The sequence below is a fragment of the Gossypium raimondii genome, chromosome 11 (assembly GCF_025698545.1).
Source record: "Gossypium raimondii isolate GPD5lz chromosome 11, ASM2569854v1, whole genome shotgun sequence".
Taxonomy (NCBI): domain Eukaryota; kingdom Viridiplantae; phylum Streptophyta; class Magnoliopsida; order Malvales; family Malvaceae; genus Gossypium; species Gossypium raimondii.
Window position 1 is genome coordinate 53,964,191 of NC_068575.1, and position 51,028 is coordinate 54,015,218.

Here is a 51,028-nt window from a genome sequence, read left to right on the forward strand (position 1 = left end):
AACCCTAAAAAATAGAAAAATGAAGCGTTTTCCTGCTTTATCCCCTGACAACGCGCTAACGTGGACGCATTTTGGGGGAAATTGACCCATTTCCATAATTTTGAAAATAAAGGGGCTTTTATTGGTGATTTCCCCATTAAACCCTAATATAAAATTAACTACAAAAGTCTAACCCCAATTAATACATCAATCCTAAAAATATCACCAAATCAAAAGTTAAAAGAATGGAATGTCTAAAAAAAGAATGGAGTGCAAGTTGCTGGGTCAAGAAGGGTTGGATAAAGCATTAATACATTAATTGATTAATTGAAAGCCACACCAAAATGGTGATTGAGTTGACAGTTAGTAGGTGATTAATTGAAAGCCACACCAAAATGGTAATTCAGTTGACAATCAGCATGAATAAGAAGAATGCCAATGAACGAACAGTGGCGATCATTTTCATTATCTTCATCATCTTGAAATGGAAAACGAATGTTCAAAACGTGACGAAGACATAGGCCAACATATTTGGGGGAGCCCCACCAAGGAATCTATGACACTCACTCACGTGGATGGGGGGTCAGGACCAGGAGTAGCCACAGTCCCAAGTGGAGCCACCGCCCTCCAATAACCCATTTCTATAGTTAGTCGCGCTCACTAGCATCTAATCAAATCCTCCCCTCGCATCGCATGGTAGAACTGACCAAATATTGAAGAAAAAAGCGTGTACATCACGTGATCAACCCTATGGTTCACGTGCCCCTATGTTTTCTTGCCTTGTACTTTTCTTCTTTTTTTTTCTATTCCTTTTTCTTTTGGTGGAAATTTTCGTCTTTCAGGCAGAAATTAACAGGGTCGACGAAGCAAAACCATGACCAACCAATCCTCTAGGAGAAAACAGACAGATAGATAGAGAGCGACAGTGCTAAGGAGGGTCTCAGGCCCCCACACTCATGACTACGATGAAAGCCCCAAACTCAACCAACATTAAATGCATGTCAATTGGAGAACCTAATTCCATATTCAATGCGCCCGATTTTCGAAGCCTTTCGTTTTCAAGACTGGCGTGTCTGCCTGAGAAACCCCAGAAATTTCCTCACCTGGTCTCTTGCAACAGTGTTCCGCCAAATAAAAGACCATATTGTCTTCTATTTTATTTTATTTTATTTGGGTTTGCTTTTTTCTTTGGTCCCATCACCCATGCTGATGAAAAAGACCAGAATGGCAAATTAGTTTCGTTATATCACACCGAACAGCGGATGGTGGGGCATAGAAAAAGGAGTGGTGGAATAGCGTGAAATATGAAGAAACTAACTCCATAACCGGCCCCTGGACACAAACATACTTTTTAAGTTAAATAATTCAACACAACAAGTATAATGCCAAGGATAAGGTCACCGGGATTATCGCTCCCGCTAATGTCTGCAAATGTGCAGTGGCGAACAACATTACAACAAAGAAAATTGTACCATCGTTTTCCTTCATTTACGATGATCTTGGAAAGATAACCGACCAAAATACCAGTGGCTCCATCTCAGTTCGCAGATAAAAGCCAACAAAAGAGTTACTACAGATATAATGTACTTATAATCAATATTGGAATCTCCAAAATGCTTTCTGCATTCAAAATCCTATAAAAATGCTTGGGAGGAAAAGTCTCATCATTGCGGGCCATAAATCTAATTATCCGTAGTCACAGAGATTCTTTACATTTTTTATCTAAAAGAATAAAAATCTATCACTACTCCAGCACCATAGGCATCAAGAACGGAAGTACAGTCCACGCAAACAAAAAGTGATTGTCCACTATTACAGATAAGGTTCTAATTCTATTGGGTAAACTAAAGTGAATAATCAAGGAGCTAAAGTAGAGTAAGGTATTAGGAAAATATATGGACATGCAAAATTTTCCAAGTCAAACTTCTTATGTCATAGGATGTCAAGTCAATCTTCAGGCCTCTCAGTTTAGCATATACCGTTCAAGCACTCAGCTATTACATGTTTCAGCTGGAGCATCTTTTCCCTCGCCGACTGCATTAAATCAGGACGATAAACATGTATGTTATTCAGGGTATAAAACATTCAGTTATAAAACACAAATGAAGAATTTGAGTGCTAAAAATGAATGGTCTATGAAGAATATCCCAAGTATGAGGACTCAGCAGAAAGTGGGTAGCAACTGATAGATTCCAGCATAAACTTGTTAACCATCAGTACTTAGTGATGAAACTCCATATAAAAGCGTGCTGTATACCCAAGAGCATAGATTACCAGGCCCACACAAATCTTACAGTCTAGTGGCGCCCATTTAATATATCTAAACCTACTCGCCAAGGTTTGGTAACCGTATCACCATATTTCCAGAACCAAGCATTTGGGCAGTGGGTGCCCAACGTAATATGTGGATTACACATGTGCCTGAATTGTGGAAAAGCTAGCGCTAATATAAACAGAAACAAAAAACTTGCCTCACGGACAGCTTTGATTCTTTTTTCAGCATTACTGAGTTTGATTTTAGCTGTTTCTTCCGCATGCATGAGAAGCTTCTGGTGTGACACTTCTGTAATATGACTATACATCAGGCATTCAAAATGCACAATATTGTTTAATCATAATACTATCTATATATATGCACTAAAGACTGTCAAACTCAAACATAATTCTATGACTATACATCGAATTCTAATTTCAAATGAACTGTTAGCTGCTTCTAAATCTAAGTAAGCGGTTTAATGTTGCAGTGCAGCCAGTTTTTAAAATGTTACAGCCTGCAATAAATAATTCTAAAATATGAGAATATGGCGGTGAAATTCATAAATACTATATTCCTGAATGCAACCACTAATGCTGAGTTTTCGAAACGTAAGTGTTAATGGGACCTAGAACACCATGGTCTTTATTAATCCTTTAGACCAATGTTCATAATTGAGATGCATCGCAATACCCTAGATGAGGTCATATCCAAGAAACACTGAAATAAAAGTAATTTATGTAAAAACGAAATAGCCATGCATTAAGAATCAATCAATATCCCAATGAATCCCAGATGTCCCAAGAAATATCCCACATAAAATTACTTCATAACCACCAACGAAAAGTTCAATGGAAATAGCTTCACCACCAGGAGTCAGTGGCAAGGAAAGCATGCTGTCTTGTAATGGGGCAAATGGAGTCACATTTTTGCTTAAGCAAAAAGGAAACATCTACAAAAACAATATGCAATAACGCAGTCATAGTTAAGGAATTTATTCAAAATAATTAAAAGTTGTCATACTTTGTTTCTTCATGATTCCCTTTAGTTCATTTTGGTGAGCTTCCATCCCTTCAAGGATACTACTGCAATCCAACAGATGACGATGAATATCCTCCTTGAACTTTTCAAGTATCAGCTTCAATAGTTCTTGTTGCTCTGTGAGAAAATAAAGCAAATCAAAAAGAAAATCATCAATGCCTCCTTGACAGTTAAATTTACTAAGATAAATATAAAATAAGAGAATCCATAAGACCGATAGCACTCCTGTCTGAAGGTTATTATAATACAAGTGCAAATGAAAAGAAAAGAAAGGTCAAACTGTGTTAGCACGGATACACTAGCATCACTTGCTTTCCACCATATACCAGTAATCATGTTTCTCACAGAAAGTAGGATCCCCATACATGCCTTTTGGTAAATGCATGTGCGTTCTCAATAAAAACATGACTGCATGTTAATAGCATGCCTCTGATACAAAACCTTGTATGTCATGCTTAATCCATTGGCACATATGTGTGCTACCAAAGTAGACATTCAAACACCAAGGCTAAATGTAGCTCATTGTGCCAGACCAGTGAACTAAAAGTAGAAAGGCACGTATTTGGGGCTCTCAATCTGTAACATCGAGATTGGTAAAATAAACAAATAGTTTAGTTCATGATACATATAAGAACTTTTTCAATACAAATAGGAGCCAAGGGAATCTTATTAAGGTCAATCAAGCTAATTAGTTAATAAAAAAAATGTCACCTTGCAATCTTGTTTCCAGGCGTTTCCTTTTTGTTTTACTGAGACTAGTCAATTTCCCTCTGAAAGATTATGAAAAACAAAGCTTAAGTATCAAAATGTTGGGTAAGCAAAGCTTTCAGCTTTAAATACATACACATCAGATTCAATCTGAGCCTCAGCATTCAGCAACATTGACTTCATCTTCTCAGAAATGGACATCAAAATTTCAGTGGATTTCTTTGTAGTAGATGAGTCTATTTTGCGTTTAAATGTTTCTAAAGCCAAAGGTAACAATGTAATAGCCCTGAAACATTACCAAGCAAAAGTCAACTCAATCAAGAAGATGGTCCACATATACTAAAAGCAGGTATTACTTAATCTTTGTTTAGATATAAATGAGGACCTTGTCAATTCATCTTCTTGGTCTTGTTCCAAGTGTTCCTGGAACCAATAGCTTTCTCCAATTCCTCCCCCTTCTGAAGAAAAATAGAGAAGAACTACTTTAGAAAGAAAGCTATGGGTAGGTAAGAAGAGCAGTAGATGTTCAAATGTTAAGAAGTTGTGCCTTTTGGGGAGGATGAGGTGGGACTGAATTGACTAAGTTTGACATCTTCATTTCGAAGCCGTTTGATTGGGCAATGCACGAAATTTGGTTTGTCAGAAATAACAGTCTCTGGTGAGATCAGATTTTCTCTGTGACCTTGACAACATCATCGGATAAATAATCAAAGGAGTATCCATTAAGAAGGAGAATTTAGAAATCAGAAAAGAAGAATCTATGCTGATGCATACACCGTACACAATGAACAGTGGGTTGAGCATGTGAAGTTAATTAAGCATGTATATTGAGAAACACAGCCAAGTAGCCTAAGAAAACTTGGAGCAATTATGGGACAGGTTACCAAAAATTCTTCTCCAAAGGATAAGTTACCATGAATTTAATAGTTTAATCGTTCATGGCACGATATTAAAATAACTAACAGCAATCCCAAAGGTTAAGTAGTTTTATGATATGATTTTTGCTCTAAACAGTTTCCTTAGAGAGAATACAAACGTTCAATTATAAAGACATATGCAGAGGGTGTGGTATCAAGAAAGAGGCCAAAATTGAACTGCAACTTTCCAATCTTTCTAATTATGGAAAATGCAACAACTGATAATGAATCAGTCAGCAGTAATAAATCGGGTAGAATGTCTAGCATGTGAGCCAGAAGGGCACATATGAACTCTTCTCGTCCAATTAATTTATTATTTAGAAGTAATTACCGGTAAGTCATATCCCAAATGGAGTTCCCTAATAAATGTTAGGAGAAATACATATATTGTGTTTCAGAGGAGCATTTTATATACTTACAATCATAGTTTTTAATAATGGGTGATCCTTCTTCAAAGTTCCCTGACCACTGCTGTTCTGATGTCGATGATGATTCAGAATGCTCATTTACTGCATCAATTGTTTCCTTACCAGGCATTGGCTCCCTGAGGGAAGAATTAGTATACTTCACTGTATCTTCCTGGAACTCAATAAGGAAGCACAAACTCAAGTCTATATATATAAATTCAACTCCCATATCAGAATCCTGAAAGATTAGTTAAGGATACAGGTGACTGAGCTTCTGCATTGGATTTAGTGCTAAAAGGTCCAGAAGTTTTGAAAGTCCTGAAGCTCCTAAAATTTCCAATGGTAAGTCCTCTCTCAAAGGGTACAGGACTGCAAGTACCTTGCTCTATCTCAACAGTTTTTGGTGTTGGGCTCGCAGAAGTATTTAGAATAGGTGTTATGAATCCAAAAGTTGGACTTTGGAAATCATCTTGTGTTTGTACAAAATTCCTCAAGGATGTATTTCCCTTATCTTCTTGTTTATCCCCTTTTTCTGGTGATGGTGGATTGTCAAAATTACTCTGCCGGTGTGTCTCATTGGTCAATGGAGAATGAAAAGTGTCCTTTTCTTGAACCTTCTCAAAGTTTTCCCTCCCCTTCTCACTATAGGAGTCAGGAAGGCTTTCGATCTTATTACCAAGTATAGAAGTCTTCTCTGCAGGAAGTGGAGTTTCACTCCTACATGTTGTTTGCTTAATCTCATCTGCATTGTTTTCTTCAGGAAAACAGAACTGATGTGGATCAATTTTAGAACTTTTCTTCTCAGTTCCCTTTTTCTGGGGCAACAATGAACCACCATTGACAGTACCAGCTAGCTTTGCAGGCGGTGGAGTTTCAGTCCTATATGTTGTTTGCTTAATCTCATCTGCAGCGTTTTCTTCAGGAAAACAGACCTGGTGTGGATCAATTTTAGAACTTTTCTTTGCAGGTTTTCTTTTCCGGGGCAACAATGAACCACCATTGACAGTACCATCTAGCTTTGCAGATCTTCCTTCACCAAAAGAGAAGATGTTATCTCCATGTTTCTGCTTGGAGGATAACCCAATTTTAGTGTTGGCAAACTTCACTTTTGCGGGAGATCGCTTTTGGATCAAGGGACAGGTTACTGGCCTCTTAACAGTCTTATTAGGATTGTCTGAAACAATTGCTACAGTAACTGAATTTTGTCTCGGCTTTACAGCTGTGTCCACCACATGATCAGCACTTCTCTCTTGTTTTGAATTATTGGCAGTGACCTTATGAGACTGTAAACTAGATTGCAGACTTTTTGGTGAAGAAACAGTGCCAAACAGCTCCTGCAGCTTCTGTTTCAAAGTTTCAGTTTGTATGTTTTGAGTTTTACCTGCCTTGTGCTTTAACTCCACTTTACCTTTCGATGCATTTGCAAAATTTAACTCCTCCACCCTCTGTGAGTTGCCATCCTTCCAGACTTTCCTTTGGTAGGCAAAGCCATTAATGAGGCCAAATTTATTCTGCTTGCTACCAACATTATGTGCATTAAAGTTTTGGTTTGGAGAACAAGGAGCTGAATATGTTTCTGGCACATCCTCCGCTGTATTAAGTTTTGTCTGTCTTGGGTTGGAAGATTCTTCCCGTAAAGAGGCAGTCTCTGGAGCAAGAGCCTTTCTATGCAAGGATCTGGGAGTAATCCATGGAGATTTCACCTGCCCAGCATCTTCAGTTTGCTTCCCCTCAGAAGTTGTGACAGCGTCCCCTTTGTTTTTTCCCTCTAAGGAAATTCCAATGCTAGGTTTGATTCTTTCTGCATTCGCCCGTTTATCCTGATCTTCCTTGGTGCATCCAGGTTTTCTCTTAGCTAAATAATCTACCATAACTCCTATCGAAATCTTTCTAGATTGGCTGGATGGATGAAAATTGCTGCCAAAACTTCGACAGTCACTCATCTGATCCTGAAAGGGAAAAAAGTTGCTAGGCATTAGACACTAACTTTCTTGCAGCAGTTATTGGAGTTGCTGTACTGGAATCTTAATGCAGTAACAAGAATACCAGTTCACTGTTATAAATTTTGCTCTATAAACTATAAATTAAACCAATTAAAATTAAAATAGTATTCAAAAGTGTCAAAATGAAGTAACTTAGACATTCCAGGAAAACAAGACCTACAAACTGCAATAACTGGAAAATAATCTACTCATGAAAAACAATGCACGTAATTGAAAAGAACAGCAGAACTAATTAAGTACTATTTAAGTACCATCATGTACTATTTAAAGAAAATAATAGATATTCTAAAACTAACATGTTAATCCAATAAAACTTATGATAAGCAGGCCCTCTAGCAACAAAAACTGCAAATCTGTAAGTTATTGAGTACAAACCATTGGAGCAAGAAAGAGGCGAGATGGTTCAATAAAAGGAAAATGAAGCTTAAGAAACTGAAACTTTTTCCTACTTACTTCTCGTAAGCTTTGCCTCACGTCTACTGCCATTCTCACAATTTTCTCTTGAAATGCACAATTCAGACACTGCTACTAGAAGCAACTTGTAGGGTGAGCAATTGAGAAAATACAAATTTCAAATTCATGGTTCAACTCCGTTCGAGATATAATCTTAGGAGATCTCTCTATTTCCTCGTGAGATGCCAAGCTTTTAGCTGTTTTTTCTCTGATTTTGTTCTCTCCCTCCAACCAAACAAACCCTAGAGCAAAGGAAGAAGCACCAAATCATCAGGTCTCAAAGGAAATCATAAAAAAAATATATAGATATTTAACTCAAAATCGATCATCCCATACTACAAGAAAACCAGAAAAAATATACAACGCGAATGATTCAACTCTAATTGTTCACAATCACAATAAAAAATCATGAACAGTAAAACTAGAAGAAAAGAAAAATCAACAGCATAAATTTGAATCAAAACAGTATAAGAAAGATTAAAAAAAAAGTATGGGGTAAAATCAAGGAAAATGGTGAAAGTCATAAACCGAAAAAAAAATGAGAGATCACCGCCATAGATTCACAACATAATTAAATTTAGATCCAAAAGAAAACGTGAAATAACATTTAGAAGGATATCCGATCCGAGAATAATTGAAATTGAGAGAGATGTAATTTCTAACGGCTCACTTTTCAGCGGATAATTAAAGTGCGCTGGATTTTCGATTTTGCTCGGCGACTTTGAACGACAGTTGAAAGAAGCGAAGAGAAAAGTGGACTGGCAGAGTAATACTCGTAGGGTGAGAGGGGGGAAAATGGTCAGTTTTCGAGTAAATTTCTGCAAATGAGGAAAAGAAGCGGGAAAAGGGAAATCTATGTCTTGTTGTGAGCTTCTTGGAACTGGAAACGCCAAAATTGCAACGTATTGGAAAGTATTATCGTATGCGTGGTGCGTAATGCGCATGTTTCTGAGGCCAGTCAATTGTCTAGACTGTCCCTGTAATCCTTTTCTTATTACAACCGAGGTTTAGATGCCCAACGGATGATGGGGCGGCCCACCTAACAGATTTCATCCCCTCCGTGGAAATCTGTTATATTATCATAACAAAATTCCAATTTATCATCCTATTCTTTTATTTCCTTCAAATTTTGCATTGTATTCTAATTTATCTCCGCAAATGGGATTACTGAATACCGACACAAAATATCAAGATTCAGAATTAAATTTTACGTTGATTTTTTTTTTCTTTTTTGGCCAGAAAGAATCAGAATTTATTGATCATCAAACATCAACGGTACACTACACAGTATTGGAAAATTACCAAGAGAAAACAACACGCAGTAACAGACTAAACTCTCACCACAACCAAGTACACTAGAGAAAGACAACAAGCTTCTCCTATACCAAAGAATCAAACATTCTCGGGAGGCGCCGGTAAACCATCCTTATCAAGAATGAAGACCAAATTCCCACTGTTATCAATACACATATCCTTTTTATACCTGGATGCAATCCAGTCTGCAGCCTGGTTAGTACTCCTGCGTACAAAACTCAATTTACACTACTGAAAACTTGTCTTTAACCGTCAATCTTATATACAATTGGTGCAAGCCTCCATTTCTTCCTAACTTTCCAACTACTCATTTCTTCATACGTTGATGTTTTATTTAATCGAGTTTATATTAAAGAAGCCAATTTTACATTGATATCTGTATTGGTTTGTAAATTTTGTTTCTTGAAAAAGCGTCATAATAATTAGATTTGAGTAGTGCTGGAAACTCACATAATAATTTAATTTGGGTGTAATTGTTTATAATTATACTTTTCAATTCTTAAGAAGAAGGATGAGAATTAAAGTAATTAACAGCTAACTGCATTCAAAACTAATTTTAAAAATTATTTTATGCAAGTTATAAAATTATATTATAAGTATAAACACATATAAGTGTTTAGAATGGTTATAGCAAAAATATATATATTATAAAAATAATTTGTGTATTTATAAAATTATAACAAAAATATATATTATTTAAATTCTAAAAAATTCTAAAGTTATGGTCAAAAATTTGTTTTTTAATTGTTATAAAAATGTTATAATATATTTATTTATAAAAGTTATTATCAAGTATGGACATAATTTATTTATGTATCCTTGTTATATATTATAATTATATATATATACTTATTCATAAAAGATATTATAGTTTTTATCATAATTTATTTATAAAAATAATTTTCTAAAATTATGACAAAAATTATATTATTTATAATAAGTGTTATGAAAGTTTATAAAGGTTATATATATTATAAATTTTATATTTTTAATTTTATTTACGTATTATAAAAAGGCATATAACTTAATATAAGTGTTTTTCCAAATTAAATTTATATAAGTTTTTATAATTAAAGCTGCAAACTACTTGAACTGTTAACTCAAATATTATAAGGTCGATGTTGATTATGCAAATAGAAAATGTTTTCTTATACCGTATGTGGGGTATGATACTATTTGAGATAATGGTGCCAAGCAGGAACACCATAAACAACTCGTAAATTCTTTAATTTAAAACATTCAAGACTTTAAAATGTGGTTGAAAATATATTTTTCGTTCTAGGAAAATATTTCTCGTATTAACAACTTTACCTTAATATAACATGAAAAAATGTTAAATTATACTAGCATGTTGCATATTTCATAATTTTGGTAGATAAGAATCTCGTAAAAACTTCTTTCGAGAAATAGGTTAGACCAAGCCACTTCTCAAGAACAATAGCTAAGGGATCTACTACTACCACTTGGATCTGGAACCTACATGTTGATCCTCACGATTTCGATAGCCATACCAGTGATTTGGAGGAGATCTCTCGCAAAATATTTAGTGCCCATTTTGGTTAACTCTCCATCATCTTTCTTTGGCTAAGCAACATGTATTTCCACAATGCTTATTTTTCCAGTTATGAAGCATGGCTTAATGATCCTACTCACATTGGACCTAGAGCTTAGGTGGTTTGGCCAACTTCAATTATAAGTGGAATTGAGATGATCTATACTTAGCACATGGAAGAAGGAAATCTTGATGATCTTAATGATGCAGATTCAAATTTAGATAATGATAAACCCAGGCAATGACTAATAGATGATGATAGTAAGCTTATGTTAAATGCTAAGGAGGGAATAATCATATAGATATGTACCAAAACAATTAGATAAAATTGCATCTAATGTTTATTTTTCTTGTTATTTTATTAGTATCATTTTATCAACTACTTTTTAGACTAATATAATGCATATGAGTATTTTATTTTAATTTTGTTACTTGCTTATAAAATATTTTTATCATGCTAATAATTTTTATAATAAATAGTATTTTTAAACAATATAAATTATGTAACTATGTAATTACAATTTGTACTACCAAACATGACATAGAGAATTACAATGTAATTACACCCTATCACTAAACATGTATAGGAAATTACAATTTTTCTAATTACTACTCTAAGAGTAGTAATTACGCTTTCATTCAATTACTCTGTGTTGTCCAAACAATTTTAACTTTACTTTTCTTTTAGTGTAACTTTTGGTTTGTCTTGACTTATATCATTCGAGATATGATATACATGTCGACAGAAATTAAATTAAAAAAAATCTTTGATTTGTTTTATCTATAATGGTCATATTAGACTAACAAAAAAAAAGTAAACTATCAAAATAGTCACATTTGTTTGCCTCAAATTACATTTTAGTCACTTATGTTTGAAATGTTACGTTTTAGTCACATCATCGGGTTGTAACGTTTTAGTCACTAAGTCGTTAATTGTTGTTAACAATGTAACGGTAAGTTGACGTGGCACGTTAAATCATTATTTCAAATGAAAATTTTAGGTTAAATTATACAATTTGGTCCGTATATTTTTTCATTTTGAACAATTTAATTTTTTTTCCTTTTATGTTCTTTTAACTTTCTTTTTTTTTCTTCATTTTCCATTTTCTTCTGTTTCTCATTTTGTTTTCCTCCTTTCTCCATTTCTCTTAATGTAATTTTTCTATATTTTTCATTTGTTAAAACTAAACCCTATACTTTTATTTTTTGAACAATTTAATTTTTTTTCTTATTATTTATATGATATCTATATAAACACTTGATAACAGTGAGTTTTAACATCATTTTATTCTTCATTGTTGTTTTTTCCATCGATACTAATGTCCACCCTCACTGTAAGACTACTACGAAAGCACCCATTACAACTATTGCCAACTTCAAAATAAAAACAAATTGACTAAGAGAAATCGTTTTGCATAAATTGGAAAAAGAAAACATAAAAAGCAAACAATACGACAATAATGAAACCGAAAGAAACAGTAGCAGAAAAGGAAAAAGGAATTGATCGAAGAAATATGAATGACACATTTAAACCCTTCATTAAAATTAGCGGCTACTGCGAGGACACATTTAAGCACCGCCGCTGCCGCCATATCTGCCTCCACCACCATCGCCACCCTGCCTACATTCCCATGCTAAATGGCCTATCTCACCACACTTATAACATCCTCCACCACTTCCACCGTATCCGCCTCTCCTTCCCCCTCCACCGATCTGCCGCCGCCGCCACTGTGTCTGAATTTGAAGGAGCAACTAACAGGGTTGCCGTTGGGGCCAGTAACCTCAACAGCCTTGGGGTGACCTTCAAAAGACTCGACAACGTACTCGACCTCTTCACCATCAGCAAGGCTACGGTAACCCTCAGAACGGATGTTTTAACAAATGGAAAACATAGAAAAACTATGTTAAAAGAAATAGAGAAGGGAGGAAAACAAAGGGAGAAGTAGAAGAGAATGGAAAATTAAAAAAAGGAAAGTCAAAAGAACATAAAAGAATAAAATGCTCAAAAAAAATATAGGGACTAATTGTATAATATAACCTAAAAATTTCATTTGAAATTATGATTTAACGTGTCACATCAATTTACCGTTATACCGTTAACGATAATTAACGGTTCAGTAACTAAAATGTTACAACACGATAATGTAAGTGACTAAAACGTAACATTTTAAACATAAGTGACTAAAATATAACTTGAGGCAAACGAGGGTGACTATTTTAATAGTTTACCAAACAAAAAATGAGTTAATCAACATCGAGAGACATTAAGTTCTTGAACATTTAAAGTATACAGAATGAATTTAAAACAATAAGAAAAAAAATGAAATTTATTGTATTGGATTCTTTCATGTTTCAATTTTGCTATATTTTCGATCAAATTCAATTGATAAATTTGTTTTTTAGTTTTTAGGTGGAAGGGTTACAAAGAAAGAAAAACTATAAAATGATCAAATTACACTATATGTAAATGTTTAGGGTTAATTTTTTAAAATTAAGACTAAATTTACATAATGCATAAATATTTAGAATTAAAATTATTGTAATACCAATTTTAAAACTGACACATCGTGATTGTAAGAAAAGATAAAATTAAATAATTAAATTATATTTTATAAATTTTTATAAGTAAATAAGTAAAAAGAAATTTAGCAGAGTAAATAATATAGTTTACCCTTGTATCAATTCATTTTCATAATATAATAACTAAAAATCATTTCATCACGAGAAATTTTCGTTTTATCATTTTAAACGAGGCAGGGGAGAGTAAAACATTTTGAAGTGCTTAACTCAAATTATGAAAGCTGGTCAGATCTGATTAACAAGGAAAATTGAAAGTTATGATCGATCTTAACGTCGACTCGAGCACCACCAAATTCAACTTCTGAAAAAATCATTAACAACCACAGGACAAATTCCATAATACGTACGCCGGTACGCACAGAATTTGACTGATTACCAGCTCAGAGGTGCGAGTAATCACACTCGATATTTCCTCTTGAAGATAACACAATCTCGCCAACCTCCCTACTTTCAACTTTCAATCGCTAGTTATTTTAATTCCAGCGCCTTTTTCTTCCCATCCCTCTCGCTCGCCTGGCCCCACCACCAATCATGACGGCTCTAATCGACCTTTCTCTTCTCCGTTCCTCGCCCTCCGTTTCCCCTTTCTCCATACCCCACCACCAGCATCCGCCCCGCTTTCGTAAACCTTTCAAGCTCCGATGCTCCCTCGCCGAGGGTCCCACGATTTCCTCATCTAAAATCGACGGGGGAGAATCATCCATCGCGGATTGCGTCATCGTTGGAGGTGGTATCAGTGGACTTTGCATTGCTCAAGCTCTCGCCACCAAGCACCGTGACGTCGCTTCCAATGTGATTGTGACGGAGGCCAGAGACCGTGTTGGTGGCAACATCACTACCGTTGAGAGAGATGGATATCTGTGGGAAGAAGGCCCCAACAGTTTTCAGCCCTCCGATCCTATTCTAACCATGGCCGTAGGTTTCTCTTAACCTACATTTTCCCGAATTGCATTTTCGTAATTCTTTTCGTATTACTGTAATTAATTATGCGATTTGTTTTATATTTTGCTGCTCAATCGCACTTCATTAAACCAGGAATTTCAGGTCACTAATTATGTTAGTGTCCATATGAATGTGTATGTGTGTTTATTGTTGTAGGTGGATAGTGGATTGAAGGACGATTTGGTTTTAGGTGACCCTAATGCACCGCGATTTGTACTATGGGAGGGAAAACTAAGGCCTGTGCCCTCCAAGCCAACCGACTTGCCGTTTTTTGATTTGATGAGCATTGCTGGAAAACTTAGGGCTGGGTTCGGGGCTATTGGCATTCGGCCTCCTCCTCCGGTTTGTCCACTTTACTTTTCTTATAAGCTTTTTTCTTTCATTTGGTTATGCATCAAAAGTATAACGTTGTATATGCATAATGTTTGTATATATTGAAGGTTCTCATATAGCAGAATTTTGACAAAGGTGACAGGGTTATGAAGAATCGGTGGAGGAGTTTGTGCGCCGTAATCTTGGTGCTGAGGTTTTTGAACGCTTTATTGAACCATTTTGTTCAGGTGATGATTGATATCTTTATTCTCTATTATTTATTCTTTTTTTCAAGTTTTTTCTTGTAGGAAACATTTGTTATTTAATCACTTCTGCGCCGAGCGCCAATTATTATATTCTTTTCAGTCTAAATTACCTTGTCATCATGGCTTGTTAATTGTCCTTAATATCTACGGGCTCTACTGGTCCTTTCATATAAAAATATTTGGGACATTTCTCTGTTTTATTTGCATTGTTATCAGTTATCACATATATATTTGGGTTAGTTCCGTGGGGTCTTGTTTAGATGCATGTTGATTCCATTCTTTTTATGTGTTCACTTATCTGTAAAGATGTACTTAATATTTTGTTTTCTTAAGACATTTTCAACCAATAAGTTATACCCTCAGTTTATTACTGGTACAATAGTGAACCACCTTCAATTTAGCATTTTCTGATCAAGAAGTTCTTGAACCTAGGACTGATATTTAAGGTCTTGTTTTCTTTAACCACTTCTCAATTGTTATACTTGAAAAGTTGTTATTGCTGCAGGTGTTTATGCAGGGGATCCTTCAAAATTAAGCATGAAAGCAGCATTTGGAAGAGTATGGAAGCTAGAAGAGATTGGTGGCAGCATCATTGGTGGCACTTTCAAGACAATCCAGGAGAGAAATAAGACACCTAAGCCACCCAGAGACCCGTAATTTTGAATATACTGATGCTTCTTTCGTGATATTTATTTCCATCACCCTGAATAGTTATCTTGCAGGCGTCTGCCAAAACCGAAGGGCCAAACAGTTGGATCTTTTAGGAAGGGACTTACCATGCTGCCCGAGGCAATTGCTAACAGGTGGCCTTGTCTCTATAATAGCTATAGCCTCTGTAGTGGTTCTAAATTGTCAATATGCTTTTATGCCCATCTTTACATTTCAGGAATGAGGGTCCTAATTAGTTGTCTTGAGTTGGCAGTTTGGGTAGCAATGTAAAATTATCTTGGAAGCTTTCCAGTATTACCAAATTGGGCAATGGAGGGTATAACTTGCAATTTGAAACACCTGAAGGAATGGTATCTCTTCAGAGTAGAAGTGTTGTAATGACCATTCCATCCCATGTTGCCAGTAACTTGTTGCATCCTCTCTCGGTATGTTTCATATCTTCCTACTCCTTGCTAGACAACTTTTTATAGATGCTATTAGCATCTAGCATAGAGGATTCACTCATTTATGTTGCAATGTCTAGGATGCTAAATTATTAAAAAGCAAGTTCGTCTGCCTCTATCTATATAGTTCTTCTCCTAAATTTGACAGAGCACACTCTTGGCCAGGCTTGGACTACTGAATTGGGCGTCTTTTATGTGGTGTGTCAGTATGCTGAATGATTGAAGATATTCTACTTTGTGCAAGTCCACTTTCTTGAAAAATGTTCCATGTACTCTATGTTGTTTGTGGATCTGCTATACTTTCTTGGTATACTAGTAATGTGTATTCAATACCTAAAAGTAACTTTTCCCAACAAGGGAAAATGTCTGAAGGAAATTGTTCTCTAAAAGAGTTATTGAGGCCTTGTTCTTAACTAGTTTAGTTGACTTCAGAGTTTTACTATTATTTCTCTGATCCAGTTTTGTGTCCTCTTTGCAGGCTGCTGCTGCAGATGCATTATCCCAATTTTATTATCCTCCAGTTGCATCAGTCACAGTCTCCTATCCAAAAGAAGCCATTCGAAAAGAATGTTTGATTGATGGTGAACTTAAGGGGTTTGGCCAGTTGCACCCACGCAGCCAAGGAATCGAAACTTTAGGTAACTCCATTCTTCCTAAAGTAACATATCTAGTATCATACTGAATTTGTTTGCAGTAAAAGTTCGCTTTTAGAAATTTGATTGATTAACAAAACAACTTGCAGGGACGATATACAGTTCATCACTTTTCCCCAATCGAGCTCCATCTGGCAGGGTGTTGCTCTTGAACTACATAGGAGGAGCTACCAACACTGGAATTTTGTCCAAGGTAGACATCTTTTAAGATCTATAATTTGAGTTTTTGTTGAGGACAACACAATTTTGGATAAGGACAGAGATTGTGGTAGATGTAATCCCTCTAGAGGGTATTAAAGACCTGTATGATCATGGAATAATTACCCGGTCTGCCAGCAATCTTTAAATATAGGATGGTCAAGATTATTGAAGGTCCAAATTTTTTTCACTAACTATGATTTGTCACATGAACCTACAAATAATGTTTTCCATGATTTTGCATGATACTTACTGATGCTGTATTTTTCCTGCAGACTGAAGGGGAACTTGTAGAAGCAGTTGATCGTGATTTGAGAAAAATGCTTATAAATCCTAATGCAAAGGATCCTCTTGTTTTGGGTGTAAGAGTATGGCCAAAAGCCATTCCACAGTTCTTGGTTGGTCATTTGGATCTCCTTGATAGTGCAAAAATGGCTCTCAGGGATTCTGGGTTTCATGGACTATTTCTTGGGGGCAACTATGTATCTGGTGTGGCATTAGGTCGGTGTGTGGAAGGTGCTTACGAGGTTGCAGCTGAAGTGAAGGAATTCCTGTCACAATATGCATACAAATAATATTGAAATTCTTGTCAGGCTGCAAATGTAGAAGTCAGTTATTGGATAGTATCTCTTTAGCTAAAAAATTGGGTAGGGTTTTTTTTGTTAGTTCCTTGACCACTTTTTGGGGTTTTCATTAGAACTTCATATTTGTATATCATGTTGCAATATCATACTCGATAGCAGTGTTAATTTTCTCATCCCATGATCAGTACCGATACTAGGCATTTGAGGCATCACGTATCAAAACATTTCATCTTCCTAACATTCTCTTTTACCGTTGATCATACATGCTGTTTATCAAGGTTGCTCCTGTTCCTCTAGAAAGGGCTTGAGTTAGGGCTAATTGCTTTGATCAGTCAAGCTGACAGGTTCAATAGGTCATAATTGGTTCTTGAATAGCGGATTCTTGCTGCTGGTCTCTTCCGTTTCATGTAATCCTAACACCCAAGTCCCTTAATTGGGTTTAAACAACAAAATGGTACGTAACTTGTACTAGTTTTTTCAAATTGGTACTTAAATTATTTTGGTCAAAACTGGTATAAAATTATTCAACTGTTACTCATTTTACCTCAACTGTTAGTCCGGTTAGAAAATTTTTTTTATTACAACTTGTCACGTAGACTTTATTCATTTTACAGCATTTGTTTTAGTGTTGATTTTATCATATTTGCTTATATTTTTTTCTCATCAAACAATTTTTACCAAATTTTCTTACATTTTCTCATCTTCAAGCTTTAACTACTTCTATCATCTTCAAGCTTCCGGTCCTCTTCGTTCTTCACCAGATTCTTTCCTTATACAATGAGGTAGAAAACCCAAAATGATCTTTAATTAAAGAGAACGCATAAAAAAGAAGAAGTCAAATCTTCACTTCCATAGAGATTCCTAAAAAAGAAGAAGCAGTTTTTGAATAATGAAAAAGTAATTGAGATCAATTTGTAGATTTGTTCAACTAAAATTTTTGGCTCGTTTTCTTCTTCTCTTTCTTTTCTTTGTTTGAGCACCAAAAGCATTGCTATTTCTTTTGAATCGATTCATTATTGCTGTTTAACTCGATTCTTTTGAATAGATTCAAATGTCAATGCCATTTTAGTATCTAATCCTTTAATTCCATTAACATTTCAGTAACAAAAAAAAAAAAAACTTATAAAATGGAAACACCCCAAAACAAACGGTGAAGAAAGAAGAAGATTGAAAGTTTGAAGAAGGTAGAAGTAGTTGAAACTTGAAGATAATAAATGATGGAAGCTTTGTACAATGAAGCAATCAATTTTTTGTTAGTTGTTTGGTTGATGAGAAAATGTAAGATAAAAATTATTTGACAATAAGAAAATATAAGAAAATTTGGTAATACGTGGCAAGTTGTGATTGATTAATTTTTTTTTTCTAATGGTGCTAACAGTTAGATAAAATAGGTAACAATCTAATAGTTTAGATACTAATTTGAGAAAACTAATATAATTTAAGTATAATTTTGTTGTTTAATGTTTGTTCTTTTGGAAGCCGAATGAGGAGTCATTCTAAAATTATTGCCAAGAAGAACATGCCTTGTGTTTTATTTCTCACCCAAAGTTCCCTTCTGCATGGAAATTTCTAGTTAGGTTTTTAAGGAAAGCTTCATGTTTAGCCTGAGACTGGGCGGCAGATTTCTTTTTTTTTTCTTTTTATTTTTGGTCATCGCTCATGAAGCAAAGGCACCTAAACTTATTGACGCTTTAAAAACGGAGTAATAATTTCAAAATAAAAGTCATTGAAATTAAAAAATTATAGGGAAAAAACCAGGGAAGAAAAAGTTTTAGCGCAAACCCTAAAATGGGATAATGCCCTCACCCCGGCCTATCCTTGACAATTTTTGTATTCTGAAATATAAAGCAATAGCGACAATACTTGATTAAAAAACCCCCCACAAATTAACTGTAAATGAGGAAAAAAGTTTTTTTAAATAATATTAGAAATTTTAAAATTCGAATTTAGATGTCACTATTTCGTTGGCATGTTAAAAAACCTTTAGGTTCTAACAGTAGTGTGTTTAAAGGGACAGAAAACAAGTGCAGGGAACAGTAAAACAAAAGGTTTCCCATCCCATGGCCCTTCGAAGCTAACATGGATTTGGGCAAGAAATGGTGGGGGACATCAGCTTTTGCTTTTGGTGCAAGCCAATCTTTCTTGTTCCCCTTTTTCTTAGAGTTAATTATTAACGTGATAGATACACAACGATGATAACCAAACCTTTTGTTTTTAAGGTAAAACAAGAGTCCCCTTTCCACGTGGGGAAAAAGATTTTGTTTTAAAAAGAACAACAATTGGAGTTTGAATGCATAACTTCATCATGATATCTTTTAAATTCTGTTTTATGGAAAATATAAATAATAATTAAAATAATTATATAATAAATACTATTTTACCATATAAAATTACTAATATTTCAATTCAAATATGGTTTATCAAAAGAAAAATCAAACATTTATGCTATGAGGTGGTGACTAAATATAAATGCGGAAGGCTATAAAATTACCCGTGTGTTGTGCATGAACCCTTGAACTTGCACACAAGAGAAGCAAACGCAAAGCAGAACCCGCACATGGAGCCTCCTTGAATTAAACTCCCAAGAAACAAAAAGTTAAAATCATGAGATAAGACGTATACATGTCGGCTGCTCTGACGACATATCATCCCAACCATGGCCAGGAATATGAAAGAACTGCCTCTCTTGATTCTCTACCAATACTTACTACCACTGTTTTCCATTATATATCCAGTATTTCCTTCTCTTTCTGGTTATTTAAACCAAAGGTGGCGGCTTTTGTTCTTCGGTCTTCGTTCCCACATCTCAGAAAATGAGAAGGGCAATTAGTTATTGTTCATCTTCTATAGGGAGCAGCAACCACTTTGATTCCTCAAGCACTGCTACTGCTGCTTCTTCCTCCTCGCAGAGGGACCATAACACCGATCTTAGCCTTGGTCTTAGCATTTCAACCTCTCCTCTTTATGCAAGGTGCGTGTTTAGTTATTTACTCACCATCATCTTCAAAAGAAACACTACCATTTGTTTTGGGTAAATTGGTACGTATACATGTATATCAGGAAGCAAAGATCGCCAATAAAGCCGCTGCTAAGGCTGGAGCTTGCCGAACAAGATGAGTGCAACAGCGCTACTTTTTATGTCAAGGTTTACATGGAAGGAATTCCTATTGGTAGAAAAGTAGACCTGTTGGATCGCCGGAGTTACTGTGACCTGATAAAAACTCTTGAACATATGTTTAATACAAACCTCATATGTTAAGTTTCATCTTTCTACTTCTTTTGTTTCCTTCGTTAAAAAGGCAACAGCTGTTTTTTCTTTTCCCCCTGAACAAAAGTTTTGGCAAATCCATGCAGGGGCTGAGGCTGAGGTGAATGGTGATCATTTCGAGGAATATCATGTACTAACATATGAAGACAAGGAAGGGGATTGGATGATGGTTGGTGATGTTCCTTGGCAGTAAGTAAACAACATTTACATATGTCAAAATTCTGTTATATCTTATATATGGTGATGATGGTCATTCCTTATAGTACACCACAGCTGAAGCTGTTCAATCTATGCATGTACTGTAGGATGTTCTTGTCAGTTGTGAGGAGATTGAAGATAAGTAGATCAAGTGCTGAACTTTGATAAAAAAATTGTTTTTCTTTTCTTTTTGGTGGAGTGAAAATCAATAGGAGATGCGTAGGCAGAAAATATATGGTGAGATATGTTTAGGGTTTTTTCTAAAAAAAAATGTAACATGGACATACTAGAATGATTGAGTAACAAGCACCAGTCTTGTCTTTTGGTTGCAAATCTTTTATTGGTGATGGATTGTGATGTTTTAACTTAAGGAAAGCCTTTTAATATTCTTACCTATAAGTCTCTTGTGTACAATCTCTTCAATAGTATTTAGTATTTACAATAAAGTCTTCACTAGCTCAGTAGCTTGTTGTCCTTTGAATTGTCTTCTATTCCTCTCTCTTCAGCCCAATAGTCCACTTAGAAGGAATAGGCGAGTGAAGGCCTGGAAACTTTTAGTTCTTGAGCTGTGGCTGCACCAAATAAATTAGCTGATTCGAACGTCATTGTCAGTTTATGCTTTGACGTTTTCTTCTTATAACCATGCTATTTGCCTGCATGTTTCAGCCTTGATCATTAACGTCGGATTTTAGAATAATCTATTCATAAAATCTCACAGAGAATCAACCCTAAAACAAAACAAAAAGAAAATTCCATTGAGAAAAACCCTTTGCTCTTCCGTCAGAATAAACATTTACTATTATTATGGAAATTACAATTGTATCACAAGGTCACAACAAACAAGCACTGCCCTGTTTTATTATACAAGAAGAAAACAGAGGTAGGGAACCCCATTTTTGTTAAAACGGCTTTTGATTCGCACAGTCTAGGTTAGGCCCTGTATCAACTTTAAATAACTGAGCATATCTCTCAAAGAATCCAATTCTGTCATTTACACGTGCATCGTTGGGTATTCCACACTCCAACCCACCGTTGATTATGTTGGTTACCAACCCATATCCCGCCGTCCGATTAGCTGCCAAGTCGGCTTCCGTCGGGACATATTTACCAACCATGACATCGTGGCAAGACGGCTTTGGGCTCTGCTCCGTCATCCAGAACCAAAGCCCGGTTTTGAATGCGATCAAGGAGTTGTTGGCTACTATTTCTGGGTTCCTTAGCCCGTCAAAACCCACTGCCTTCCCAGCTGGTCCATAATTGTAATTCCTGTTATCAATAACACCAATCTATTCAGTTAAACCTTGCCTTGGCTTAATAGCTTCCAATAAAACACACGCGCAGTGCGCACACAAAATGCAATATCATTACCAGGATAGTTGAATGGGGCCTCTTCCATGGTATGATTTGCCAGGGTAGCAAGGCCATTGTGTGTTGGTAGAGTCACAGTAGTTGCTTTGAGGGTTGATTTCCTCTTTGAAGCACAAGCCCCAAGCGTATGGTCCGTCAGGTGCGGTGGCCCATCCGCCGGTGGTCTCGTGGGATATTTGAGCAAGAAAAGCTGCAATCTCACGCTTTCGGGTAGCTATATCCCCTGTGTTGCCAAAGCTTGGAAAGCATTTCGCGGCTTGAATAAAGAAGGTGTAATTGTAAAAGTTTCTTGCAGGGCATGCATTATCATCCTTGTGTAGAAATATGGAATTAAACAGATTTTCACTAATCAAATAAGAGATGGACGGAGGGGCTCTTCGAGCTTCGACTCCATTTGAACCAAAGAATAGTATACTAAAGCAAAAGAGCAATGAGAAGGAAATAAGAGAAGAGGATTCCATAATCGTTTTTGTTGTATGAACATGATGAAGGCAGCTCCTATTATTTATACACACTATACGTCCCATGTGAACATGCGGACAAGATGGAGGGGGTTATTAAACCCCATAAACAAGCCAGCCAGCCATGTCGAGCTTTTGACTTTGTTTTAAACTTAAAAAATAATAATCATTAAAATCATATTTTGACAAGTCAATGTCAATCCATTTGAGATGGTCGTAATATGTAAAGAGTTGACCCAATCACTTCCAGAGATAGGTTTGATGCAACTAATTATTCCTCCTTTCTCTATGTAGTGGAAATGTCCACATACGATGACTTTCTTCCCAGTTCCAGGTTGAGCATGTAAATGCTAGGGAAGCTTAATGTCTATTCATTACGTTTTCTAATATATCGTGAAATTAAAAGATGGGTAGCGGGAAACCTAATTCTGCCTAATTAACCCAAGTTAATGTAATCGGTAAAAGGGGTTGGGAGGACTCTGTCAAATGTATTCACAGTGTGATTCAACCAATTTTTTGGTGTTATATTGACTAGTACTGGAATCTATATTTTAAAAATAATTCGGTGGGAGTTTGGAATTAGTCGTTAATGATCACAGATTTTTTTTAAGTTACCATTCGTCAATTTGGGAGGGAAAAGAACAATACTTTGGAGAAAAAATAAAACCCCTAGTCGTTAAGATCTAAACTAAGAGCACGTTTGGTTCGCTGTATTGGAATAGATAGATTAGAGGCGTAATGGAATAGAGACGTAATAGCAAATCAATTGTTTGGTTGAATGTAATGGAATAGAGGCGTAATAGTAATCTTGTGTTTGGTTGAATGGAATAGAGTTGTAATAACATAATGGAAAAAAACTAAAATGACTAAAATACCCTTACCATAAATTTGTTTTGGTAAATAATTATTGTTATTGTTATTTAAATTTTAATAAGATTATTAATATCAATAATAAATAATTTAATCATATTTAAACATAATTATTATTAAATATATTATAATTAAAATATATAATTTAATAAAATTCTTAATAATCAATATTCTTATATAAATTTACTCAAATCATAATATATGATACTATAAAATATAAATTAACATAATTATTATTAAATATATTATAATTAAAATATATAATTTAATAAAATTCTTAATAATTAATATTCTTATATGAATTTACTCAAATCATAATATATGATACTATAAAAGATAATTTGAAATAATTAATATTAAATATATTTTAATTAAAATATATGATTTAATAAAATTTAAAATAATTATAACTAATAAATTATCTTATATGAATTTGTATAATTTAAAATAATTATTATTACATATAATTAATAATAATATATAATTTCATAAAATTCTTAATAATAAATTTTCTTATATGAATTTATACAATTTAAAATAATTCGGATCAATCACACCTTCATTACTAAAAAGTTACATTTGCTGCATTATAATTCGCAATCTGCTAAAATAGTTTATATACAAGATCCACCGCTTAAAAATATGGACTCTTCCTCGAGCATAACTAAGCTTGAATTTCATTAAATTACTTTCAAATTTTCATTAAATTACTTTCAAAGTTAAGGATCAACATTTAACTACAAATTTTGAGTTTGCTAGTTTACAAAATTGAATTATTTTGGGAATTTGTTTCGACTTGAACATCCTCGTCGAGTAACAATCGAACTTGAGAATCTTCGAAGTCGAGCGACCGGTTTTACTTGCTTTCTGAGCTTGATTTGGATCTAGTATATATTTGCTCGAGAAGAGATTTGCCTCGATGGACTGTCTCTTCATGTACTACAGTGAAGCTTCAGTAAATCATAATTTCACACACAAGTTATTAATTCATGCAATGCAAAATGTTTGAAAGCAGAATAAACCAAGAGGCGACCTATGTTACTGATGAAGTTCAACTCTTGGAACACAACATGTATGCACAAACATGCCAAAATCTATCATGGATTTATCGTGTCACAAACTATATAACACCTTAAATGCAATACGACATAGAAAAATAATAATAACACGACAAGAATGCCTGGATTGTACAAGTAACTTGCTATTCCGCTATGCAAGGGGCAAGAAGATGATAACAAAGAGAGAATAGGATGGAGTAAGTTAACCAAGTCCCGGTTTAGCTCAAAGTAAGTATAACAGGAAATATTGCTCACCATCTTCAGAGAAAACAAAGCAAGTCCCAATTATTTCTTCATATTCGGACTTTTCAGTTTCTTTATGTATACATAACATATTCAGACACTAGTGTGGAGGAATGGTCCTCCAAATATAGAGAAAACATAGAAAATTTTGGTAAATCCATGTCACGTCATGATCCACATCGACCTTGACCTTGATTTAAATAATATAGCAAGATTTGCAAAGTTAACAACTCACCGACTTCACTTTTTGTCTATGATTAATATTGGATTCATCGTATCCAGACCACGACATTCATAACAATCTGATCATCACAATATGATAAATCAAAGAAAAAGGGTTAAAACAACAATCAAACCTTGTTCAAAAGCGACAAAAAAATACCAAGAAATCAAGTAAGCAATATTTCCAAGCAAGAATATCGCTAAACAAATAATTAGAAGCTTACAATTACACACCAAAATCAAATTAAGTATTCATCTATGCGAGCTCCAATCAAAGAACAAAAACATATATAGGTTGATTTTATTAAGATTAATCATATTGCAAACTAAATGAATAAGCAAATGTAAGAAATTTTATATGATACAAATTATAAACTTGCCAAATTTTATATAAATATATAACACCATAAATCTTTGAAATGCAGATTGCCGAATCTAATGTTTATTAAATCCAACAAGTACAAAGCAAGTACATACATAATCTAAACACGATTTATCTAGATTAAGTTCTCCATAGTTAAAGCAATCACACGGATAGCTAGTATTATATATCTAGATGAAGATCTCTATCAACACATTAAAATTCCCTAATCCTCATAAGCTGACCAGTAAAAATATGAGAGCTTTCGTTTCATGAATTAACAAATATAAAATGAACATCGAGCAACAAAAACCAAAGGCAAAGCTTTCTTCTCGGGTTCTTAGTTTTTTTTAAAATATTTGTATCTGTCATATGTATTCAAGATACTGCAAAACAAACAAAATAAATTTTCAGAAGAATAGTTGAAAAAATATGAATTTTTATTTAGTTGTATTTGAGATAGATTAAGAGAAGTTCCATTGCATACGACGCCCAAACAGATTAAGAGAAGTCAAAGAAGAAGAAAGATTCATCAAGCAACTAGGATTAACTGATAACAATGTCCATTCCATATAGAAAACTAAACCAATCTATAAGAATTAGATATCTTCTCCCAAGTTCAAAATTTTTCGCAAAAATATATATATTGGGGGGACTTGCAGAGATGGAGACATTTAACTTTGTAGTGATTTTAAGCTAACCCCAAATAATTTTGATCAACATAAATAGAGAACTGTTAAGACCTAAACATACTCTACCTCAAAAGCATAGTAAACAAAAGAAAAACAAAATATATTACCCATTATCCTTACCTTGCGATTTTAGGCGAGAGTTAAGGATTTCCGAGGGAGAGGAACCCCAGTCGTCGGTAAGATTCAACAACCAAACGTGCTTCGAGAGGAAAAATGAAGCAGTGGGAAATGGGAGGAGAAATGATGGGGACAGAAAAAGGAGAGGGTGGAGGTAGATTTCGGGTAGGGAGGGAGGGTAAAACAGAGAGTTGGGAAGGGAAGCCGGACGTAATAGGTAATCTGGGATTTGGGAAGGGAATAGAAAAGCAGGGAATTTGGGGATTAGGTCGGGATTGTATTATGCGCGTAATATCTATTATAGCGAACCAAACGCCGGAATAGGGGCGTAATGTAATAGGCGGGTAATCGGGGCGTAATGGATTACCTATTACACTGAACCAAACACAGTGTAAGTGACATCCAGAGCTAGCTGGTTCTCCTTGAAATGCATTGAGGCACAGTTGATTGGACATTTAGAGGTAAAGTACTGTTTCGGTACAGGCCACGAGAGCGGTACCAAATCGAGGTAAACTCTAAATATTAGATATGACCTCAAAATAACAAGGGTTGAGGTCAGCCAATGAGATAATAGGGGATAAATTTCTTCCGAAAAAATTTAATTTGTTATTCTTCTATTAGAAATGGATAGAGATGACGTGAAATTACAATTTCATACAATACTTTCTCCCCTAATCATACCAATAATTTCATATCATAAAATAACAAATATTACTTAAATCTCAATCAAAATCATATGATATAATTTCTCAAAATCACAATAAACGAGGCCTTAAAGGGGCGGCTAATATGATTTTACTTCTCCATGGATTAAAACGTAGCCCCTACACTAAGTAAGATGTCCAAATACAGTTTATGTTAAAGTTGGAACTTTTTCTTTTATAAAGTGGTAGCCCAGCCCATAATTTTGGTGTAAAGGGCCTCTCTAATTTAAAAACCAATTAAATCCCTCGTTCAGAAGCAATCAATTGAGTCTTTAATCAAAAGTCTGTAATTAATTCAGTCCTTATAATATGATTTTTCGTTGAAGCCCTAGACAGACGTGAAATATAATAATATGATGGCTAGCATGGCATTTAATATGAAAAATGCTGACGTGATGGAAGGCTTACTTAATTTTTTTATTATTTTAAGAGGGTATAATTGACTTTTTAAATTGATTTTAAAATTATTAAAAATAAAAAATTATAAAATCTATAAAAGCATAAGTTCTAAAATTTTTATAACATAATATTTTAATAATCTCTAATAATTAAAAAAAACATTTTTAATAAAAAATTATTACTCATTATTGTTTTCATTCACACACTATCTTACATCATACCTCAATCTATTTTTATTGACTTCCCTCATATCATCTCTCCTCAAATAAAACCATTACTATCACTCATCTTAAGTTACCAAACATCCCGGCCCGACAACCCGCCCGAAATATGGGAGGGTTCGGGTAAAAATATAGTCCCGAAATATGGGTTTGGGCAAAAAAACGAGGCTCGTTTAGAAAACAGGTCGGGCCTTGGGCACCACTTTTTTGGCCCAGGCCCGACTCGGCCCGAATATAATAAATATATATTTTTTATTTTTTATTCTTAAAATAAATTTTTTGTGTTTATTAAAAAATGGGTCGGGCCGGGCTGGGCTTAGGAATTTTTTCTGGGCCGGGCCTATACAAAATTCCAGGCCCATATTTCGGGCTGGGTCCTGGCCTAGGTCACAGGCCAAAATTTTTTCTGGGCCCGGCCCAAATTCGACCCGACCCGGCCCATGGACACCTCTACTTAAAACAAATAATGTATAGAATGAAATATTGTATATAAAAAAAGTATTTTTATAAACAAATACCATACTAATAATAATATTAATAATAGTAATAATAAAAATGATATCAAATCAATTATTTAAAAAAAAACACATGTACAAAAAGGATTAAATTAGTCCTAAAGCAAATGTTTGGGGAAAATTTGAAAATAAATAAAATAAAAGGGAACCGATTTGTAATTTGTTTGAAATTGAAGGGACTAATGCAGCAATTAAGCGCACCAGTCTAGGAAACCAGGTCAGATCATTGAAAACAGCATCGTTTTGGACATATGTATCCTCAACTGATAAGAGGATGAAATTGGAAACAAGATAAACTTATATGGCCGAAATTAAAAAAATGAAAGGGATTGAATCAAAACAAATCGAGAAAATAGGAGGATTCAATGCGCAAATAAATCATCAGTATAAAACACGCGGATCCTCTTTCTCGTATCGGGTCGGATCATCGGGTCTCGCCTCTTAAACGGCGTCGTTTTGAAGCTATTTGAACTGAGCTTAAACGGCGTCGTTTTGAAGCAAATCTGATATTCTACTCCATTTTCAGTAACAGCAGCCGCAAGAACTGCTGTATCCTCCCCTCTGCTCTTCATGCCGAAACCCCCCCTTTTCAACTTAGATTTTGACGAAGCAAATCAGGATGTCGACGGCGCGCCTATGTTGGTAAGGACCTCTCTTCTTCCTTTTATTTTCGTTTGGTGCACCAAGAAAAAAAAATCAAAGAGATAAAAGAGAAAGAAATAAAAGACGAAGAAAATCACCTATCAAAAAAACTTTTCTGCCTCGATTTTTTTTTTGTTTTCTTTCTTCAATATGCGTAAAAAAAAAATTTTGCAGATGTCCATCGGTTTTTATAACCGAATCTTTACAGAGAAAAAAAAACAATCTCTTTTTCTATATTTCTGTTATTCTAGTGCTGTTCGTGGTTTGTTACAGATGCACTGGAGGAGAACGTGCGTTGTGCGGGGGCGACGTGGCCCGATTCGTCTGCGGCGGAGGCGTGCGAGGGAGCCTTGCTGACGTGCGGCGCTGGGGCAAAGGGCTAGGTTTTTTCGGATGTGTGCTGTTAGGGCTAGGTATTTGGGCCGTTAGTATAATTGGGCCACATACATGTAAAAATGGACTGTTTATTATTTTATTATTTTGATGTTTATTTATTTGGCCCGGGCTTAAAATTGGGTATTACAGCTGTAGAACTCTTCGATCAACAAAGATGACTGGAGATGCAAGTGAGGAAGCTGTTCCCGAGATCAAATATGTTAGGACTTCAAATTCAGCTGAAGGTCACAGCGGTTGGGTTTTATCAAAGCAGGAGTAGCAAGCGGCAACTTCGGCTTCCGGACCGAGCAGAAAAGGCCCTGGTCTTTAGTACAAATCTCTCTCATTCGGATTTATGTTGCTCATTTTTTTCCTTTTGTCCTTCTGGTTTGTAATATTCAGGACTCTAGTATTGGTACATATGTTATATAAGTTGTGTTTCTAGCTGGCATGTGTACAGTTTAACCATCTGGTCTGGTAAACATGTGATCTTGAAAATGGTTGTTACATTATTATATTATACATCTTGCAGTTTAAACACTGTAATTGAAATGTCTTGCTTATGAAAGCAGTGCCAAATTTAATTCCAGATGTGAAACATAGGGTAGAACAAAAAACATTACACCGGGAAACTTTGCTTTATAAACCAAATGATTTATCTGGCTTCATCCATTTTCAATTGGGAGAAAACTCCACTTGCCGATGGGACTGAGTCAGATTCATCCTCCTTTATGATGGACATATCATCTCCCTCAAATTCGATATTTGTGGAAGGTAAACGCTGGATAACATGCAACGATAGCATACCGTTAGTATTTGATGCACTGTCCTCGTGTGGCTCTTGGACAACTGCTGTTTGCTGGAGCTGTAACGCATACTCCAAGTCCCATGCCACATCACCCATGCCAGGCCTATCACAGGCATCTTCTTGCAAACATTTCTCTGTTATCTCTGCAAATTTTCTTAATGAGTTGGGATTGATCTGATCTCTTATGGATGGATCCACAATCTGATCAAGCAATCCTTTGTTCTTGCAACGCATTCCCCATTCTGCTAGGTTCACTTGCTCTCTTGGGAGTGCAGGATTGACAGCCGGCCTTGCACAGAGCACCTCAAGAAGAACCACTCCGAACGAATAAACATCGGATTTCTCTGTCAGCTGTTGTGTTTTAAAGTACTCAGGATCAAGATAACCAAAAGTTCCTTTAATGCCTGTGCTAACATGGGATTGATCCGGAGGACCTGATCTTGAAAGGCCAAAGTCAGCTACTTTGGCTACAAGGTTCTCATCGAGCAAGATGTTTGTCGACTTGACATCACGGTGAATGATGCCCCCAGATGCACCTTTGTGAAGGTAATGAAGTCCTCTTGCAGCACCAATGCAAATATCGAGCCTTTGCTTCCAAGACAAGCAAGGTAGTTTTGCGTTATATAGGTGATCCCTCAAAGTTCCTTTCTCCATTAACTCGTACACAAGTATCATCTCAAGCCTTTCATCACAATATCCGATCAAAGAAACAAGATGGCGATGTCGAATTTTTGATAAAACCATGATCTCCGTCTGAAATTCCGGTAGACCTTGACCTGACCCTGGCTGACTTCGTTTCACAGCCACTTTCAAGCCATTCCGGAGAGTCCCTTGATAGACAGTCCCAAATCCACCCTTACCAATCTGCAACTTCTTATTGAAGTTTTTTGTTGCCAACTGAATCTCGTCTAATGGTATCCTTAAACCAAGGTTCAAGTTAGGCACAGGAGAAGCAGTAATGGTTCCCTCTTTGCTTGGTGTCTTGGATTTACCATGAGAACTTCCTTTAAATATAGGTAATGGTGACCATTCTGAAGTTTCAACAGGTTTTGGCTTCCTACGTCTCAGTCCAATAAACAATAGACCTCCAAAGATGCAGACAAGAACAAGACCTCCGAGGACCACACCAACAATAATGAAGGGAGACATATTGTTGGACTTATGTGTTACAGGGACCAAATTAGATTTCCCCATCATTTCCATTATCTCAACGCCATTTAGAAAAGCATTTTGAACTAAAGAATTACTATCAGGCCCTATGGAGATGTTTATGAACCCTGAATCATCAGAATCAACCACAAAGTCCATGAAAAATGGAGTCTCCAGTTTAACCACTTCTCGGTAAGGGTTAATGTTCTGGCTGAAGTTGCTATTTATATAGAGAAAAAAACTTAAAACATTCTGTGATACACTAATAACATCGCAGAAATGAACCCGAATCAAGTGCCTAGCATCTCTGGTTACATCATAAGACCAGGTTATATTGGAGTCGTTTGATGCCATCTCTTTGGAGGTCCTGTATACTAGATCTGGTGCAATAAAATCGGTAACAAGATCATAATTAGGCCTACCTGAGAAAACTTCACTATTCTTTGCAATGCCTGAATTGGTCAGATAACTATCATCAGGAAGCCATGTTCTTAACAAAGTATCATTATCTGGTGTAAGTGTAGGGCCTCCAACATTAATCCTATGAATCGTCTGTAATGCTTGAGAGAGCAGGCCTTTGTAATCATTGCTGTTTCCAGTCCGACTAATCTGTGTAGGCTCATCAGAAATGGAATCTGGAGGGGCCGGAAAGACCTCGATGGCATTGATGAATGCGAAAGAAGATCCTTGCGGTACAAAGTAGATTAAAAATTTGCCTATTGGAATGCTCAAAATGAATTCCTTTGTTATGGTAGAGCTGCCAATTTTTTGGACAGTGAAATCATGCAAGAGGAGAAAACCTGAAGCTGAAACATTGAAAATAGCATCTGAGATATCAGTTGAGTTGGAGAAATGAAGGCGTACCAGGTAAGTGCCATTAGTATTGATTTTGAACTCATATGAAGACTGCTTCCGAAAAACTCTTGCAGTTTGATACAGAGGTGGTGTTTCTGATGCCTGCCTGTTGTATGTGACAAAGCTGTTTTGTTCCGTAAATGAAACATCCGAATTCGAGTCACTGACAAAGGTCTGGGAACTGACGTTTACGGCGATGTTTGATCCACAGTTGATGAAATACTTGTCTGGAAGCGTGTATGCTGAAGAAGGCAGCTGATATGAGAAGAAAATGACAAGATAAAGAAAAAGGCTTAAAGACTCATGATGTTTATCCCACTGAAACTTTCCCATTGATTTGCAGTATTTGGTTAAACTTTGTCTCTTCAAAACAATTCCATTATGTGAATCAATGATTCCTATTGAAGGATTGAAGATAAGTCAACAGGGAGCCTGAATTCGTTTATGAACCAAAACAGGCTCAGAGAAAATTCTAAGCCGTGTTGCATTGGGAAATGCCTTAAATGCCCTCGTAATTGTAGACTTTGTTCATTCGGTAGAGGACATTTCTGGCTTTACAGGCATTTACTTGGTCAATGGAAACAGTGTGATGCTGATGTAAGCTTAAATGAATATAAAGACGATTTGTCTTCTTGCAATCTGGTCACATCAAAACTATATTCTTTTAAGATTCTTTCAATAATTTATACTTATAGTTGTAACCTTCCAATCACCATTTCAGGAACCATTTGGCAGAAATTAACCTACTATCAGATTTGTACAAGCCCAAATTTACCCGGGGCCCAAAAACCCAATTACAACCAAAACTAAACATTTAAAAACCAAGCCCAATTACAATACCCGGCCCAATAACCCTAAGCCCAATTAACAGTAGCCCAAATCCCAACATCAAATCAGAAACAGAAGAACGGTCAAACCCTAGCTGCCACTGTCACGTCGGTCACCGCCCACTTGCCACCGCTCAGCCACCTGCTCCACCCGCAAAAGAAAAGAAAACACGGAACAAAAGAAAGGAAAAATCTTGTATTTTCGGCTATAAGAGCCGAACCTCACTTTGTAAAAAGGGGGTCTTTTCCAGAAATAAAAAAGGAAGAAAAAATAAAAAACACCAAAACGGAGAAGTCTTTAGAAGGTTTACTGGGATTTTGCGTTTTAATTCTTTTTAATTTTGTTTTTTTTACTCTACCTTTTATCTATTGCTTTTTTTACATACGAGAAAAAAAGAAACAGGGGATCGAATACCAAAGGGTCTAAAGATCGGGTTTAAACAAAAAAGTTGACATTTTTCCATTTGTTTTGATTCTTAAAAGAGAAAATAAAACAAAATATTTACCCGTTTGTCGGTGTCCCACTCTCCGATTTGCAAGGCCACTTAATCCTCGGGGTTAGGCGAAAAGCCACAGCAAAAGGGGAGGCAGATCCAAAGATTTCCCTTTTTTTTGGTTTATTTGGCCTTAGATCGGGGTAGAGAGAATACTCTGTATTTTTTCTGAAAAAGAAGAAGAAATGAGTTTTGAAAAAAAATTAGCTTTTATAGTGTTACAAAACCGCACCGTTTCATTCAGGGTCTTTTAGTGCCAAAACGGCGCCGTTTTGCGCGACCCGACCCGCACCCAGGGATCCGCGTGTTTTCTTTTAAATTGGGACAATAGCCATCTTGGTCCTTCCGAATTTTACACCTGTTTCAATTAGATCCTTTTGCTTGTTTTTATTTCTTTTAATTAAGCCCAATAATTTTATTTTATCATGATTCAGTCTCTAAGGGAACGGTGCTTTTTGGAGGATGGGATTATTGCCCATTTGGCCCCTCCTCGTTAACCGCACGTTCAATTTGACCTTTCTTTTCTTTGTTTATTCCCGATTTCGCTCCTAAGATTTTATTTATTTCTAATTTAGCCCTTTTTCATTGTTATTTTATTATTATTAACTAATTAGATTATTATTATTATTATTATTATTGTAAGTATTATTGTTGTATTAATTTATATATTTGTTTACCCCTTTTATACATTATTTTATTTTATTATGTGCTATTATTTTAACTCTTTTATCATATATTATATTTCATAATGTATTAGTCTAGGTTTTATACTAATTCAATATTGTCTATATATTTTAATGATTTTATTTTATAAATATATATTTTTAAAGAAAGGTTTATTTTATATACTTCTATGTTTAAAAATCACTAATAGTTTTACACAATACTATTTTATTTATATATCTATATAAATGGTAGAAAGCTATTTTGATTTATATATATATTTATATCCTTTTCATACTTTATAATTTACATATACATATATGCATATATATATTTTATAACTTATTTATATTCGTATATATATATACATAGTTATTTTTTGTATGTATTTTTATTTACATACATATCTGTATATATCTATATACCTATTTTTTCATAAACACATACATATTTATCCTTTTATAATTCTATTCATTCTCTTTATTTGTTTATTTATTTATGTTTTCATCATTATTTTAAAAGAATGTTTTAAGCTTACTTGTTTATTATATTTGTTATTTTGCATGTTATTAATTTGTCCTTTTTATTCGTTCATTTTTATTTTTGTTGCTCGTATTATTTTTATACTATTGCATTCAATATTGCTTTGTACGCATGTTAATCTCGTGTTTTATTTCTACTATTTCAAGTTAGATTAATTTATCTCAACGTATAAGTTTCGACTTTCAAATAAGTAAAATTTCGTGTTTAGATTTGAGAGGATTGAGTCCTAACGTATTGGGTTTTAATTTTTTCATTGAATCTAAATAATCGAGAATGCTCTTTAATAAGAAAAACATAAAAAGCTCATTATCGGGAATTTAATATGTTGTGTCCTAACGCATTGGATATGACACGTTGTTTTCTTGAATTGAGAATTTTTAAAAAAATAATAATAAAGGCAATAGACAATGTTTAGAATTTTGAGAAATTGTGCCCTAACGTATTGAGAGCTGCGATTTTTTTATCTGACTTAAACAATTGAATATCTTTTTAAACTTTATTGCATTAGTTTTCGGACAAGCTCATTTTTTGAGGAGGTGAAATATCATACCCTAATTCATTAGGTATAACATTTTCTCTTTGAAATGAAAGGGTCTTAACGGCTAATTTGATTTATACAAGTTTTTTAATACAATGATCGTATTTTAAAATTTTTGCACATCTTTTATATTAAGACACTAATTAATCAACTAGGTACTAATTTTTGGGCGTTACGAGGATGCTAATCCTTCCTCATACGTAACTGACTTTCGAACCTATCTTTCTGAATTTTGCAGACCAAAAGCATTATTTTAATAAATTTAAACTGTTTATTTAAAACAACTGTTTTACGAGGTGACCCGATCACACCTCATCAAAAAAAGATTGGTCGCGACTCTAATGTTCGTTTTTGTTTTCAAAAATCCAAGTCGACCCCGTTTTACAAAAAATGGTGTCAACAAGATTGATATCGAAACTAAAAACAAGATCACTTGTTGACACTATTTTTTTGATAAAACGGGGTCGACTTGGATTTTGAAAAAAGTAAATGAATACGGGAGTCGCCACCAATTTTTTTAATGAGGTGTGATCGGGTCACCTCAAAAAGTGGTTGTTTTTAATAAATGATTTGGTTTTATTAAAACAACGATTTTGGTCCACGAAATTTAGAAAAACAGGTTCGGGAGTCGGTTACGTATGAGGAAGGATTAGCACCCTTGTAACGCCCAAAATTAGTACCTAGTTGATTATTTAGTGTCTTTAGTGCCGAAGATTGAAAACTTTGAAGAATTTTAAAAATACGATCCTAAAAAATTTTCGAATAATATGGGTTGGAATTTAGGATTCTCTTGTTTCGAAAGGATATCACATTCAGCACATTAGGATACGATACTTTAAACTCTCGAAACCAAGATCACCTTATAGTTTCCAAAATCCATACTTTGAAATTTTAAAAGGATATTAGGCTATTTGGCTAAACGAGAAATCAAAACCCAACACATTAGGGCACGTTTTCTTAAATTTCCAAACCCAAAATATTGCCTTAATTTAAAATTTTCTTTTTGTATTTGAATAAAAATTATGCATGACGGAACAACAATTATAATAATATAAGTAAAAATGATATGAGCAAAACAAAAATAATAAAAGATAAATAAAAAACAAATCAATCATGTACACAATAACAAGCAAATAAACAAGTAAAAAAAATAGAGCATTTAAAGTAATAATAATGAATATGTAGATAAATGAATAAATGAACATCAAGTGAATCAATAATAACAACAAAGAAAATAGATAAAATTGTAAAATATAAAAGTATATGTGTACATATAAGAGAAATATATATGTATGTATATATATAAAATTATGAAAATATGAAAATATATGTATATATATGTATTTTAAAATTATTAAATATAAAAGTATATGTAAGTATGTATATACACGTATATGTACATAAAATTCTAAAAATATGTGTACATATAAGAGAAATATATATGTATGTATATACATAAAATTATGAAAATATGAAAATATATGTATATATATGTATTTTAAAATTATTAAATATAAAAGTATATGTAAGTATGTATATACACGTATATGTACATAAAAATTATAAAAAAATATAAGTATGTATATATATATTCGTGAAAAAAAATATGTATATAGATATATGTATATGTATATATATATATGGATATGTATATAAATTATAAAAAATATGAGTATGTATGTATATATTAAATAAATTATAAAAATATATATGTGTACATATATATATTATGAAAATGTATGTATGTATATATATATATATAGATATAAATATAAAAAAGAATTGATAATAAATGAGAACTGTATTAAAATGAAGTTAAAATAAAATTGAGAGCCCAAATTAAAAATAAAACGCGAAAGGGATTAAATTGAGAAAGAAATAAAATTAAAGATCCAAATTTAAAAAAAAAGAATCAGAGCCCCAATCTGACGCGCGTAAAAATGGAGGGACCAAAATGAGAAATATTCCCACCCTCCAAAACATTGCGTTTCGGAATGGACCAGATTGTAAAGCAAGATAAATTACATGGCGAATTTAAAAACAAAAAGAACTTGATTGCAAAATTATTTAAAAGCGGAAGGGCTGAAAGCGTAATTAGCCCTTCCGTTTTAAAAAACACGCGGATCCTGGAGTTGACGGGTCGGGTAATCGGGTCTGACGCAAAACAACGCCATTTTGGGCGTTTTGGAGCTGGGCCAAAACGGCGCCGTTTCACGCTCCTATATATCCCAAAAAAATTCCCAAAAATTTCATTTTTTCTCTCTTTCAAAATGTTTTTTTTTTCAAAAACACTCTTTCAAATCCTCTCTCCACGATTTTCACCACCTCCCATGAGGTTTCAACCATCGGCATTTACTGCCGGCAGTTGGTCATTGTTGTCGATGTTGCAGTGTCTGACGATTGGCGAAAATAAAAAGTGTCCCTTTTAAGCGCCTCTTCGCGAGGAGTTCCGTTTTGGGGCTAAAAATGTCGAGATCTCAACAAATCGGGCCGAAAGTGAGAAAAAACCTTTCGGTTCTCTCCTTTCACTGCCACCAAAATAGGTAAAACCCTAACCTTTTTTGTTTTTTTCTTTGTAAAATTATTAGAAAAAATAGTAAATAAATAACATAAGGAAAATCACCTTAGAAATTCAATTGCTTTTTTATTTCTCCTCTGTTTTTTTTTTGTAACCCCCCCGAAACAACAAAGCTTTTTCAAGGCTTTTATAGCTGAAACATACATGATTTATTTTTTGTTTTTTCTTTCTTGTTTCTACTTGCGTGTTTTCCTTCATTTTGCAGATGATTGATGGGCGGCGGAGCAGGTGAGCAGTGGCAAGTGGGCATGGCGATGGCGGCTGTGGCAGGGCAAGCGGACGACCCTAGGTGTGGCGCACCTAGGGTTAGGGTTACTGTTTTGCTATCCTTGTTTCTGCTGATGGGTATTGGGTTTGTGGGCTGTTGGGCTAGATCTAGTTGGTTTGGGTTTTGGGCCTGTAATGGGTTATTTGGGTATTGTAATTGGGTTTGGGTAGGTTTAAGTGAGTTTTTGGGCCTGGGCAAAATGGGCTTGTACATCACTCATGAGAAATTACTTTGTATTACTGCAGTGAAACATGTATATTGATGGGGTTCCCATTGTCCTACACCACTGAAATTCTTCTAAAAAAATGGGGTTTTTCCTTTAAACCAGTGGAGATTATCTAGAATCACCAATCCTCAATTCTGTGAATACTTCACTAGCAGTTACATCTGAAGTATCATCAAATACTAGAGTAGTGTTGTCTTCATCAACAGCTGGAAAGCTATTAGACGGTAATTGATGGAGAACAGGCATCGAAAATTCCAATGAAGCATTGGTTATACTATCTTCAAGCGGGCCTCTGTTGATTGGAGTAAGCTGAAGCTGCAATGCATATTCCAAGTCCCACAAAACATCACGCATGATTGGCCTTTCACTACCATATACCTTCAAACACTTCTCTGTTGTTTCAGCAAACTTCCTAAATGAGTTGGGATTAATAGTATCCACTAGTATTGGATCAATAATATTATCAAGTTGACCTTTCCTCAGCCAATACATTCCCCATTCAGCTAAGTTCACTTCCTCCCTCCTGTTCGAGTTGATGACCGCTGGCCTGGCACAAAGGACTTCTAGAAGTACAACTCCGAAAGAATACACATCGGATTTATCTGTCAACTGTAGAGACATGAAGTATTCAGGGTCAAGATAACCAAAGGTACCTTTTACATCGACGCTATGTTCTACATCAGGAATGCCTGATTTTGAAAGACCGAAATCAGCAACTTTGGCCACAAATTGTTCATCAAGCAAGATGTTTGTTGACTTAACATCACGGTGAATGATTCCTCCAGCTGCACCTGTGTGCAGGTAATTAAGGCCTTTAGCTGCACCGATGCAAATTTCTAGTCTTTGCTTCCAAGAGAATTCAGAACGTGCACTGTATGATTTCTCAAGATCGGCAGTTGAATAATAGAGATGATCTCTAAGAGTTCCTTGCTCCATGAATTCATAGACCAGTATCATTTCAAATCTTTCATCACAATATCCGATTAAGGAAACAAGATGACGATGGCGAATTTGAGATAAGACCACTATCTCGGTTTGGAACTCTAAAAGGCCTTGGCCATGTCCTGGTTCACTCCTTTTCACAGCCACTTTCATGCCACGAAACATTCCTTGATAGACTTTTCCGAATCCACCCTCCCCAATCACCAAGTTGGAATCGAAGTTCTTGGTTGATTGCTCAATTTCATGATATGATAATCTCAAAGCAAGGTTTAAATTGGAAGGTAACATATTAGAAGTCTTTTCAGACATTCTATTGTAAGAACTGCTTCTTGCATAGAAAGGCCCTGAGAAAGGCCAACTTGAAGATTGTCCAGGCTTTACTTTTCTCCTTTTCAAACTCAGAAGCACTATTGCTACCAAAATAATAACAAATGAACCCCCACCAATGGAGCCAACTATAGCAAACAGACTAGTCTTATTACTTTCAGGCTTCCCTGGCCACGAAACAAAATCTGATTTCTTCATTAACTGCATTATCTCTAGCCCATTCAGAAAGGCAGTTTGATTTTGAGAATCCGATCGAGGCCCTATACTTATGTTCATGATTCCAGACTCATCAGAATCAACCACAAAATCATAGTAAAATGGAGTAGCCAACTGACCCATTTTATCATATGGATTAATCCTCATACTAAACTTGTTGTAGATATAGAGATCGAAGATTGTGACATTAAGAGATACACTAATTATGTCACAAAAGTGGACCCGAACGAAGTGACTAGAACTCTTGCTCACATTAAAACTCCATGTAACATTGAAGAAATTTAGTTGTCTGCTCTCATCTATATTCATTTCTTTTGCAGTCCTATACACAGGGCTTGGGGCAGTATATTCAGTGGCTCCTCCTTCTCGATAGTTAGGTGAATCAGGGAAGAAGTCACTGTTCCTTGCAGCCATTGGATTAAGCAAGAAACTATCATCTGGTATCCAGTTCCTCCACAATGTATCATTTTCTGGTGTGAGGGTAAGCCCTCCAACATTAATCCTAAAAAGTGTATGCAACACCTGAGAAGGCAAACCATCAAAAGAAATTCTACTTCCTGCAGGAGTAACACGAGAAGCGGTATCGGGGATGAAATCCTCGGGGGTAAGAAAGACTTCGATGGCGTTTACGAAAGCCAAGTTTGATCCATGGGAAGGTATGAAGTAGATCCTAAATCTTTTTACATTGATGGTGACCAAAAAGTCTTTGATGACAGGTGAACTAATACTGTTCTTGAGAGTAAAGTCTGATAATAGCCAAAATCCTGAAGCTGAGACATTAAATTTAGCTGTGGCTAGATTAGAATCAGATGAAGAAACAAAGAAATGGAGACGTACAAAGTAGGTGCCGCTCTCATTAATTACAAACTCGTAAAAGGAAGGGCGTCGATAGATTCTTGCGGATTGATAGAGTTGAGATGAGGAAGGATTTGCATAAGGGACAGGGCTGCTTTGCCCTACAAAGAAGGAAACACCGGAATTCAGGTCACCGACAAAGTTTCGACCTCCGCTGCCTGAGACGTTAGAATTAGATCCACAGTTGATGAAGTACTTATCTGGAGGCGTGTAAGCTGATGAAAGGGAAAGAAGCAGCAACAACTGGAGGAGGAGGAGGTTTTGAAGCTTTTCCATTAGAGGAGTGAGATGGTAAAGGAGGCAAGTGTAAGTAAGAATAGAAGGTAGTAGACACCTTGAAACCGAATAAAGGAAATTGAGATAATTCATCTCCACTTTTTTGGTGTGGAAGTTGGAAAGCATTGCAATTTCCTTGAGATTTGGGAGCTAGTTAAAAGTTGATGAATTATTAGTGGGGGCAGTCTAAAAAGAAATATTATCTTTCTTTAACTTTAATAAAGAAGTAGGGTATGTAAACCTAAAAGATTATCTTTCTTTAACTTTAATAAAGGAGTATGGTTATTGCGTTCATATTGCAATTCTTTATTTTTTACATTTCTTTTAGTATACTCTACCCACAAATTCTCTTTTGGTAGAAAAGAATAGCATAAATCGATTACAAAAAAACACCCGTCTCAGAACATATGAAAGCTCTTCTTATCAATTAATAGAAGTTATTGTGTAATACCCCAAAAAAAATTTTTTACAATAAGATATTATATTTGATATAATAAAATAAGGAAATAAAGCGACAAAAAGGGGAAATTTTGGAGTTATGTCAACATTGGGAAGTATATTATGACATACTAGTTTAAGAAAGGATTAAATCGCAAAAGAGAGAAAAATTTTGTTGCCCAAGAGTAAATACTCAAAATTTGAGGGGTGAAAGTGTAAATATGAAAAAGTTGAAGGACCAATGGTGTAAATATTTTAAGGGTGGAATGATCTAGAAACTAAGGAAAATGGATAGATTAGGACCAAATTGAAAAAGGTGAAGAATTTTGAGGGACTAAATCGCAATTTTACCAAATTAAGTGATGACTCAAGGATGGAATTTTGAGAGATCATAAAGGGAAAAATGGTCAATTAGAAGAGAGAGAAATCTAGAAGTTAATGATGATATTGGAGATATTTTAGATTAATTAAATAAATAAATATTAGTTTATTAATATTTTAATTTGATTTTTAAATAATATTTTATTATTTTATTAGTATTTGATTTAGTATATATATAAGAAAAGAAAGATGAAGAATCATCCAACCCACCATCTTTCCATGCATTTCACGTTAGAAGAGAAGAGAAGAAAGAAATTTTTGCTTTCTTTACAAATTGGTCATTCTACCAAAAATTTATCATTTTCACCTAGAAATCAAAAGAATTTCCATATCTCTCAAGAGAGAAAGATAACAAGGAGACTATGAGGAGCTAAAATATCAAGTTAGATTCGAGAAATAGAAGCTGGACGAGAGAGAAAATTAAGTTAAAGATTGAAATCAATATGACAAGGTAAGAACATCAAGATTTCAATATATTTTTAAGTTTGATATTATTGAAAAAGCATGGAAATGATGTTATAGTAGAGTTTTCTTATATAAGGTCTTATGTTCTTGATATATTAGTGAAGGAAATAAGTGAAAGTGATGGGAAATATTATAGAGAAAGGGAATAAGGAGTTATAAACTTAGTAATCAACATCTTGCACTAAAACAGTTTTGGATAGTAGCAGTAGGTTAAATTTGAAAAATCACCATAAATCATGCAAATTTAATTAGAGGATAATAAAAATATGTAATTAAATCTTATTGAGTCTAGTTTCTAATAGAAGAAACGGTGTAAGTAATGGAATTTTAAATCATGAAATATAATGAATTTTGTGAGACAAGGTCAGAATGAATTCAGGTTCCCTGTTCTGACTTTTGAAAATCATAAAAATTGGAGAAAAATAATTAGGGGTTAAAATTTACATTATTAAAATTATTAATGAGTCTATTTTAATATAAACAAATGAGAACATCATCTGTATCCCGTACGATGAGATAATTAATTTTAGTGAAGAAGGGTCAAAACTGTCAGACAACATAATAGGGATGAATTTAAAGAATAAACTGTACTTATTGAATAAACCAAAAATTCAGAAAATTTTATGGTAAAATATATGTGAGTCTAGTTTCATATAAAATTTACTGATCTCAATTTGGAGTTCTGTAGCTTAAGATATAATTAATTTAGTGACTATGACTCAAGTGAACAACTTGTTATGAGTAAACAAGTAAATAGTGGTATTATGTATATATCAAGGATGTGGAATGGAGTGGAGGAGGAGGAAAATATATGTGAATATTCAGATAATATGAGTTTATTTTAAAATAGCTAATTTACATGTTTTAGGTTCAAGGACTAAATTGAATAAAAGTAAAATTTTAAGGAAATTTTATAAAATGTCAAAATGACCAAATTGCATGAAATGAATTGTTTTATTATTTAAATTAATAAATTGAATGAAATATTAAATTAGATCAAGATTGGGTGGAAATTCAAGGAAAATGAAAAATTATCAAAATGTCCCTGAATTGTGGTATTTCTACAGTTTAGCCCGGTAAGTTCGTGTAACTTGAATTATATTCTTAAATGCTTGAAATGTTTGTTATTGATGTGAATATATTTGAATGTTAGATGAAATGAAATGTCTGAAAATTAATTTATAAATTTCGGTAATACTCCGTAACCCTGTTCCGGTGACAGATTCGGGTTAGGGGTGTTACATATTGGACCGATATTGAAGGTTATTAAAAAACCACTAGACTTGGAGCACCAGATACCGCAAGTCTTGCCCTATGACCAGCAACCGCGTTTTGGGATCTAGGAACATGGCACCTTTCACTTACGATTAAAGATACCATGAATCAAATGTAGCTCCACCATTCTTCTATTAACAGATCCACCAGCCAACAATGATTCAACTAGAAGTGCATTATCACAGTCTACCTCAACCTATCGCAATCCTATCCCCCATGCAACACGCAAACCCTTTAGCACAACTCTCATTTCCACCTTGAAAATATTATCCTGCGGAAAGCGAATTAACATGTAGCCATGTCATTGTCATTGCTATCCTCGCCCAATACAGTCCCAAATTAGAGCTATCATCTTCCATGATTGAATTGAAACTTCAATGCCTCGATCAATATTATTCAATATTCCATTCACTGCCACTTCCAAGTCCACTGTAGATGGTTTATTTTGTAATACGGTCACTCCAAACCTGTTGCTCAAGTTGTTGTCAATTGCCTTCTAGAGCTATTGCAATTTCAGTCTAATAGTGCTAATCATGCGTATTATAGATATGCGTACTAATTGTGCATTGGAAGCTTCAACGCCTCGTCTAATGGTGCTAATTGTGCAGATTATAAATATGTGTATTCTTTTTACTTCACTAAGATTTTTTTTCCACAGGGTTTTATACTTTAAATTCTAGTAGTCATTATTAGTAGAGTTTTATTTCATTTATACTTCTTATGGCTATAAATATAGACTCTAAAGAAGCATTGTAAAATATTCCTATTGATCAATAAAATACACTCTCTTTTTGCTCACCTATTTTCTTTTCTCTTTACTTTATGTCTTTTTATTTTATAAATGTCTTTTTTTAAATTATTATAGGTAAAGTTTATAAAAATATATTTAAAAAGTTCAATGAAGTAGTTTTAAATATATTTTCCATAAAATGTATTTAATTAAATTAAGGATAAATATCAAAATTATACATGAACTTTGATCCAATGCGCAATCTCATGCATTAACTTTAAATTTGTGTGATGTTATATATTTTGATTCAATTTTCACAAATCACAAATCACAGACACCATTGTCAAATTAGCATCATTTTACATTCATGTATTGCATACACAAACAATTATATTATTCAATATAAAACAAATGTATGTATTTTTTCTTTAAATATGTACAATAGAATGAAAATCAAAGTTCCATGTATGCATATAATTCCCAATTTAAATTTCATGTGTATAATTGCACCAAATCAAAATTCATGATCAAATTGCACATTAGACCAAAGTCCATGTATAATTTTATTTATCCCAATAAATCATTTAAAATAATTGATCTCAAAGTTTAAAAATTTATCTAAAAATTTTAACTATGACATTTTGATAAGATAAAAAAGTATATCACTTTATTATTAACCAAAAATTATAGCTATTCAAATATATTTCAATTCGAAAAATTATATATCTATTTAAATAGTAATATTTATTCCTAAGAGAGGTGGCTATCTAAGAAAAGTTGTGTTCGCATAAACAAACTTGAAGTTTCCTATAAGACTCAAATCACTTGGATGGATGACTAAAACATATAAAAGGTATAAAACATATTTTCATTCTATTTTCCTCCATCTTATAATATTCATTGATTGCTCTAAAAAATATTTTTATCGTTATTTAATGTTTAATGTACTATTTTCGTTAATGCAAAATATAGATAATCATTGGGTTTCTTTGTATCTTAAGATTTATTTTGTCTAGAACTCTTTTTGCACCAACATATACATGGAGACAAATAGAACCTTAAAAAGTTGCACACCTTGAAACTTTCATTTAATTTCTCATAATTTTAAGCTTTCATTTTCATAAATTTATGAGATACTAAAAACAAAGAAGAAAAGATGTGTCTGTTCACTGTACATTCACATTCCATCGCAAGTTATAGTACTATGAATATGGTTAAAGATGATAAGGGTAACACTGAGGTTAGTGATCTTGTTAACTTTTTATTTTGAAGAAATCTTTGTACCAAGAAAAGGTACATCGAATTTGTTATTTTACTATTGTTGCATGAATTGGATTTCAATGGTTATGTTTATTGAAGTTAGTTATTCTACCCTTTCATTTATCGTTATTGAAATACCATAAATATTTTAAAATATTTTAGAAAATATTAAAAAATATTATTTTCTTATATACAATTTGTATAATCAAGCTTGTTCTAAGATATGTATTGATAAATTTATATTTTGCATAATCAAACTTTCAAATGAAATTGAAAATTAGTACATTTTCACCCACGCTTCGTTTTGAGTTAACTATTTAAATTTAATTTACAATTTGATACTTGAAATATACTTATTTTCCATTTTAGTATCTGAATTTTTTATCCAATTTGATATGTAAAGTATCATTCAGTTATATATTTTAATCCAAAACTTAACCCATGATAAAAATTCACCTAACCTAGACATGCCACATGTCTTTACTTATTTAATTCATAAAATATTTTTATTACTTTTTTATTAAAAACATATTTTAACCAAAAAAAATAAACATATATTATTAAAAAGCTTAACTTAAACCCATCCCCTAGCCTCTCACGCATGCCTCCCTCATCTGATCTCTAACACATCAATGAAGAAAGAACAAAAAGAACAATGGTAAGAAGATCAAGAAAAATTGAGAAGATAAATCTCTTTTTCTTTTGCTTTGGCTCTCCGATTTTGCAAAGAAAAATCCCTAGCCCATCCCACCTCACTTTTGCTTTGGCTCTCTAATTTCTTGGATACAAGTCTCTTTTTTCCTTGACCCCATAAAGTTTTTTTTTTTTTTTCTCATTGTATTCAAGAATGAAGGTGATCCCATAAACCTTGTTACGGAGCTAATGGGGGGAAATTTTGGGTTTGTACAATGAAATTCTTAGATTACTTTAAACAATTTTAGTTTTGTCTAGGTTTGTTTGGGTGTATCATATTGATATATGGTTTCTAGAAAAATTTTAGGTTAGTACAATAGAATTTTTAGATTACTGTAAACAATTTCGGATTGTTTTCTGGGTTTGTCTTTGTTTATATTGAGTTTTTTGGTTTTAAATTTGCAAATGGAGAACAAATAGAGAAAGAGGAATTCTGGAAGAACATTATGAACATAAATTACCCAATTTGGGTTAAAACATTTAATTATTAAATGGAATGAATGAATTTCTATTTTTATAATCTATAATTTATTTCTATTTTGTTATATATTTTTGAATTTTTATATATTTAATTCTATTTTCTATAAGTTTTAAAATATATTTGATAAAAATACATTTTAATTAATAATGCCATATGGCATATTTTTATTGGTCACTTCTATTTTTCTTTAATGACATTTAAAAATTGGACCAAAAGGAATCAAACTTTATGTACCAAAACAGAAACATTGTTAGTTTGTGTTGACATGACATTCTTAGTTAGTTAAGATGGTGTCACATAACAACCTCTCAATGACCAACATAAATAGAAGTAAAAAAAAATCTTTACAAATGTATAAATTACAAAAATATATATATGTTTTTAGTAATTTTATATATTTTAATTTATTTATAAAATATTTTATTATTTATATTATTATTTTGAAACTAAATAATATATAAGTTTTTTTTATGAAAATTGAAATATATAAATTAATAAAAAAAATATAATTTTTTGCATAAAATGAATCTAGACAGATGGTTACTCAGATTCAATTGCATCTAGACAATCATTTGTCTAGAATCATTTGTCTAGAATGATTCTAGACTAGAGGTGATCACCCGACGGCCCGCCCGAAATATGGGAGGGTTCGGGTAAAAATATAGGCCCGAAATATGGGTTTGTACAAAAAAATAAGGCCCGTTTAGAAAATGACCGGGCCTCGGGCACCACTTTTTTGGCCTGGGCCTCGCCTGGCCGGCCCGAATATATAATAAATATTTTTTTTATTTTTAAAATACTTTTTTTTATTTTTTATTTTTAAAATAAATTTTTGGTGTTTATTAAAAAAATAGCCCTGGCCGGGCCGGGCTCGGGCTTAGGAATTTTTTCCCGGGCCGGGCTTGGACAACATTTTAAGCCCATATTTCGGGCTGGGTCGGGCCTAGGACGCGTGCCAAATTTTTTCTGGGCCCGGCCCGGCCCATGATCACCTCTATTCTAGACACACTGTTTAGTTTTTTATATACTTTTTTAAAATATTTTTAATATTTAATATTTAATTTTTTATAAATTTATAAATTATAATTTTTATATATATTTCAAAATAAGAACATAAAATTTGATATTTTATTAAAAATTAAAAATATATAAATTTACTAAAAAATATATAGAATGAATATGAAAACAAATTGTTGTCCATGTACTTGATGCGAAAAGGATTATATTTTTTTATTAATTTAAATATTTTAAATATTTTTATTTAGGTTTTTTACGTGACATATTAAGAGGTTATCACATGGCACCACTAAATTAGCTAGTAGTGTTACGTCAACACGAACTAACAGTGTTAGTACGGAAGTACCAACCTGGTTGATGGAATACAAGTTTAGGTATCAACTAGGTCATTTTGAACTTAAAAAAGAAATACACACTTGGTATCTAGGAAACAAAAAAAATGGCATTATAATGGACTTGAACTTAATAGAAAATTTTAATGGTATTACAATTCTTAAAAGAATCACATCGGCATTTTAATCAAAATAAAATTTTAGATTAACTAATAACATTATAAAAATTGAGATATCAAATTTTATCGAAACTAAAGCAATAGAGAATATATTTCAAATTTGAGCTAAATACAAGGACCAAAATTGTACTTTAACCATTTTTATAACCTAAAAATATATATGTTTTAGAACTCAAATTTAGCCATTATCTTCTCCTGTTAAAAAAAACACAATGTACAAGTGTCAAGTAAGGCCTTTCTTTTATATATAGTAATAATTATGCATAATTTTAAGAAATCAAAATTACATTAGGAAATGTAACTAAGAATTGAAGGATTGGTAATGTGAATTTACCATAATGAATTGTATGATTAAAAGACTAAATTCACATTATGTTTAAAATATTAGAATAAATGGTAACACATATATGTCAAATTTATTTAAATCTTATATAAACTAAATTGAATGGACTTAAAAACACAAAGTATTTAACTTTACAATATACCATAAAACTGAAAAGGCTGGTCATATATGTAGAACTTGAATCGCTAGACCCAATATTCCTCACTCTTCATCTCTATTTCAGCAATTAACACTCAAAATTTTATGTAGTGTAGCAACATGTGCAATAATTTGATTTAGTAAAACTAGTCATATCTGCCATCTTTTTTCTTAAAGCCCTTTGGAGGGGGCTGAAATCACTTAGCCCAACATCTAATAGGCCCTGAAATGGGTATCATCTCAAACCAAAGTATTATATGATGTCTATTATCTAGTAGGAATCTTCACCATGGTACTATCAACTCACAAGAGAGGTAGGGTGAAAGTAGATTAGGGAAGACTTATTCTAGCCCAAGAAAAGTGGTTCCCAAAACAGAAATATATTCGGACGGTCTGTAGTCACATTTCGATATGTACTCAAAATTTATAATTCTAGTCATATTTGTTAGCACAACCTAAACTTTATTCTATTTTTTGGATAATAAACACAAAATTACGTTATTTAAATAAATGCATGAAAACTTTTCATTTAAACTTTTAAAATTTTAAATTAATAAATTTTATTTTGGTCCCTAAAATGATAAAAATTAATTTAATCCTTTAAAAATTGTAAAGATTTAGGCTATTAAAATGATAAAGTTATATTTTTACTATCGTAAAAATTACAATTCAATTTCGCCCCCTCCAAACAAATTTTCTAACTTCGCCCTTGAATACACGATGGAAAGAAAGTGATTTTCAAAATAATCCGTCTTGTCTTCTTAGTTGCTATTAAAAGAAAAGAAAAAATCGAAATAAGATAATGATAAATAGATTTATTTATTTTAAAATTTAATTCAAATGACATGTTATCACTTAAACCTTAATTTTAAAATTTTGTACCAAATAATAATCTAACGTTTTATAATATGAAGAGTTTATGTCACAACTTAATTAGCTTCAATCCAGCCAACATTTTTATAAATCTTGACAGTGTTAAATTAGATTTATATATCTATCCTCTGTTGACTCATGTCATTAAATATTGATTTTTCATTTACTATGAAGTCACCAAAATTTCATTTTATAAATCCTAGCTTTGGGTTAATTCACCTGCATATAAAGAAATGAAAACCCAAGAGCGATTCTCAAGCTGAAATTACTTTATTCAAGAAAATTAATATTACAAATATAAATATGACATCAGCTGAGATCCTCAAAGATAAGTAATGATATTTTCAAGCGTGTAGTGAGTTGACCTAAATTTGAGCCAAACGTAGAATTGTAGGCGGGGCTAGCTGTTAATCCATCGTCCCTCCCAATTGGGGAATTGGGTTTGGCTTTCAATTATACTAATCTCATTTCGGTTGGAGTCTAAATTTAAACATCCCCTCCTTATATTTTAATAAAAAAGAATGCCCTTTCAGCCATGCATGGCTGCCACTTTTTCTACCCTTTTTCATGTTTTGACTGTTAAACAAAAGGGTAAAGGCCGCCACTCTCACGTTGCATCATGCATGTGACTTCCCCACGACACATCAATCATGTTCTGATTCATAGGTTCAATCACTTATTCTGATGGATCTAATTTATGGATTTGATTTGCGGGTTTCTGAATTTTGTTGACAAAAAAAAGCTTAAAACTTGGGATAGTAATAGTATACCGTGCTCCCAATCGTGATATCACAAATCAACTTGTAATCAGTTATTAATTAAACAAAAAAGAATCAGTGTCAAAGGGGTATCTTTCAATCATTGACCAAAGTTTCCCATATATTTTGTAATTAAGATGGGACTTTTGTGTATAAAAATAAGACTTCCATTTGGTAAGAGTCTTTTAAAAATTACAGAGATCCCCATAATCACATTTTCATTTATTGAATTGGATAAAAAATTATCTAGTTGCAATTTTAAATGTTAGTGATGAAACTAATTCTCTAGTTTTCCATGAAAATATGTCATCAATTCTCTCACAACATGTCAGACCCCAGGTCTATAGTCTATACTCATTTTTTAATTTCAATCACAAAATTTAGATTTTCTTTTATGAAAATTTTAAGGATAAAGCGATATTTATTTTAAATTGGGGTTCTATCAGATTATTTAGATTTTTTTATTATACCATGTCATCATTTATTTTTATAAATATATAATGTTAAAATTATAAAAGATCAAAATTAATATAAAAATTACAAAACATTATACATAAAAAAGAAAACCTTAGAAAGTCTTTGGTCTGATTCATCTGATTATGAATGACAATCATTTTTTGTGTGTAATTTAAAATATCATGGTTCTCTTTAAATCAAATTAAGAGAGAGCATATTTTTAATGACAAGTTAATCAAGATTTTTATTGGGATTTTCTTAATTTTCTTCAAAAATTGAGACGGCACTTATCCAAAAATAGATCCAACTAAGCACCTTAATCACCCTTTAAAAAAAATTAAACTAGCACATGTAACAAAATCTCAATTTTACTAATAAAATTAAAATTCCCACCAACCAATTCACCCTAAAAAGAAACTATATAAAATACTATTTGAAAAATCAAAATATATGAATCTCTAATCAAAACAAAAATAATTTCTTACAGAAAGAGTGGATGTAAACGTATTTAGTAAGAACATAGAATACTTAATATGGCTCAGCCTTAGTTGCCTTCTCTATACACAATATGGAATAAGGGAATATTATAATCAAAATATAATTATAGATTGGATGGAAGATAGTCTTAGCTTCTCTCTATATCTCTTTTTTGCCA

The 51,028-nt window shown here is 33.5% G+C and overlaps 6 protein-coding genes, 1 long non-coding RNA gene and 1 pseudogene across 8 annotated transcripts; 3 read left to right on the plus strand and 5 right to left on the minus strand.

Moving 5' to 3' along the window:
- Positions 1-1,516: 1,516 nt before the first annotated feature.
- LOC105802904 (meiosis-specific protein ASY3) lies at positions 1,517-8,652 on the minus strand. Of its 2 annotated transcripts, XM_012634809.2 has the most exons (11): positions 8,433-8,651; positions 7,763-8,004; positions 5,567-7,255; positions 5,319-5,478; positions 4,530-4,664; positions 4,368-4,440; positions 4,119-4,268; positions 3,986-4,044; positions 3,257-3,391; positions 2,451-2,542; positions 1,517-2,013 (listed from the first exon to the last, which is right to left on the minus strand). In XM_012634809.2, the coding sequence occupies exons 2-11, from the start codon at positions 7,793-7,795 to the stop codon at positions 1,948-1,950; spliced, it is 2,592 nt and encodes an 863-aa protein (XP_012490263.1). In that variant the 5' UTR covers positions 7,796-8,004; positions 8,433-8,651; the 3' UTR covers positions 1,517-1,947. The 2 variants fall into 2 exon arrangements, 1 of the variants encoding a protein (XP_012490263.1); XR_001136326.2 differs by lacking the exons at positions 1,517-2,013; positions 2,451-2,542 and adding an exon at positions 3,716-3,850 and having other exon boundaries at positions 8,433-8,652.
- Positions 8,653-12,197: 3,545 nt separating this feature from the next.
- On the minus strand, positions 12,198-12,499 carry LOC128034839 (cold shock protein 2-like; annotated as a pseudogene).
- A 982-nt stretch (positions 12,500-13,481) lies between these two features.
- LOC105802900 (protoporphyrinogen oxidase 1, chloroplastic) lies at positions 13,482-17,448 on the plus strand. The gene is made up of 9 exons (XM_012634806.2): positions 13,482-14,123; positions 14,307-14,492; positions 14,626-14,710; positions 15,234-15,381; positions 15,451-15,531; positions 15,651-15,822; positions 16,319-16,478; positions 16,583-16,686; positions 16,967-17,448. Exons 1-9 carry the CDS (start codon positions 13,740-13,742, stop codon positions 17,264-17,266), a joined length of 1,620 nt encoding a protein of 539 aa, XP_012490260.1. The 5' UTR covers positions 13,482-13,739; the 3' UTR covers positions 17,267-17,448.
- Positions 17,449-19,770: 2,322 nt separating this feature from the next.
- Positions 19,771-21,074, plus strand: LOC105802902 (auxin-responsive protein IAA30). The gene is made up of 4 exons (XM_012634808.2): positions 19,771-20,246; positions 20,336-20,529; positions 20,630-20,732; positions 20,849-21,074. The coding sequence occupies exons 1-4, from the start codon at positions 20,089-20,091 to the stop codon at positions 20,904-20,906; spliced, it is 513 nt and encodes a 170-aa protein (XP_012490262.1). The 5' UTR covers positions 19,771-20,088; the 3' UTR covers positions 20,907-21,074.
- Positions 21,075-21,470: 396 nt separating this feature from the next.
- On the minus strand, positions 21,471-22,594 carry LOC105802901 (chitinase 10). Its single transcript, XM_012634807.2, has 2 exons — positions 22,110-22,594; positions 21,471-22,007 (listed from the first exon to the last, which is right to left on the minus strand). The coding sequence occupies exons 1-2, from the start codon at positions 22,568-22,570 to the stop codon at positions 21,641-21,643; spliced, it is 828 nt and encodes a 275-aa protein (XP_012490261.1). The 5' UTR covers positions 22,571-22,594; the 3' UTR covers positions 21,471-21,640.
- Positions 22,595-28,456: 5,862 nt separating this feature from the next.
- LOC128034539 (uncharacterized) lies at positions 28,457-29,433 on the plus strand. Its single transcript, XR_008190608.1, has 3 exons — positions 28,457-28,614; positions 28,888-29,027; positions 29,140-29,433. It is a non-coding gene; the product is annotated as an uncharacterized LOC128034539 (long non-coding RNA).
- A 42-nt stretch (positions 29,434-29,475) lies between these two features.
- LOC105802899 (probable receptor-like protein kinase At5g24010) lies at positions 29,476-33,304 on the minus strand. The gene is made up of 2 exons (XM_012634805.2): positions 33,135-33,304; positions 29,476-32,870 (listed from the first exon to the last, which is right to left on the minus strand). Exon 2 carries the CDS (start codon positions 32,132-32,134, stop codon positions 29,645-29,647), a length of 2,490 nt encoding a protein of 829 aa, XP_012490259.2. The 5' UTR covers positions 32,135-32,870; positions 33,135-33,304; the 3' UTR covers positions 29,476-29,644.
- Positions 33,305-37,495: 4,191 nt separating this feature from the next.
- On the minus strand, positions 37,496-40,736 carry LOC105802898 (probable receptor-like protein kinase At5g24010). The gene has a single exon (XM_012634804.2). The coding sequence runs from the start codon at positions 40,678-40,680 to the stop codon at positions 38,047-38,049; it is 2,634 nt and encodes an 877-aa protein (XP_012490258.2). The 5' UTR covers positions 40,681-40,736; the 3' UTR covers positions 37,496-38,046.
- Between the last annotated feature and the right edge of the window lie 10,292 nt (positions 40,737-51,028).

Excerpts from the sequence above, each read along its gene's own strand:
- LOC105802899 (XM_012634805.2), bottom strand. The coding sequence starts at position 32,134 with ATGGGAAAGTTTCAGTGGGATAAACATCATGAGTCTTTAAGCCTTTTT.
- LOC105802900 (XM_012634806.2), top strand. The coding sequence starts at position 13,740 with ATGACGGCTCTAATCGACCTTTCTCTTCTCCGTTCCTCGCCCTCCGTT. Across the intron at positions 15,382-15,450 it reads CCTAAGCCACCCAGAGACCC|GCGTCTGCCAAAACCGAAGG; the intron begins GTAATTTTGAAT and ends GTTATCTTGCAG. Across the intron at positions 15,823-16,318 it reads ACTTGTTGCATCCTCTCTCG|GCTGCTGCTGCAGATGCATT; the intron begins GTATGTTTCATA and ends TCCTCTTTGCAG.
- LOC105802902 (XM_012634808.2), top strand. The coding sequence starts at position 20,089 with ATGAGAAGGGCAATTAGTTATTGTTCATCTTCTATAGGGAGCAGCAAC. Across the intron at positions 20,247-20,335 it reads ACCTCTCCTCTTTATGCAAG|GAAGCAAAGATCGCCAATAA; the intron begins GTGCGTGTTTAG and ends CATGTATATCAG. Across the intron at positions 20,530-20,629 it reads GTTTAATACAAACCTCATAT|GGGCTGAGGCTGAGGTGAAT; the intron begins GTTAAGTTTCAT and ends AAATCCATGCAG.
- LOC105802898 (XM_012634804.2), bottom strand. The coding sequence starts at position 40,680 with ATGCTTTCCAACTTCCACACCAAAAAAGTGGAGATGAATTATCTCAAT.
- LOC105802901 (XM_012634807.2), bottom strand. The coding sequence starts at position 22,570 with ATGGAATCCTCTTCTCTTATTTCCTTCTCATTGCTCTTTTGCTTTAGT. Across the intron at positions 22,008-22,109 it reads GGCCCCATTCAACTATCCTG|GAATTACAATTATGGACCAG; the intron begins GTAATGATATTG and ends TATTGATAACAG.
- LOC105802904 (XM_012634809.2), bottom strand. The coding sequence starts at position 7,795 with ATGGCAGTAGACGTGAGGCAAAGCTTACGAGAA. Across the intron at positions 4,441-4,529 it reads CACCTCATCCTCCCCAAAAG|AAGGGGGAGGAATTGGAGAA; the intron begins GCACAACTTCTT and ends ATTTTTCTTCAG. Across the intron at positions 4,045-4,118 it reads GCTCAGATTGAATCTGATGT|AGGGAAATTGACTAGTCTCA; the intron begins GTATGTATTTAA and ends ATAATCTTTCAG.